At 36.4% G+C, this 72,089-nt stretch overlaps 1 pseudogene; it reads right to left on the minus strand.

Moving 5' to 3' along the window:
* Positions 1-46,931: 46,931 nt before the first annotated feature.
* Positions 46,932-47,028, minus strand: LOC122101004 (annotated as a pseudogene).
* Positions 47,029-72,089: the final 25,061 nt, after the last annotated feature.

Below are 72,089 nucleotides of genomic sequence, written 5' to 3' on the forward strand. Positions count from 1 at the left end.
AGGAGGGACTCTGAGAAGGAGTAGAAAAGCTAAAATGGTGTAGGATAATTGTGGGCAGGGTATCTGGTGGAGTAGGATGTGGAATTGACGGAGGAGCCAATATGAGGCAGATTTATCTGGAGAGCAAGGCAGGGCATTGAGAGAGTAGATGTGGGAGGTAGAGCAGCTTGTGTTGAAGCAGGGCTGTCTTTCCAGGAAGGAGATGGGCTGTGTGAGAAGCTTCTGGCCAAGCAAGGCAGGGCTGCATGGCAGTTATAGGAAGGTGAATGGTTTTTGGTATAGCATGATGGGCTTTGTGGAAAGAGGTAGGTTCAGGGCTGTGTTTGAGAGGTTAGGCCTCTTTCAAGTAGGGTAGTTATGGGCAGAGTTTCTGATGAAACCGGGGGGGGATGGTTGGAGTGAGAAGTCTGGTTGGTGGTGGGGTATGAAAGTGAAGGGAGGAGTTTGGAGGTACTAGGATATGGGAGCAATGTGACTATGAGGGACTAGAGTAGTTAGGGGGGGACCTCATCTGGTGGATGAAGTGGGGATTTGAGGGAGGAGCCTGGTGTAGGTGGGGTTCTATTGCAGCAAGGTGGGACACAGAAGGAGATATGAATGTGGTCTGGTTTCTGGTGGTGCAGAGCAGGGATTCCAGGAAGGGGTGGAGCGGAAGAGGGATTTTCCTAAAGCAGAGGAGGGCTCTCAGGAAGGAGTCTGGTTGCAGTCAGGCCTTTGAAAGTTTTTAGCAGGGCTACCAGGGGGTAGGTTACTTAGGTTGATCTTTTTAAGGAGGAGGCTGACAAGAAGTGGGTTTCCAGTTGATCTAGTCAAGTTTTATGGGAAGGAGGGATAGCAAATGGGCAAGACTTAGTGAAGAGTGGGGCTAAAAAAAATAAAAAGTTACTACTAATAAATACAATATAAGAACATCATTTTCATTCAGTGTAGAATTATATTACTTTTATGTGTATGAGAGATACTGGAGAAAGTAACCAAGTGTTAATTCTTTCCTAGGGAAATTTTTCTTTATTCCAGTTGATTGAAAATAAAACCATAGGTTAAATCAGGCTCAGAGGCACACAGTAGACTAAGACACATGAAGCCATGAACTTGATTTCCCAGCACCACTATTAAGGACCACAAATAAAAAGTTTAAAATATCTCACTTGGTCATAATGGACAATATTATCTTAAAATTGTGAATGAATACAACTTTTACTCTAACTATTTTAGAAATCCTAAAACTAAGTAAGTAGTAATGTTCTAACTTTATGCAATATTGGAAAGTATACTAAAAATAATTAGGAAAATATAAAATTTTACACAGAATGTTAATTCTCCAGCATCAATTCTAATCCAAAAGAATTTAAAACCAGAAAATTACGATATAGTGAGATTGCAGCATGGTTTCTTTTCAATCATCAAAAGGGTGACTTAAGCAATGTGTCTTTATCATCAGATGCATCAATGTTAAAAACATATCTAAGGGTTGGGAAGGTGGCTCAGTGGTAGAGCGCTTGCCTTGCATGCCTGAGACCCTGGGTTCGATTCCTCAGAACCACATACGCAAAAAGAAAAAAGCCAGAAGTGGCGCTGTGGCTCAAGTGGTAGAGCGCTAGCCTTGAGCTGAAGAGGTGAGGGACTGCTCCCAGGCCCAGAGTTCAGGCCACACGACCGGACCCCCCCACCAAAAAAAAAGAAAAAAAAACATATCTAAGAATGTGAAGCATTACTCTACAGACCCTGAAGAAACTCAGAAGGATCTGTGAAATGATGTTGGGATAAAATTAATGACTAATTACAGTAGGAATTGATCTTCACTAGGCCCATAAATACTTTCCAGAAGAAAAAGCTACATTGAAAAATAAACAGTGAAAAGGAAGCAGGCAGGCAGACCTTGAAGTAAACATTATCCAATTAACAACATCTACGGAGGCATGATTGCAATCTTCTTTTTTTTATATATTTTATTTTATTTTATTTGTGAACATACTGTACAGAGGGGTTACAATTACATGGGCAGGATAATGCATATATTTCTTACTGAGCATTGCAGAATCCTCCTTTGTTTACACTTTACCTCCCTTCCCAGCCTCCCCCCTCTCCCCCACCAAATCCTTCCCCCCCTCCGCACTCCCACCGACATTGTAAAGCTCATTTTTGACATGACATTTTGTACTTCTCATTGTTGCAACAGGTCCACCTGAATCCTTAAACGCCTTGTTATTCCCCATCTCCTCCACAAGTTATACTGACATCAAATATGTTTCTTTGGTCTTGGCTTACTTCACTTAATATAATTTTTTCCAAGTCTTTCCATTTCCTAACAAGGGGGCAATGTCATTCTTTCTGATGGAGGCATAGAATTCCATTGTGTATATATACCACATTTTCTTGATCCATTCATCTACTGAGGGGCATCTGGGTTGGTTCCATATCTTAGCTATTGTAAATAATGCTGCAATAAACATAGTCGTGCTGGTAGCCTTAGTGTGGTCTTGTTTGTAAACATTTGGGTAAATGCCCAAAAGTGGGACTGCTGGGTCATAGGGGAGCTCTATGTGGAGTCTTTTGAGGAACCACCATACTACTTTCCAAAGTGGTTGAACAATTTTACACTATCACCAACAATAAAGTAAGGTTCCCTTCTGTCCACATCCCCTCAAACACCTGTTGTTATTAGCGTTCTTGATTTTTGCCATTCTAACTGGAGTGAGGTGGTATCTCAATGTTGTTTTGATTTGCATTTCTTTTATGGTTAGGGATGTTGAGCATTTCCTCATGTATCTATTGGCCATCCTTCTTTCTTCTTCAGAGAAGTTTCTCTTTAAGTCTTTCGCCCACTTATATATTGAGCAGTTGTTTCTTGAGGATTTGTTGTTGGGGGATTTTTTTTTTGAGTCCCAAGTATGTTTTAGATATGAGACCCTTGTCCGTTATATGGCTAGTACAGATCTTCTCCCAATCTGTGGGCTTTCTGTTGATCTTGCTAGCTATGTCCTTTGCCATGCAGAAGCCCTGCAACTTCATGCAATCCCATTTGCGCAACCTTTCTTTGATCTGTTGTGTTTCTGGGTCTCTATTCAGAAAACTTTGGCCTGCGCCAAGGAGACCTAGGGTTTCTACTATTCCATCCTTTAATGTTTTCAGATTGTCTGCTTTGACTTCGAGTTCTTTGATCCATTTGGAGTTGATTCTGGTGCAGAGTGATATATAAGGATCTAGCTTTAGTTTTCTACAAATAGTTAACCAATTTTGCGAGCACCATTTACTGAAGACCCTGTCTTCTTCCATTCTATTTTTTTAGCTCCCTTATCAAAGATTAGATGGCTTTCGGTCTGGAGGTTCATTTCTGGGTTTTCAATTCTATTCCATTGGTCCTGAGGTCTGTTCTTATGCAAACACCAAGCTGTTTTGATTACTATGGCTTTATAGTAGAGTTTGAAATTTGGTATTGATATTCCTCCAGCCGTGTTCTTTCTGTTGAGGAGCGTTTTTGCTATTCGGGGTGTTTTATTATTCCACATGAATTTTTGGATTGCCTCTTCTATTTCCTTGAAGAATGAGGTTGGAATTTTGATGAGTATCGCATTGAATTTGGAGATAGCCTTGGGAAGTATGGCCATTTTCACGATGTTAATCTTTCCAATACAGGAGCATGGAAGGTTTTGCCATTTTCTAAGTTCTGTGTTGATTTCCTTTTTCAAGATTTTAAATTTTCATCCTAGAGGTCCTTCACTTCTTTGATTATGTTAATTCCTAGGTATTTTATTTTTTGTGTGGCTATTACAAATGGAGTTGCTTTCCTAATTTCAGCCACACTTTTCTCATTGTTGGCATACAGAAAAGCCATTGATTTTGGGGGGTTAATTTTATAACCTGCTACTTTGCCAAAGTTTTGAATCAGCTTGAGTTATTTGGGAGTGGAGTCTATGGGATTCTTTAAATACAAGATCATGTCGTCTGCAAAGAGGGAGAGTATTATTTCTTCTTTACCTATTTGGATCCCCTTTATGTCTGCATCTTGTCTTATTGCTGTAGCTAGGCATTCTAATACTAGATTGAAGAGAAGTGGAGAGAGTGGACATCCTTGTCTTGTTCCTGAGTTAAGAGGAAACGGCTTTAGTTTTTCAACATTAATTATAATGCTGGCTGTAGGTTTGTCATATACAGCCTTTATTTTATTGAGGAATGTTCAATGGATTCTTAATTTTTCCAAAACCTACATCATAAAGGGATGTTGGATCTTGTCGAATGCTTTTTCTACATCTATTGAGATAACCATGTGGTTCTTACTCTTGCTCCTGTTGATGTGATGAATAATATTAATTGATTTGCGTATATTGAAGCAGCTTTGCATCCCTGAAATGAATCCTGTTTGATCGTGCTGTATGATTTTTTGGATGAATTGTTGAAGTCGATTGGCCAAATTTTTGTCGAGAAGTTTTGCATCAGTGTTCATCAAACAAATGGGCCTATAGTTCTCTTTCTTTGATGAGTCCCTGCCTGGTTTTGGGATGAAGGTTATGAGTGATTCATAGAATGTGTTTGGTAGTGAGCTTTCTCTTTCAATTTCATTGAAGAGTTGGAGGAGTATTGGTGTGAGCTCTGCTTTGAAGCCTTTGTAAAATTCCGCTGTAAAATCATCTGGTCCTGGACTTTTCTTAGCTGGGAGGTCTCTTATTGCTGTTTCTATTTCAATGCTTGATATGGGTCTGTTAAGATGTTTTAACTCATCTTGGTTTAGTTTTGGCATGTCAATATTTGCTAGAAAACGGTCCATTTCTGTCAAGTTCTCATACTTATTAGCATAAATGTTTGAGAAGTATTCCCTTTAATGTTCTGAATCTTGGTTGTTTCTGTGGTGATTTTTCCATTTTCAACTCTGAGTTTATTAATTTGGGTGTGTTCTCTTCTTTTTCTGATAAGATTTGCTAAGGGTCTGTCAATTTTGTTAAGTTTTTCGAAGAACCAAATCTTTGTTTTGTTGATTCTTTCTATAGATTTTTTGGATTCTAATTCATTTAATTCTGATTTAATTTTAATCATTTCTTTCCGCCTACTGGATTGGGGTTTATCTTGCTGCTCTTTTTCAAGGAGGTTTAGATGTGTCATTAAATTGTTTGTTTCATATCTCTCCAATTTGTTGATGTAGGAGCTCTGAGCTGTAAACTTGCCTCTGAGTATTGCCTTTGCTGCATCCCAGAGGAGCTGGTAATTTGTGTGTTCATTTTTGTTGAATAGCATGAACATTTGAATTTCCTTTCTAATCTCTTCCATGACACACTCATGATTCAGCAGTGTTTTGTTCAGCCTCCATGTGATACCGGACATTCTTTGGTGGCTTTTGGTCTTGAGTTCCAATTTCATTCCCTTGTGGTCAGAGAGAATGCAAGGTATAACTTCAATGTTTCTGAATTTAGACAAGTTTGCTTTGTGGCCTAAAGTGTGGTCAATTTTAGAAAACGTTCCATGTGCTGCTGAGAAAAACGTGTATTCTGATGCTGCTGGGTGAAATGTTTGGTAGATGTCGGTTAAGTCTAGTTGATCTATGCAGCTGTTTAGATATGTGGTTTCTCTGTTGAATTTTTGCCGAGTTGAACTATCTAGTGGGGAGAGTGGTGTGTTAAAAACCCCAACAATTAATGTCTTTGGATCTATATGGGATTTGAGGGAAAGTAGTGTTTCTTTGATAAATTTGGGTGCTCCTTTAATTGGCGAATAGATATTTAGAATTGTAATATCCTCCTGAAGGTGAGATCCCTTAATTAGTATGTAGCGACCTTTTTTATCTCTTCTCACAAATTTTAATTTGAAGTCTATTTTATCTGATATTAGGATTGCAACTCCCGCCTGTTTATGAGGGCCATTTGCTTGGTAGATTTTGTTGCAGCTTTTAACATTGAAAAAGTGTTTGTTTTTACGGGCAAGATGTGATTCCTGCAGGCAGCATATAGAAGGGTCTTGTTTTTTAATCCAACTAGACAGTCTATGTCGCTTAATTGGAGAGTTCAGTGTGTTAACGTTAAGAGATAGGACTGAGAGGTATTTGGGAGTTTCTGCCTTGTTATCCACCTTCTTGGGGGCTGCGAAATCTGGGTTCTTCCTATGGTTCTTGGATTCTCAGTTTGGGTGCAGTTTCTTGGCCTTTATTTTGGTCTTGTTGGTTTTCTATGTGTAGGACATCTTTAAGAATCTTTTGTAGGGCTGGTTTGGTGGAGATGTATTGTTTCAATTTTTCTTTGCTATGGAAGGTTTTTATTTGGCCTTCAGTTATGAAGGAGAGTTTAGCTGGGTACAGTATTCTTGGTTGATAGTTGTTTGTTTTTAGGGCATGGCATACATCATTCCAGGCTCTTCTTGCTTTGATTGTTTCTGCTGAGAAATCTGAGGTGATTCTAATTGGTTTCCCTTTATAGGTGATTAATGTTTTCTCCTTGACAGCTTTAAGGATCTTTTCCTTAGTCTGACTTGATCATGTGTGTGTTATAATGTGACGATGGGATGTCCTATTCTGGTCTGGTCTATTTGGGGTTCTAAAAGCTTCTTGTATCTGAATAGGCCTATCTTTTTGTATGTTTGGGAAGTTCTCTGCTAGGATCCTGTTAAACTAATTTCCTAGACCATTAACTTCTGTTTCTAGGTGCTCCTCTACACCCATTATCCTTAGATTAGGCCTTCTGATGTTTTCTTCCAAGTGTTGGATAGATCTATCATATTTCTTGGACTTGTCTTGGATGGTTGTATGTGCTTTCTCTATAATATCTAGGCTGTCTTCAATCCCTGAGATTCGATCTTCTGCATGGTCTAACCTACTGTCAAGACTCTCTACTTTGTTTTTTATCTCTTTTCCTTCTAATTGGTCAGCTTTGATGGCTTCAAATTCTTAGTTGAATCTGTGTTTTAGGTCTTGTATGAATTTCTTTACTTCCTTCATTTGGTGTTCAGTGTTTATTCTTAAATCACTTAGTTGATTGGTTATGGTTTCTTTGGGCTCCCATTCCTTCTGTTGGGTTCCATTCAGCATTCCCTTTGTGGTCTCCCTGACTTCCTCCAGCTCTTTGTTAATGGATTCCATGAATGCCTTTAGTGATCTTTGTGTATTCTCTTCCTGATCTCTCAATTCCTGTATTACTCTTTGATTAGCTTCCTCCCGTTCGTGGGATTCGTGCATTCTCTTTGAGTGTTCTCAGCCTGTTCAAGCCATTCCTGCCTTTCTCTTTGAGTATTCTCACGCTGCTCACGCAAATCCTGTATCAGTTTTTGAGTAGCTTCCTCACGCTTATATTCCTGTATAAACTTTTGGATTGCCTCCTCTCTCTCCCTATCACGTTCATACAGAGTCCTTTGTATGTTTTCAAACTTTTCATTTATCATGTTTGCCAGCAGTGTTTGTAGAGCTATTTGGGAACTCTCCTCTGGATTATTCATTATCTGTTCTGTCCCCTGATTACCAAGATTGGGAATTGAGATACCCGGATTTGCCATTTTTCTTGTGTTTTCCAGCTTACACTCCCCATTTGAGATGAAAATAGCACCAGTTTTGTGCTAGAACACTATCTTAAGGCAACCATCAACCAAAGTCTGAATTTGTACAGTCAATAATCTACAGATACAATCTAGTTCAACAGATATATCTATTCAACATCAAACAACTATATGTTAATGTTCGAGTTGCCTTGAACTGCAATCCTCTGATCTCAGCCTCCTATCCACCTAGTGTAATAAGCATGAGCTAACAGTGCTCAGCTTCAGAGTTTTATGTATAAGTTTATGAAAAATTTTAAAAACACCTGACCATCACTCTTTGACTCATTGACAAAGGAAAATAAACTGGAATATATTTCTCTGTCCAATATTAAAGCTGTTAGTGTAAAATTGTTATATTTGTAGAGAAAAGATTATACAGCCTAATGTGTCTGTAGGGCACCAGATTAGAGCCACATAATTATTATTAAGGAATATTTAATAAGAGTGTAATATCAAACACTTGTGGAGTGACATACTCTTTAATAAGTGGTGATAGGTTAGACAATATTAGGGAGAATTAAAAAGTGAAAATTGACTTAAAATAACAATTTATTCAAATATTAACTTCAAGCAGGATTTGAAAGTGGCATGTAAAACAAAAAGAATGATGTAAATGTGTAACAAAGGAAGATGTCTTGACAATTTTGGAGATGAAGCATACTTAAATTTGGCATTAAAATTATAGGAAAGGAAAACGATATAGTAGAACTCAAAAAAGTATAAAATAATTTAGTCTGTGAAAGCTCATATGCAAGTAGTGAATAAAAGTTGGGATCAGGGGAGTCATGTATATCAACCTAACTACTTGGTAGGGTGTGATGTGAGTACTGTTGTTTGAAGGCAGCCCACAAAATAAAGTTCCTGAGAATTTTATCTCTGATTAATCAGAACTGAGGCTTGACTCAAATGGTAAATTGTTGACAAAATGCAACAAATCTCAGGGGCCCTGAGTTCAATCCCCAGGACCATACCTACATGTAAAAAAGTAATAGTAGTAATACTAATAGTGATGATGCTGCTGCTGCTGCTGCTGCTGCTGCTGCTGCTGATAATGATGATGAAAGGTACCCATAGTAAGGATAAAATAATTACAAATCCTGTACCTGAAGAATGCCTTAAATCTAGAGTCTACATGGGAGTCTCAAAACCTAATGTTAAAAAAATCAGTTAGAAAACATCAAAATACTTGTTGTGAAAAATAAGCACAAGAAAATCATCATCAGTAATCAAATGAATGCACATTAAAACTAACATGACATCATAAAACATGTATGAGAATTACTTCACATAATACAATAATGTCCATACTAAATGCTATCAAGAAACAGAGAAACTGTATGCTGGCAGAAATGTCAAATGGGAAAGCCACTTTTGAAAACATTTTGACAGTTTCCTAGAATATGCAATATGCAGCCACCCACAATATAGCACAGGAATTGAGCTCTTCAGGCTTTGTCTCATGGAAATCAAATGTAACATTCACCCAAAGGCCAAAACACAGAGTTTTATAGAAGCATAATTTCCTCTAGTCAAAGAAATAGAAATCAGTTCAGGGTTTCTTCAGGTGAATGGGAAACAAATTATACTACATTCTATAATGACAGAACCAAAGGCAATGCGTGGGAATACAATACAATATTAAGGCATACAACAACTGGCAATAACCTACCATAGATTTGAAGGCAATCTTCAACGCATATTTATTGCATGATCTAGAAGTCGGAGCAAAAAAAAATGTGTTCGTTTCCAGGATGAAACAGGTTTTGGATGGGACAAAGAGAAGTGGAGGGTTTAATTATAGAAGGGAAATATGGGACAGACACATTTTTGGAAAAGAAACGTTTCTGTAAATATGATATATTAATATAGAGTTGATAAAATTATATTGGACGTAATATGTGCACAAAATAATTATAACAACTGAAGTCTGCATAATGTACTTGTGAAATATTAATGTCCTACTTACTATGTCATACTTATAAATATTCAAAGAAACAGGGAAAATATTCAAGGGATTTCTCTGTGTTCTTATTATAACATCATAAAGAAGCATACTAACCTCAATAGAATTTAAACATACATAGAAAATAGAAGTCAATATTGAATATTTACATTGAAAAATATTCTGAGTCCAAACTTGGAATGAAATGTACCTTGCTAATTAGAAGGCAGAACTTTAGAACACTGACATCCAGGGCCAGTTCTCACAAAAAAAAATCGTGAGAAACTACAAAAACAAAGAAAGCTAGATATAGTGTAATTTCCCTCTTATCTCACATTTGTGGAAGCCATAGGAAAGCGATTATTGCTCGAGAGGCTTGGCTAAAAAGTAAGACCTCATCTGAAAAATAATCTAAAGTGGTCAGAGCCTTAGCAACTTCAAGCACCAGTAGTGCCAAAGGAAAAAAAGAGAAGAAGAAAACAGAAAACTAAAGGAAAGGATAGCAAAGGAAAACTATTTCCTCTTTATTCTTGTAGTTTCATGTCACTGAATACAAGAATTGAGAGTAAATTGTATACTGTTTTAGGATTCAGGCCTCTCTAACATGAAAGCATTTATTTCTAGTAATTATTTTATTATTACTATTTGATAAGTTATTATGCCTTCTTGGAGATTGAACACCTGGCTTTGTATATATTAGTCTAGTCCTACAACTGAGCTCTACCCCAGCTATCTTGTATAATTTTGGAAATTGTTTATGAATTCTTCAATAGAGAGCTACTCTACTTTTCATCTTATCATTTCTCTCCCACTTTTTCCTCTATGTATTTTAGTTTTTGTTTTGAAAACTTTCCTTGATTTTATCTTTTAAACTTAGAAATTTGCTTTGAGATAACAGGGAAATCGGCTATTTTTATGACATCTATTAAAATTATATACAGATATATGTATTTCACATGCATGATTGATTCTTAGAGTTCATTGCAATATGGTCATATGCATGTAGCTATTGAGTCATTGTGATCCTCTCCTTAGAATAGCTCCCTTGTTTTCACCATGTGAATGCTTAGAGTGCTGTTAGTTAATCATGTCCAAGTATAATTATTTGTCTTTTATTACCTACTGGATTAACTTGTAGATTTATGGACATATTCTAGTTATTACAAAGGTGGAAAACAATACAACATATATTTAATTGGATCTGTTTTATTTCACTAAATATCATTTTTTCCAGTCTTTCTTTTTCCTCAGGAATGAGGTAGTGCCCTTCTTTCCAATAAAAGCACAAAATTCCATCAGTACAACAGAATTGAAGACCCAGAAATGAATCCACTCCTATAGGCACATAATCTTTGATAAGAGAGCCAGAAAAACAGGATGGAAGAAAGATAGCCTCTTCAAAAAATTGTGCTGGTAGAATTTGCTGTACACAGAAAACTGAAGTTAGATCCTTATATATCGCCCTACACCAGAATCGATTGCAAATTGATAAAAGACCTCAATGTAAGTCCAGATACCTTTAAAAATGTTACAGGACGGGTTAGGGGAAACATGAGGGCCCTTTGGCATAGGTTAAAACTTCCAAAGATGACGAAGCACAACAAATCAAAGTAAGTCTGGATAAATGGGATTACATCAAACCAAATCAATCATTTGTCACACTCAAAGGCCATGGAGAAAAAACTGATAGTGTAGCACAGATTTATTAGGAAGCAAATCTACAGATGAGAGCTGCAGTGAATGCTAAACACTTAATCCCTTTTCTAACTAGGTTATGTATAGTGGGTTTACATGAATATAAGAGGTTTCTGTTGGGGATTAGAAAAAAACAACTAATTCTATGACATAGATAGCATGTGAAATGAGTTGTAGCTTGAGAAAGGAGGGATTAAGGCAATGGGGTCTAGTTAAAAGACTTGGCATGGTGCCAGCTAATAAGGCAAGGGAAGGTGGATAAAGCAGGAGTCGTTATAAACAAAAGCTCTGGTCTGAAGCCTTAAAATCAGGACCCTTGTCTATGTGAACCAAACAGTCTCTAACATGAGGTTTTATTTAAATTAACAAGCACGAGTTTAAATTTTTGCAGAATGGGATGGTGCATATTCACAGGCAATGTCTGCTATGTCAGGTAATCAAATCTACTCTTTCACATGTTACCCAAAAGCCAGGTTTCAACACAAATGAGTACAATGAGATTGTACAAATGAGACTATGATTTGTCTCTCTCATGTATTACAACATTTCTCATGATCTTTTCTACTATTTTGTCTTCATTATTGATGTTAATAGTACTTTTTATTGTTGTCTTCTGTGTATATGCCATTTTTATGGCTTGAACTCAATGTTTAATGGTCTCCATTGTATTTTTTGGCTCATAGGTGATGACACTATTCCTTGAGCCACATTCTCACCTTCTCCTTCTTGTCGGATAATTGGAGATAAATTTTCACATTTTTGTCTGTTTGCACTGACATTGAACTAAAATCTTCAGGTCTTAGCCTCCTGAGTTTCTAGGATTCTACACATGAGCTGCTAACACCAATCTTTGCTTTACTGATATTTTAATTATGTGGTAGAAGAAAGTGAAAGTATATTTGTGTTAAGTGTGCAATTTTCAAATACAAGTTTGAATCAACTTGTTATAATGTAACTGTTATCAATTTTAACAGTTAAATCAATGAATATTACACATTCCCACAGAAATAGAATTGAAAACAAAAGGCATAATTGTTTTCCTAAAACAAGTAATGGAACCATGAATTTCTTTCACTTTACAATTCATACTTTATATAATTTTAATTAGCAGACTTCCATGACTAAAAGTTAATATATTTATTGTATACCATAAGAAGCAAAGTGATTATAGTTAAGAATAGATATTTCATCATAGCCAAAAGATAAAGTTTTGAGCAGTCTCACTAAAGAGAAATGTTACATACAGAAACTATTGGATATAATATAGCTTGATCATTACACAAGATATAAATGAATGGAATTACCACTCCATACTTCATAAATGTGTAAAATTAATTATGAAATAGTTGCCAGTGGTTCATACTTGTAATCCTAGCTACTAAGGATTCAGAGCTGAGAATCATGGTTCAAAACCAGCCTAGGCAGGAAAGTCCATGAGACTCATATCCAATGAGCCAATAAAAAACTGGCAGTGGCTCAAGTGGTAGAGCACTAGCTTTGAGCTGAACAGTTGAGAGAAAGCGTCCAGACCCAGATTTCAAACCCCACAACCGCCAAAAATAAAAATAAACAGGTAAAAATATTTTGACATTAATGTTAAAATTTATATTCTAAAACTTTTTAAATCTTCACTAGATATAATAGTTTACACAAATGTAGGGAAGTGTTTTCTGGTCTTATTTGTCATTGAATCAATTGTGTAAATCACACATTTCTCACTCAATTCATATTTATGTTTATATACATATATATCATAAGTATAATTAACTGATAAGTGATAGCCAGTGCTGTTTATGGAATCTCTCTTGACTTTCTAACATTAACCCTTCTACCCTAAAATCTATATGCCCTCCAATCTTTCCAGAGGTTTCATTTACAGTAACGTTACTCATCTCATTGAAGCAGAAAAGTATAAGCCATAATCATTGTTTGGAACAACTGTCACATTTACATGCATTTCACTTAGTTTAAGAACCATGCCAGTAATAGCAAAATGTCTTCTGAGCTATTCAATCTCTTAAGTGATGAAAATTTTTAATTATACACCTATTTTTTTTACTAAAATCCTATTCCTTAGGAAGATCTTTTTGTGAAACTCTGTGTTCCTGATTAGAGGCTGGAACAAAGGCAATAATGAAAATAGCCAAGGAAAATATTTGAAAACATTTTAAAAAGCAATAACAGACACTCATTTTTTCACTGGTTTCAATGAAAATGTACATTAAAGTATCACGTTTTTGTTACCACTTAAACTTCAATTAGCAGTGTAGAAGGGAACAGAAAACTTTGTTTGAAGACAACTTGACTTTGAACAATTCAAAATAAGCATAATGGATTTATCTTGTTTTTCTGTGTAGTTGCCAAAATAATAGAGAGCAATGCCCAAAGGCAAGAAAACACCTAAGCCAAAGCAATAAACTTTTGCCTATAAAATAATTGTGAGGGTCTGACTCTCAAAACCAGGCTTGCAAAGAGGAAAAGTGTATTTGCTTTAGTGTGAACAATAAAAAATATAAAAATCCTTTATTAATGTTTTACATATCTTGACTAGGATTTCTCTTGTTGGAGAAGAGGAAAGTTATGAAAAAGATCAAGATTGTTTGACTAATCCCAAAGATCATTCTTATTTATTAGCTATAGCAACACAAGTAGACTTGTTTACTCTTAGTATCATTCTTTTTTACATTTAGAAGCATTATTTGTTGCTGGGTTATAAGCTGCAAACCCTTAAGTATTAATAAAGAGTCACTTCCTATGAGAGGAAAGTTGCTGTGTAAACACACCTAAATTATCAAAGACAGAATAGGGGAAACTATTTTCTAGCTATATCACAATCTGTAGGTGTTTCCCATTGTTCCAAGGGACCCATTTTTGTTATCTTCTTTTTCACCATCTAGTGCTCTTATAACATCCTATACCATTCTGGGATTGTTGTATCTTTACTGGATTCTCTAATTTCTGTTGGAAAGTTAGGAAGGATAAAAAATTGAGTTTCTGTTTCTGTTTTACTTTATTTTTTTTAAATTACTTTAGAAACTATAACTCAAAATGACATAAATTATCTTTATAATACTAGGAGAAAGATTTCATTTCCATATTCTTACCTTAGCTTTCTACATAACTGTAGCAATTAGTGATCCCCAAAGGTGAAAATAAAGATAGAGAGCTCCTTATTTAGACATTATATATAATTTCACGACTTCATTAATGCAAAGCCTTTAGTAGTATGTACATCATACATGTATACAAAGCCAGTGGCAACTTTTTCTTATTCTCAGAAACTAGGACATGTGGTGTCCCTGTAGTTGCATCAGTAAAAGGCTGTAGTTGACTTGGTTTACTCTATCAAATCTGTCAAATTTCGACAAATTAAGTGGCTTGTATAATCCATATTTATCATTTTAGTTCTAAAGGACAGAAATCTAAAAGAAGCCTCACTAGATGAAAATCGAGCCACCTACAGAGGTGAAATACTTTTCAGATGATTCTGGTGGAAACGGCATTTACTTCCTGTTCTGCTTTCCAGAAACTTCAGAATATTTCTGAGGGTTCTTACCCTAATCATGTTCCTTTCCCTCTACAGCTGGGACTTTTAAGTACCCATTTGAATATTCTTCCCCCATCTGATAATTATACAAATTTTTGCTCCTTGGGTAAAGAAAGGTGTTTATTTTACAAACTAGTATTTAGATGGAGAGATAGATAGATAGATAGACAGATAGATAAATAGATAGATAGATAGATAGATAGATAGATAGATAGATAGATAGATAGATAGATAGATAGATAGATAGATAGATAGATAGATAGATAGATAGATAGATAGATAGATAGATAGATAGATAGGTAGATAGATAGGTAGATAGATAGGTAGATAGATAGATAGATAGATAGATAGATAGATAGATAGATAGATAGATAGATAGATAGATAGATAGATAGATAGATAGATAGATAGATAGATAGATAGATAGATATGTATAACATGCAAAACTACATTTGAGGAATTAGATATTTGGGGATGATATTTTGGGAAGGTATTTCACTGCCTACCACAATAAGTGTGTAGCATTCCTTCTACTATAAACTGTTATCCTTTCATTAAATTTGAACAACATATTTCTTCTATGAAATATAACTTAAAAACTTTATTCCCGGAAAGCAATTAATCTAAATCCCAGAGAGCAGCTCCTGAAGCAGTGCTGGCACTCGCACTTTTTATACATTCTGTTTAAAATCTTCTCTTTTCAAGAGCTTTTGACTGATATTATTTTGGAATTATGGTTAATATTAACTTGACAGCTATTTTTAAAGACTATACCACCCAAAACTGGTTCTCTTTTTCTAATTTTTTGTGTCATCTATTTCTGAAACACAGTTATTTGAATTACATGAACTGCATATTGAAATTGAATCAGTGTGGAGAGGAAAAGAAGAAAAAAGTTGTCTCTGTGTGTATGTCACATTAAAACTGTATCTAACAGCTATTTATACTAAAATCATTTATTTTTCATTATGTATAGATTCTGATAAGATTTAGCCTTTCAACTCACAAAATGTTAAAGCAGTCTTATTTTTTTGCCTGCCAAAAGCAAACAACAAATTACTATTTATTTTAAAAATTTTTTAAAAATTACTATTTATTTAAAAAAATTATTTTAAAAAATTAGCCAAGGCAAATGGTTTATTAGATATTTAGAGTCCTGGTCCCACACTACGGTGGAAGCCAGACAAGGAAAACATCATATATTTATTCTTCTTTGAGCCACTCTGATTTACTTCACCTATTTCTGAAAGAATGAAATTCTGGCTTTGAAGGCTTTTGCTTGATATCTACAATGTGTCATTCTTACTTCATTAATCGGAGAATTTGGAGAAAGGATGAGAATTCACAGTAGAAAAAGGAGAAGAGGAAATGAAAAGGAGAAATCTAGACATTTTGTTCTTCCTCATCTCAATGACAAGGTCTGGATAATGATTGTGGATATTAGATACAGTGGTCTATAGTGATTAAACACATATATAGAAAAAGATAACTCCACAAGTGATCACATGGAGAATGCTTATTTATAAAATAATGAATAGCATCAAACAGGAAATGTTATCTATTTGTTTAGTTCTTGTTTAGTGTTTGTTAAATTCTGGTGTGCTATAGTCAACTATCATAAACATATACAAGAATGGTAAGAAACTAACATCTTAATATCATTCTAATATTATCTTAGTTCTGCCTGTTTTTTTAAATATATATATATATATGTATGTGTGTGTGTGTGTGTGTGTGTGTGTGTGTGTGTGTCTGTATTTGAGTTTTGTCTCTATTTCACATGCTATATTCTTCCAGTATATAAATTGAAAGAAGACTCCCTCTAGAAATATGCTATTTTTATGGCTAAGGGAAAACAAGTCAGCTGCTAGACACAGACAATGGGCTAGAAATCTTCCCCTAGAAATACCCTTTGACCACTTCTGGTTCATTTTTGTAAGCTGAAGTAAGTCACATGTTGACATTGCAGAGTAGAGGTAAATCTCACCTACAGGAAGCTGATGCAGGACAGGGAAATATGCCAAGAAATACAATACTTGAGAAAAGAGGAAAAAGAAGAGAACGATAATACAACCAATCATACTTGTCATCACATGTCTCTGCAGGAAGGAAGCTATTATGTACCTTTGTTTCTAAAAATACTAAGAACTTCAAATCATGATTTTATGCTTGTATGTTACAGGAATTAGAGAACATTTTGATACTAAAACAGCATAAAATCTCAAAGAAAGCTGGATTAATCATTTCAATACTATATTTTGTTCTGCTAAGAGAAGAAATTATTTTATAGACAATACTTTCTACTTTCTTCCTAGTATCTTTTTTTCCAGAAATGGATTTTGTTAACAAGTGACTATGAACAAGAATAAATTCCTTAATTTATCTGCTTCTTGTGCAGATAGCAGAGTCAATTAGATGTGTGTGGGAGTTCATCGGTAGCACTTTTTAAAAATGCAAAAAATGAGGACAGGGAGCAAATATACATATTTTTCCACCATCACCTTCCACATCCTCCTTCTTCTTTCCTAGGAAACACAACCAATCAATAAAAAGTCTTAGACATTCAGCTCTTGACCTTGAAAGTGGAAGCAGAATGTTATCGATGTCAGAGATGACTGTTAATGGTGCTTTACATAATAATGTCACATGTAACAGCCCTATGAGTCCTGCAGGTCTTAACACTGTATTTCATTAGTGATGTGATAGGAATGCCAGCAATACTGAACTTAGTATTGTTTTCCACTTCTTTTCTATGACCTAGCCAAAATTATAATACATAGTAATGAAATGAAAAAGTAATACCATCTTAAGAAAGTCATTTAGGGCTCTGGGAATGTGGCTTTATATTACAGTTATTTCCTAGCATGCATGAAACCCTGGAATCCATTGCTTAGTACCAAATACACAGAAAAAGAAACACAAGAAGTGGTACTGTGGCTGAAGTGGAAGAGTGCTAGCCTTGAGGAAAAAAAAAACTCTCAAGAATAGTTCCCTGGCCCTGAGTTCAAGCTCCAGGACTGGCAAAAAAATCATTTAGTTAGTAAATACAAAATAACCATACATGTAATATATAATTGCTCCTTCCATACTGATATCTGACAATAATCCTTAATTCATATACTTTACCTATATCAGAAAACTGTATTGAACAAAAAAGTTTTGTTAATAGGTCATGGCAAGTAATGACAGGAATGTGTTTAGATACCAGGTTTTAGATATCAGGTGAAGATTAATCCTGGAAATTCAAAATTCCAGGCTTTTGAGTGTTCAATGCTAATCACAATGAGAAGTGTAGTCTAAGTGAGATTTTGGAAATCTTTTTGTCAGGCATAGCACCAAAAAGGCAGAAGCTAATGAATAGTTTTGACAGAAGAGAAGGAATAACTCCAGATGGAAGGAATAAATGATAATAATAACTAAGTTATACCAAAAACAGTTCTAGGGAAACATTTTTGGTTATTGAAGAACTAGTTATCAAATAGGCTTATTCCTCATTGCCTTTGGCATTCTAAATTTCTTTGGCTAGTTCCTAATTCCTGTGAGATAAGTTTTATTTCCTTCTTTCATACCTGATCTCCTTTCCTTTCTAAACATCTCAGTCTCTATTTAACTATGAACAATTTCTGCTGCTAAGTCAGCATACGCAGACAGCAGAGGATGCTAATGTAAGAGTTCCATACCTCATGAGTCATTAATGTAACAACATGGAAAAGGAGGACATATTTATTGCTAACTCAATTTTTCTGAAAAGCGAAAATGTCATCATTTGATTCAAATTTCCATTCTCTGTCTACATAGTGTCATTACCTGCACATAAATGCAAATATGAGCTGGGTGCTGGTGGCTCATGCCTGTAATCCTAGCTACTCAGGAGGTTGAGACCAGAGAATTGTGGTTCAAAGCCAGCCTGGTCAGGAAAGTCCACGATACACTTAACTTCCGTTAACCACCAGAAACCTGGAAGTGGTGCTGTACCTAAAGTGGTAGCGTGCACAACCGGAGCTGAAGAGCTCAGGGACAGCACCCAGGATCAGAGTTCAAGCCCTATGGCCAACAAAAAAAATGCAAATATGACTTTAAGTTTCCCCAAAAGGAACTATGAAGTCAATAGTTATCATCCCAATCAGAAAAAAATCCAAAGTGATCCAGTGCACCTACTTTTGCTGAGTAATTTAAGTTATGGCTTCTTTGCTGGACATATTCTCTTCTTTTAAAAATTGTCAAATATTAGTTTTATAGTAAACTGCATCTAGTATTTCTTGGTTCAAAACAGAAATCTTGATACAGTTGATGTCACTTGGCTTTCTTACTATCTCAGTTCAAAGCCAACCCATGCAGGAGAGTCTGTCAAATTCTTATCTGTATTTAAACACCAAAAAACCAGAAGTGGAGTTTTGGCTCAAGCAGTAGAGTACTAGATTTGGGGTCAAAACACCAAAAAACCGGAAGTGCAGTTTTGGCTCAAGCAGTAGAGTACTAGATTTGGGGGCAGTTGGACATGGAAGACAATTGTTCAGAGACAGGGTCCAGCCTCTGACTTCAAGCCCCAGAACCAGCACCAAGAAAACAAACAAACAAGCACAAAACCCCACATATTACTTTGGGACCATCATTAAAGCACTGGTTTGAGAAGAGGCTCCTTTTGCTGATCATACTCAGTGTATTCTGCTTTTTTAGAATCCTTATTGTTATGGAGAACTCAGGACCAGACAAAAGAAATTGATAACTGACTCACAATAAGAAAATCATCTCAGGAGTGAAATATCCTTCCATAAGACACTTTAAAACTTACGTGTCTTTGTTCCTTTGCAGTAGAACACTTTTCAAACAAAGTTATTTTTTTCCTATGCTGGCCTTCAAATGGCATATTGTTTCCTTTTGTAATACTCTCAACTACAAGTTTACAGACAAGTTTTATGAGTAAAAAACAGACTCGAATAAGCCCAGTACAGAGTTTCCTTCAAGCCTTGTATTCTTTTCTTAACTTGTACTTTGTCATTTCTCTATGTTCAATTCCTCTCTTGGGATCAGTTTCCACTTGCAGTAACAGTTCCTTCCACTTATATTCAGTAAATATCTATTGTGCTGATCCAGGTAAAATGAATGTTTTCTGGCTTCATTGAAATAGCACAAAGACATCGTTGGACATTAGGTAACATGTAGAATTTAAATGGCTTATAAAAACATTATCAATGTACATATGGCAATATAAGATGACGTTAAGTGAAATGAACCCCAAGATAGGGACACATCTTGTTGTTCCTTTCTTGCTATTGTTTTTAATATATCTAAAATGTACTATGTGATTTTTTTGGTTTCTCTTCTATGTTCTTCCCCCACATATATCCCATTTTCACTTGATATTATTTCGGTGCTTGCATCTTGCATATACATTTTTCTAATGTGAGGAGGGGAAGGGAAATAACAAAATGCTGAAACAAGGATACAATATGACACACTGTAACAATGAGATGAATAAGACACTATGTAGAAAATGAACTTTACAACCTTGGGAGGGAAGGGGGAATTGTGGAGATGGGGAGGGAAGGGATGGCAGGGGAAAATAAAGGAGGAGGTAGCAATGCTCGATTGATTGGAAATGTACTCATTACCTTACTTAAGTAACTCTAACACTCTGTACATTATTTTTACAATAAGAAGCATGAAAAAAACATTATCCAGGAGTACATTAAGTACAAATTTCATAAGTTCTCTGTAAATTAAGGCTAATTTTAACTGGTAAGAAGTTTCACAGAAACTTTGTGTATGTGTGTGTGTGTGTGTGTTGTGCAGTATTGCCCAAGTGTAGATAAGTTAACAGTAGAAGAAACTATAGGAATAATAGGAGAGAAAAGTTCTGTGTTTAAGTATAATTGTTCAATATACTATAGAAGACTCTACAAATAAAACAACTTTGAAACAATAAAGCCAAGGCCAGTATATAGATCTATGGGAGTGGTATAGAGAAAGCATTACTACCAAGTGGAACATGAAGGATGAGGCCACTCTCTTTCTTCTAATACATCTAAATCATGGTAGCTAGTCATGCAAATCTGTAAAAAGTAGAATGGAAGAATAATTCTGGTTCCAAAGCAAGTCAGATATGAGAGCATGGACTTAACTGTAAAAAAAGGCCATGTTGAGACCGCAGTAATTATACTAGCAATAACCTGGTGGCTCACATCACATTTCTTTTTCTTTCTTTTTTTAATCTTTCTTTATTTTTATGGTTGTAGGGCTTGATCTCTGGGCCTTTTCGATGTCCCACCGTTCTTCAGTTCAAGGCTAGCACTCTACCACTTGAGCCAAAGATCCACTTCCAGTTTTCTGCTGGTTAATTGTAGATAAGTGCTTCAGAAACTTTCCTACTTGTGCTGGATTTGAACTACAATCCTCAGATCTCAGCCTCCTGAGTAGCTAGGATTATAGGACTGAGCCAGTGGAACCCGGCTTAAGATTACATTTCTAACAGTGTACACTAAGTATATGAAATGTGTATGTTCATCTAGCTTTATATGAATTTTTGAGTTGAAAATCTGTGCTACAGCTTAGACTTTACACTCACAAAAATGCTTGTAGTTTAAAAGTTGATATTCCTGGAAAGATAAAACCTAAGAATGTAAAGGAGTCTGGGAAGTTCAATTTGCATCCATCTTGGGCAGAACAGCCTTTGCGACACTACCTATAATTAACCAGCCAAAAGCTGCATTGGAAAAATGGTTCAAGTGATGGAATACTAGTTTTGAGCAAGATTACTGAATAAGAGCTTGATGTTTTAGCATACATTCACACAAGTACGCACATAGACACAGAGGCATTTATATGTGCAAACACACATATGACACAATTCTCAGAATGTGTAGAAAAGTTAGAAAATATGTTCTGAGACTAGAATCAAGTGATACATTTTAATATTAGAAAGTCCTCAGGTGAACTTTCTTCAAAAAAGTTTGAGACTATTACATAGGTAGGGACTAGAGATAGTAAGAGAGTCAAGTAATTATGATTAAAAGGATCAGATCCATGGAGGAATGAATCAGAGATCCCAGCATGTGCATCTGAAAATGATCATATCCTGTGTCAAATATTACAAGATCTTCGAAAAAAGTACATAAACACTCTGAGCAGTCAGTCTAGTGGATAATATCATTGGAGAAGTTCAGATTTGCTAGTCTGTGTCTAGATTAAATAAACCAACAAACCATGGCAGGGCAATGTGATACAAGCCTGGAATTCTAACACTCAGATTAAAACAGGAGATTAAAGAGTGGAATTACATAGTAATACCTTCCATGGACCAGGCAGTATAGTTTTGTCTAATAACACAAACCAAACAACAAGAAAGGAATACACAGTTGCAAGTTTGGGCTAATTTTGTCATAATGTTTTGAGAAGTAAAGTTTCTATTGAAATGCAACTTACACATAATCCTAAATTGTGTTTTAAATGCTCTCTTCATTACAGAACATTCCTAGATGCAAAATAGCTCATGATTTCTAACCAAAAATTTGAAAAAGCTAGCATCATTCTGTTGGATTCCGAAGAAATGGTGAAGGATTACAAAAGCTTAAGCATGGAGAAATTGCAAAGTTCATTTAATGTAGGACTTTGTAAACCTGGCTAAATAAGAAATTAGATTTGAAACAAATATTTTTTTGTAATTTCATACTCTATAGGATGCTACAAAGTTGTATTCAAGTAGGTTTAATTTAGAAATGCACAAATGATTCTGGAATTCTATTTGCCTAGAATATTCTTTCAAGTGAGGTATACTTAGAACTTAGTTAATAGATAATTACAACAGTTCATGTATGACATGAATAATCTAGAGAGAGTTGCCAACAAATGGATGCTATTAATTTATGAATTTAGAAAAAGTGCAATTTTTGAGACTTTGGTGTAACATGGTATGAAGAGAGTAATTCTGTGAAATCATTTTTTCTTCTACCTATACATAACACAGGAAGAAATTTCCTTAATTGCATACCTTTATATACAATGAGAAAAAAAGCTATGTTTGAGGTTTGTTTTTATTTTGTTTTTGTTCTTTAATTTCTCCTAGGGCTTAACCTCTGGCCTGAGTACTGTCCCTGAGCCTGTTTTTGCTCAAGGCTACTGCTCTACCACTTGAACCTCAGTGCCACTGTGTCTGGCTTTTCCTGAACAGTTTATGGGAGATAAGAATCTAAGGAAACTTCCTGCCTAGGTGGGCTTTGAACCATAATCTTCAGATCTTAATATTCAGATATTCAGATCTCCTGAATATCTATGATAGAGAAAATAATAATAATAATATAATAAAATAAGTATAACAATAAATAATATTTGCAAGTGTTCTTATCACAAGAATAACACTGGGGGGGAAATGATGCAGCAAAATTTATTGTAGTGTTCTTTGCACAATTGGGAGAGCATCACAGCAGAAGTGTAGTATTTTTTCAAAATAGTGTTAAGTAAGTCATGATGTGAATTTAGTAAATTTTAAGGTGCAATTTACAAGTTGGAAACTGTTGTGCTAGGATGACTTTATGGCATAAAAACTTGGGATTAATTGTCATAGAAATAATAGCTTGCTCTGATGAACAAATGTATACTCTTCAGGAATTAATTATTATAAATAGTTCATAAGTTTATTTTCTACCAGAATGTGGCTATTTTTTGTTGAATTTTAAATATGCAACATCCCATTGGAAACTGCATCTATTGCAGAATTAAATAAAAGGCAAACACATACTATTTGAAATGTCTCTGGTATGGCATGTTCAGAATTTGAAAATGAATATTTAGTAGTCATAGGAATTTTGAAGAACACATATATTCTCTTCTCTTAACAATTATTGACTTTTGAAAGTTAGTAATTTCTATAGACTAGAACTGTTTTCTGTTTTAGTATGAGACATTACTAAAATAATGTTTTTTCAAAATAATGGCAAGTATATTCTGAAAATATTGTATAGTTTGATAACATTCAAGTTGATGACCCTCTGATAAAGAAAGAGGTAATTGATTAATATTTACTATACCTATACAGTGAAATAATATATTATGTAGCTTATATTTTAATTAAATTTTATTGTCAAGGGGTATATAGAAGGGGTTGCAGTAATTGTAAGGTAGTGAATACATAACATGAACTTTTTACCCACACTCTCATTTTTTTTCACTGTTTTCTTTCACCCCAATTCCCCTCACAAGTTGTAAGGTAAATTTCCAACATTTTGTTTTGTGAGTATTGCTATTGCATTGGTTTGCCATTTGTCCTTTGTCTCGCCATTTTGTTGTTCCTCTTCCCTTGCCAAATTAAGATAAATGTATATACAATGACACATGATACTGAAAACAAATACAATAGGGAACAAGCCATAAGAGAAAACACAAAAGAAAAAAGAAATCACATAGTACATTAAAAACAACAACCACAAAGAAAAACCTCTGTTTCCATATGTAGGAGTTCATTTTGCTCAGCATCAACTTACACATAGCTATTGAACCATTGTGCTCATCTGCTAGGACAATCCTAGATATTTCCTACTTATTACAAATGAGGGAAACCATGGAATCTATTTCTTTGTGTCTTGTGAATTTACTTAGTAGGATTTTTCCAAGTCTTTCCATTTCCTTATGAATTAGAAGCAAATAATTCCACCGGGTATGTATGTATATATATATATATATATATATATATATATATATATATATATATATATATATATATATATATATATATATACCACATTTTGTCCATTCGTTCATCTACTGAGTGGCACATTGGTTTAAAACATGATTGCATGTAAGTATCACGTAGGGCCATTCAAAAATGACAGATGCCACTTCCCCAGACATTCTGAAATCATGATTTCTATGTAAGATAGGATTTCTTGGTGGTAGAAGTGTTGAGATATGTGGATCAGTCTAATGTATATCTTGCATTGAATCAGGCAGGAAGATATCCAATATCATATAGGATAAAAATGGTAGTGACAAAATATTCCCTTGAGAAAGATATAAGAGTTTGTCAGAAGTATGAAGTAGTTCAGATAATTTTGAAGGATTTAGAAATGCAAGCGCAAATATGTCTTTTTAAATAAAAATTATGTAAGTAAGGGGCAAAAGAAGCGGAAGAGAAGAAATAACTGACAGCATATCATTGTCCCAAGTATAAAAGGACATAATCTATAACTTCCAAGTTAAAAAGAGACCAATATAATACGTCCCACTTAATTTAGGTACTTGCAAAATGTTTACTTGGTTTTTTTCCTAGTTTAATGCTCCAAAATAAATGAAGATGTACTTCAACCTGAACACTAACTCTGATTAGCCTTCTTTTGCTCACTTTGCACTTTGAAAATAATCCCTGAATTGATTATGTTGTGGCTGATTAGAGTCAGACCAAAGGGCTTCTACTTGTACAATTATCCCAGAATCGTTTAAAGCAGTTTCCCCTGAAGATATCCAATTACATTGTCTGAAGCTGTACGTTGAACACACCCTCACACTTGAGCACATAATTTCAAATTACTCTTCAGCATTTCCTTGGCACATTCTACTTTGTGCCTCTGTCTTTTTGCACATTCCTTTTGACTTCATAGTTGCTCTATTTCCATTTCATCTGTAAATACTGCTAAGAACATTGTTCAACTATCACTTCTTGTTTGCACATGCCCAGTTTATGTATGAATGTACTTTGTCCATGTTAAGCAATAGGGTAGTACTCACTCTCTGAGGAGAAAAGTTCCACAAGATAACACTATGCCCACATTAGAGGGTGTAGAATTTGAAGCATTTTGAGACAAACAGTGATATTAGAATTGAAAGGCTCCTTAGGGACATTTTTTTGGTGCTCATTAGTTTACCCAGGAGAAATATAAATATCCACAAAATCTGTAGCTAATTAGTGAGTATCCGAATTAACACTAGATCTTAGACGTTGTGTTAAAACAAGTCACCACTGTATTGTTGTTAAATCAGAATCCTTCCCTACTTGCAAATAGGTAAAAAAAAATGAAAGAAAGGCATTAAAGCAAAATGTCTTATCTCTTTAGGCATTTAATCCTAGAGGTGAGGGTAATGTCTGAACTCTTCCATTCAATAAAAGCTTGAAGTTTATGAGTACTTCCTACATACAAGAATTTGTGGCAGGTTGATGGACAGGGTTATTTCAGCATGGAGATATCCCTAACAAGAATTAGAATTAAATAGAGTATATGGCAGTTGTGATGTGTCAATGGCTATTGACGCATTTTCTATTCTAAAGAGGAATCAATTCTAGGAGTCTTCAGTCACATCAGTAAAGCTGTATGTTCAAACTAATACTTGGTGATACTTTTCCTACATTTATAATGAATAAGCTAATAAAATATCCAGACATATCTAAAGATATTTCAATAAAATCCCAAACTGTTGTGGATACATGGGTCACTCATTAGAACTCTAGGACAAATTAGGCTTGTGTCTGCTGTAGTTCAATCTCTAATCTGCTGGCTAAACAAAGTTCAAAAATATTCACAGAATAACCCTAAGTAAAGTTCATGAGAGTTATATTTGTATAATTTTGCTAAGGTTAGGATAAAAGCATATGTTCCCAGCATTTAAAATCAACAGGATCTGTTGAATTCATTGATCCAGAATTTTATGGCTTTGAATTCATACCTCAAAATTTTATTAATATGACTTTCACCAAAACACTGTTCTTATTAAACTTGTCTATGTCCTTTTACTTTTCAAATCCAAATAGCATATTTCCTTCAATATCTTCCTGAAAATTCTTTCCTTCCTTTACTTCAGAAAATCTGTGTTTATTACATTTCTGGTTCCTTGTTTTTCTCTTTCTTCCAATCTTGTCCACTCTGGTGCTCACATTGCTCACACTTGTGTGAGAACTTTACATTTCCTCTTCCCTTCAATAATACCACCCCAATTTTATTATAATTTTTCATATTCATGGTAGTGTATATTTTGATGATGTCTAAACAGACCTATTTTTGCATCTGTTTAATATGAACTTCAGAACAATCAGAGAGTTTTATGCCCTAAATCCATCATTTCAACCTGTCGTCCTTATTACTAAGAATATCACTAACACAGTTGCCAGCCAGACCAGTGGAAGCACCTGAGATTTCTTCTTACCTTCTACTCCCTCCCATTAAATAAGATGAATGATCAAGATTTTCTTAGGTTCTGTCACTAATATGATTTCTATGTACTCCTTTTTATGCCCCTGACACCAGCCTGTTTCATTTACTCATCACTGTCACCTAGTCCTAAAACAACCATTTCCAAAGTATGCTTTTTCCCCATAGTCTTTTCATATTGGTCCTCTCCATCACCAAATTATCTCTTTGTAAGCACACAGAGTGAAGACCTCAGACAAAAATTCTGCTATCATTCTTACTCACTACATTGACTGTTAGCCTTACATTTCTCATCTGTAAATGGATGTAATCTACCAGAAAAAATGAAGAATATATTTGTTGACTTCTAGAGCAAGAAAAGAGAAAAGTGAAGAGACCTTATATTTTCCAACTTACCTTACAAATAAGGAAAGAGTCAAATTCAGTTTGTTGGTATAAAGTCACAAATTGTTTCATGCAGAAATAAAAATACATTTTACCTCCCTGCTCTAAGGCCTAAAATCTTTTAAGGTAACTACAGATATGTAAGTAGTATTACGTAAATTATGACATGTGCTCCTATTTCACCCTGTAATATTTTCAGAGTGTCTGCTTTGACTTCGAGGTCTTTGATCCATTTGGAGTTGATTCTGGTGCAGGGTGATATATAAGGATCTAGCTTTAGTTTTCTACAACTAGTTAACCAATTTTGCCAGCACCATTTACTGAAGAGCCTCTCTTTCTTCCATTCTATTGTTTTAGCTCCCTTATCGAAGATTAGATGGCTATAGGTCTCTAGGTTGATTTCTGGGTTTTCAATTCTATTCCATTGTACCTGAGGTCTGTTCTTATGCTAAACCAAGCTGTTTCGATTACTATGGCTTTATAGTAGAGTTTGAAATTTGGTATTGATATTCCTCCAGCACTGTTCTTTCCGTTGAGGAGCGTTTTTGCTATTCAGGGTCTTTTATTGTTCCATATGAATTTTTGGATTGAATCTTCTATTTCCTTGAAGAATGAGGTTGGAATTTTGGTGGGTATCGCGTTGAATTTGTAGACAGCATTAGGAAGTATTGTCATTTTCACGATGTTAATATTTCCAATCCAGGAGCATGGTAGGTTTTGCCATTTTCTAAGATCTGTTTTGATTTCCTTCTTCAAGATTTTAAAGTTTTCATCATAGAGGTCCTTCACTTCTTTGGTTAAGTTAATTCCTAGGTATTTTATTTTTTGTGGGGCTATTACAAATGGAGTTGCTTTCCTAATTTGAGCCACACTTTTCTCATTGTTGGCATACAGAAAAGCCATTGATTTTGGGGGGTTAATTTTATACCCTGCTACTTTGCCAAAGTTTGAATCAGGTTGAGCAATTTGGGAGTGGAGGCTATGGGATTCTTTAAATACAAGATCATGTCATCTGCCAAGAGGGAGAGTTTTATTTCTTCTTTCCCTATTTGGATCCCCTTTATGTCTGCATCTTGTCTTATTGCTGTAGCTAGGCATTCTAATACTAGATTGAAGAGAAGTGGAGAGACTGGACATCCTTGTCTTGTTCCTGAGTTAAGAGGAAACGGCTTTAGTTTTTCACCATTAAGTATAATGCTGGCTGTAAGTTTGTCATATACAGCCTTTATTGTATTGAGGAATGTTCCATGGATTCCTAATTTTTCCAAAACCTTCATCATAAAGAGGTGTTGGATCTTGTCGAATGCTTTTTCTGCATCTATTGGAATAACCATGTGGTTCTTATTCTTGCTCCTGTTGATGTGATAAATAATATTAATTGATTTGTGTATATTGAACCACCTTTGCATCCCTGAAATGAATCCTGTTTGATCGTGGTGCATGATTTTTTGGATGAATTGTTGAAGTCATTGGCCAAAATTTTGTTGAGAAGTTTTGCATCAATGCTCATCAAAGAAATGGGTTTATAGTTCTCTTTCTTTGATGAGTCCCTGCCTCGTTTGGGATGAGGGTTATGATTGCTTCATAGAATGTGTTCGGTAGTGAACTTTCTGTTTCAATTAATTGAAGATTTGGAGGAGTATTGGTGTGAGCTCTGCTATGAAGGACTTGTAGAATTCTGCTGTAAAACCATCTAGTTTGGGGAGGGGAAGGGAAACAACAGAATTCTGAAAAAGAGATTCATGATGACCAATTGTAACAATGATATGAACAAGACACTATGTAGAAAACGAACTTTACAACTTGGGGAGTGGAGCGGGAATTTAGTAGATGGAGAAGGAACGGATACCACAGCAAAAACAAAAGAGGATGTAAAAATAGGAAATATAATCATTACCTTACTTATGTAACTCTAAGCCCTCTGTACACTATTTTTACTATAAAAGAAGAAACCATTATCCAGGAGTACATTAAGTTCAAATTTCATAAGTGCTCTTAAATTAAATTTAACTGGGAGAAGATTCTCAGAAAAGTTTATTTGTGTGTGTGTGTGTGTTTTTCATTATTTCCCAAGTGTACACAAGTTAACTGCAGAAGAAACAATAGGAATAATAAGAGAAAGAAAAGTTCTGTGTTTAAGTATAATGGTTTAATATACTATAGATGATTCTGCAAATAAGACAACATTGAACCAATAAAGCCAAGGCCATTATGTAGATCTATGGGAGTGACATAGAGAAATAATTAATACTAAGAGGAACATGAATGATGAGGCCACTGTCTTTCAACTTCTATCTCTAAATCATTGTTGCTAATCACGCAAATTTGGAAAATGTACAATGGAAGAATAATTCTGGTTCCAAAGCAAGTTAGATATAAGAGCATGGACTTAACTGGAAAAAAGTCCATGGTGAGAAAGTGAGAATTATACTAGCAAAGAACTGGTGGCAAAGATCTCATTTCTTTTTCTTTCTTTTATCTTTTATCTTTTTTTTTTTTGAAGGTTGTGGCAGAGTTTGAACTCGGCCTGGGCAATATGTGTTCTACCTCTTGGGCCACAGTGCCACTTCCAGTTTTCTGGTGGTTAATTGGAGATAAGTGCCTCAGAACCTTTCTTTCCTACTCGTAATGGATTTGAACCGCAACCCTCAGATCTCAGCCTCCTGAGTAGCAAGAATTATAGGCATGAGCTCAAGGGATGGAATACTAGTCGTGAGCAAGATTTCTGAATAAGGTTGCTGAGGCTTTTGCATACACACATACAAACATACATATACACACAGAGGCACATACATGTACAAACCCACCTTCACAAATGAAACAACTCTCAGAATGTGGAGAAATGTTAGAAAACAATTGAAAATATATCCTGAGTAAGACTAGATCAAGTGATAATTTTTAATATTAGAAAGTCCTCAAGTGAAATTTCTTCAAAGAAGTTTGAGAATATTACATACCTAGGGACCAGAGATAATAAGAAAGTCAATTAATCATTATTAAAGGGATTGGATCCATGGAAGAATGAATCAGAGACCCCTGCAGGTGCATTTTAAATGTTCATATCCTGTGTCAAATGATAGAACATCTTTGAAAATAGTACATAAACAGTTTGAGCAGTCAGTCTAATGGATAAGATCATAGGAGACGTTCATAATTGCTAGTCTGTATCTATATTAAATAAACCACCAAACTATGGCAGGGCAATTTGATACAAGCCTGGAACTCTAGCACTCAGACTAAGACAGGAGATTAGAGAGTGGGATTACATAGTGATACCTTCCCTGGGCCAGGTAGTATAATTTTGTCTCAATGAAACAAGCCAAACAACAAGAAAGGAATACACAGTTGGAGGTTTGGGCTAATTTTGTCATTATGTTTTGAGAAGGCAAGTTTCTTATTGAAATGCAACTCATATATAATCCTCAGTTGTGTTTTAAATGTTCTCTTCATTACACAAGGTTCCTAGATGCAAAATGGCTCATGATTCCCAATCAAAAATTTGAAAAAATAAGCATCATTCTGTTGGATTTCAAAGAAACAATGAAAGATTACAAAATTTTAAGTCTGGAAAAATACAAAGTTCATCTAATGTAGGACTTTATGGACCTTGCTAAATTAGAATTTAGATTTAAAATAAATATTTGGGTTTTGTTTGTAATTTCATATTCTATAGGATACTACAAAATTCTTTTTAAGTAGAGGTTTCAATCGACAAATTCACATGCATCTGGCATTTTATTTGCCTAAAGTATTCTTTGAAGCGAGGTATAATTACAACAGTTAATTCATAATTCCAACAGTTCATGTATAAATTGATAGTGTGAATAATCTAGACAGAGTTGCCAACAAATGGATGATATTAATTTATAAATTAAGAACAAGCAATTTTTTTAGGTTTTGGTGAAACATGGTATGAAGAGAGTAATTGTGTGAGGTCTTGGGTCTTCTATCTACTCATAATAGAGGAAGAAAATACCTTAATTACATGCCTCTGTATACAATGAGAAAAATGCTAGGGTTGGAGTTGGTTTTTATTTTTTGGTTTTTCCTCAGGTTTGAACTCTGTGCCTGGCCACTCTCTTTGAGCTGATTTGTGCTCAAGGCTCATGCCCTACCTCTTCAACCTCAGTGCCACTTGAGTCTGGCTTTTCCTGAGAAATTTATTGGAGAGAAGAATCTAAGAAATCTTCCTGATTGGGTGGGCTTTGAACCATAATCTCTGATCTCAGTCTCCTGAATATCTATGATAGATAAAAAAGATAAATAATATTTGCAAGTGTTCTGATTTCTAGAAATTAGAAATATGTTGCAGCAAAGTTTAGTGTAGTGTACTTTCCACAATAGGAAGGGCATCATATTAGCACAAGTGTAGTATTTTTTCACAAGAGTGTTAAGCTATTCATGATGTGAATTAAGGGAATTTTAAGGTGCACCTTACAAATTAGAAACTGTTGGGCTAGGAAGACTTTATGGCATAAATAGTTGGGATTGATGGGCACAGAAATGATAGCTTACTCTGATAAACAAATGTTTACTCTTGAGAAATTAATTATTACACATACTTCATAGTTATATTCTTCACCAGAATATGGCTATTTTTTTCTGTTGATTTCTCAATATGTAACACCCCATTAGAAACTGCAGCTATTGCAGAATTAAATAACATTCAAACAGGTACTGTTTTGAATATCTCTGATATGAAATGCTCAAAATTTGAAAATGAGTAGTCAGTATTTGTAAGAAATTTGAAAACCACATATATACTGTCCTTTGAACAGTTATTCAGTTTTAAAAGTTAGAAGTTTCCAGAGAATTAAACTGTTTTCTGTTTCACTATGAGATAATACTGAAATTATAATTTTTTGGAAAATTATGGTAGGTATATTGTGAAAATATTGTATATTTTGATAACATTCAAGTTGATGAACCTCTGATAAAAAAGGTGAATTAATTCAAATTAGATGCCAAATAGTGTTCATTTTTAAAAAGATAAAGCACATAAAATAATATTTACTATAGCAATATAGTGAAATTATACTTTATGTAACTTTTTTTTAGTTTAATTTTATTTTTAAGGTGATATATACAGGGGTTGCATTAATTGTAAGGTAGTGAATACCTAATATGTCGAAATTTTAACCACTACATCATTTTTCTCACACTTTTCCTTTCCCCCCAAATCCCTCACAAGTTGTAATGTAAATTTCCAACATGTTTTCTTGTGAGTATTGCAATTGCATTTGTTTACCCTTTGTCCTTTGTCTCCCCAATTTGTTGTTCATCTTGCCTTGTCAAATTAAGATAAGTACATGTGCAATACATACAGTACTGAAATCAAATACAGCACGGGATAAACTATAGGGGAAAACACAAAAGAAAAAAGAAATCACATAGTACATTAAAAAAAACAACCACAAAGAAAAACCTCTATTTCCATATCTAGTTGTTCATTTTGCTCAACATGATGTTGTATGGTCCTATATACAAAGCTTTTGAGCCATTCTGCTCATCTGCTAGTGTTATTCTATACATTTCCTATTATTACAAATGAGGGAGACTATGCAATCTGTTTTTTTGAGTCTTGCTTGTTTTATTCAGCAGGAATTTTGAAAAATCTTTCCATTTCCTTTTGAATTGGAAGCATAGAATTCAGCCATATAGATAGATAGATAGATAGATAGATAGATAGATAGATAGATATAGATATAGATATAGATATAGATATATATGTATATATATCTGACATTTTGTTGATTCGTTCATCTACTGAATGGCATATTGGTTTAAAACAGGTTTGCATATAAGTATCACGTAGGGGCTTTCAAAAATGACAGATGACACCTCCCCAGAAATACTAAAATAATGATTTCTATGTAAGAAATCATTTCAACAAGTGTTGAAATATCTGGATGAGTGTAATTTATGTCTTGCACTGAATTAGGCAGGAAGATATCCAATATCATATGGGATAAAAATGGTAGTGACAAAATATTCCATTGAGAAATATATAGGAGGCTGCCAGAAGTATGAAGAAATTCAAATAATTTTGAAGAATTTAGAAATACAAGTTCAAATATGTTTCTTTAAATAAAATTATGTAAGTGGAAGGGGAAAAGAAGGAGAAGAGTAGAAAATAACTAACAGCAGATCATTGTCCCAAGTTAGAGTCTAAAGTCATAATCTAGAGTACGGAGGAAGATGGCAAAAGGTCTAGGCTAAACAAGCTTTCACGTAGACAACAGTTTTAGTATTCCAGTCAAGAATCCTAGGCTAGAGAATCACACCCAGTGTGCCATCACAGTACAGAGAGTTTGGCCAGAGATGGAATATCCAGGCAAGGAACAGATCTGAGCATCAGTGGCCAGAGCCACCATGCCTACAGAGAGAGTCCAGTCAAAAAGATGCCAGACAAAGTGTGCATATTCTACTCAACACCAGGAAGGACTGTCAAGGAACAGATATATTCATGCTGCAAATTGCAGACCAGAGAGAGCCCAGTAACCAAGATTCTGGCATGAGTAGAACCCTGACATCCTCACTCCTTCTCAGAAAGCAGAGGAGGGAAGGCCGCCCCTCTCCCACCACCAGAGAGCTCCATCTTTGATACTGACAAAGGCCCAGAAATTGATATTGACAAAAGGTCCAGACTTTGACTGTGCAACTACAGGACTTTCGTTGATGCTTGCCTTAGAATAGTGTTCTAGCACAAAAGTGGTGTTACTTTCCTACCAAATAGAGGCATTCATGGAATCCAATAAAAAACAGCTGAAAGAAGTCAGGGAGACCTGAAAGGGAATGTTGAATGGAGCCCAACAGAAGGAATGGGAGTCCAAGGAAACCATAACCAATCAACTAAGTGATTTGAGAATAAACACAACACCATATTAAGAAAGTAATAAAGTTCATATAAGATCTCAAACAAAGCTCCAACAAAGAATTTGAAGTCATCAAAGCTGACCAAATAGAACGAAAAGAAATTAAAAACAAAGTGGAAAGTCTTGAGAGCATGGTAGACCATGCAGAAGATCGAATCTGAGGGATTGAAGACAGCCAGGTTATTTTAGAGAAAGAACATACAACTATCTAAGACAAACCCAAGAAATAGGATAGATCTATTCAACATTTGGAAGACATCCTCAGAAGGCCTAATCTGAGGGTAATAGGAGTAGAGGAGCACCTAGAGGCAAAAGTTAATGGACTAGGAAATTTGGTTAACATGTTCCAAGCAGAGAACTTCTCAAACATGGAAAAAGATAAACCTATTCAGATTCAAGAAGCTTTTAGAACCCCAAATAGACAAGACTAGGACAGGATATCTCACCGTGACATTATAATCCCCATAGGATCAATTCCAATGAAAAAATCCTTAAAGCTGTCAAGGAGAAAAGATGAATCACCTATAAAGTGAAACCAATTAGAATAATATCAGATATCTCAGCGGAGACAATTACAGCAAGAGGAGCCTGGAATGATATATGCCATGCCTTAAAGAAAAACAACTAGCAACCAAGAATACTGTACCCAGCTATACTCTCCTTCATAAATGAAGGCCAAACAAAAACTTTCCATACCAAAGAACAACTGAAACAATATATAGCCACCAAACCAGCCCTATAAATGTCACTTAACGATGTCCTACACATAGAAAACCAACAAGGCCACAATAAAGGTGAAGAAACTGCACCTAATCTGAGAATCCAAGAACCATAAGAAGAACCCAGTTGCTGCAGCCCCCAAGAAGGTGCATGCATAAAATGGTAGGAACTCCCAAATAGATCTCAATCCTGACTCTCAACATTAACGGATTGACTCTCCAATTAAGCGACATAGACTGTCAAGTTGGATTAAGGAGCAAGATCCTTCTATCTGCTACCTTCAGGAGTCTCATATTGCCCATAAAAACAAACACATTTTAAATGTGAAAGTCTGGAAGAAAATCTACCAAGCAAATGGCCCCCATAAACAGGCGGAAGTTGCAATCCTAGCAGACAAAATAGACTTTCAATTAAAATTAGTGAGAAGAGATAAGGAAGGTTGCTACATACTAATTAAGGGATCTCTACTTCAAGAGAATATTACAATTCGATATATTTATTTGCCAAACAACCAAGCACCCAAATTTATTCAAGAAACACTACTTTCCTTCAAATCTGACATGTTTGGGATTTTAACACAACACTTTCCCCACTAGATAGATCAACTCGGGAAAAACTCAAAAAAGAAACCACAGATCTAGAGGGTTCCAGGAAGATGGCAGAGGAGAAGCTGGAGTCGAAACAAGCTCTTGCATAGAAAGCAGTTTTAGAGTTCCAGTGAACAGTCCTAAGCCAGAGAATCACACCAAGTGTGCCATCACAGGACAGAGAATCAGGCCAGAGAGGGAAAATCCAGGCAGGGAGACACATCTGAGCTCTTGCCAGCAGCCGCTGCAGCCCCGGCAGCGGTTGTGGCGGCAGCGATCACAGGCACCATACCTGAATCACAGAGAGAACAGGACGAAGGAGCCAGACGCAGCGGACGAGTGGATTCTACTCAACACCAACAAGAACCTACAAGGACCAGACATCTTCATCCTGCAGTTCGCAGACCAGAGACGACCCAGGAACCAAGACTCGCCATGAGTAGAAGCCGGATGTCCTCACTCCTTCTCAGGGAGCAGAGGAGGAAGGCCACCCCTCCCCCCACCAGTACTGGAGATCTCCATCTTGTATACTGACAAAGCTCGGCGGAGCTGCTAGCTCCAAATCAAGCCTTGGAATAAAACGAGTCATTTAGCAGGTCACAACAACTTAACGACTGCGTCACCTGCCAGACTCAGCTCCACCCAAGGAAAAGTCACACAGCTTGGGCACCAGCCCTAGGAGTGGTTTTCTTCACTGGGTAATCAGAGCCAGAGGCTGCCCCTCCTTCTAGCAACCTCGACAATCGATTGAAATTCAGTAAACAGAAACCCTGAGAATGTCTCCAGGCTGGGCTCTGTGAGTTTTTCACAAACTAGCCCTCGGGAAAAGCTACTATTTGTTGAAAGGCCTCAACTCTACCCAGAACCTAGCCTCATCACTGCATCTCCCTCTTTTGTGATACTCAAAGCAGATCTGCCTCCCATTGAACTAGCCTGGGAAGAGGATCGCAAAATCCTGGGTAAAGCAGAGCATTTTTATGCCTGTTCCAACAAACTGACTTAAGAAATCAACCAAGCCACAGGACCACAAGCAGACGAGAGACTCCAACAAGAGGCTGGTTAAGGACACAAGGAAGATACAGGATTTTTCCCACCCCTCCCCAAAAAATCAAAGAACTTCTTCTTCTTCTTCTTCTTCTTCTTCTTCTTCTTCTTCTTCTTCTTCTTCTTCTTCTTCTTCTTCTTCTTCTTCTTCTTCTTCTTCTTCTTCTTCTTCTTCTTCTTCTTCTTCTTCTTCTTCTTCTTCTTCTTCTTCTTCTTCTTCTTCTTCTTCTTCTTCTTCTTCTTCTTCTTCTTCTTCTTCTTCTTCTTCTTCTTCTTCTTCTTCTTCTTCTTCTTCTTCTTCTTCTTCTTCTTCTTCTTCTTCTTCTTCTTCTTCTTCTTCTTCTTCTTCTTCTTCTTCTTCTTCTTCTTTTCTTCTTTTCTTCTTCTTCTTCTTTACCTTATATAAATTTTTTTTCTTTTATAAAACTTTTTTACTCTTTAATTTTTGCCTTTTTTGAAAATTTTTTTCCAGTAATTCTTTTTTCTCTTCTAATTTTTATTTTAGTGATACGTGAGTGTGCGTTTTTCTTTCTTTCTTTTTTGTTTTCTTTCTCTTTTTTTCTTTTTTAATTATCTTTTTTTTTTTTTGTTTAGCTCTACTGAACTTCTGGTCTTTTTTTCTTCCTTCCTTAACCTTTTCACCTTTTCCTCTCTTTCGTTCTTCTTTATGTGATTTAATTCTTGTCCTGCACAACCTCAAATAAACCCGAAGTTAACTATTAGACCCTATCCCCCATTGTGTACACACTTAATCCACAAATTTATTACTCAATTCAAAACCTCTGAGACTTAAATTCCTTAATAGCAGTACTACCTCTTTATACCTATATAATATTTTAAGCATTTTTATTTTTAAGTTTTTCACATCTCTTTTATACCCCTGCCCTTCACTCAATATATTCATGTTCTTCTCTAAATAGATTGTTTTATTTCTGCATACTATTATTGATTTTTACTTTTCTATTTTAACTGGTTTCTTTTCTTCTCCCTTTCAGTTTCTTCTTTTTTTCTGTCTCTCTACTTTCATTCTACCCAACCTACTTCCTGCTTTGAGATTAGGGCTTAGTTAACTCTCCCTGTGCCTCCCCACACCAATCTATTCCTATTTTTTACCCACATCTCTCCATAACCCTAATAATTTCTGTTTTTCCAAATTCTTCTTTGCGGTTCATAGTCAATTAACATATGGTTGTTTGATGTTGAATAGATATATCTGTTGAACTAGATTATATATGTAGACTATTGACTGTGCAAATTCAGATTTTGGTTGATGCTTGCCTTAAGAGAGTGTTCTAGCACAAAACAGGTGCTATTTACATCTCAAATGGGCAGAGTAAGCCGGAAAAACACAAGAAAAATGGCAAATCTGGGTATCTCAATTCCCAATCTTGATAATCAGGAGACAGAAAAGATAATGAAAAATCCAGAGGAGAGTTCCCAAATAGCTCTACAAACACTGCTGGCAAACATGATAAATGAAAAGATTGAAAGCATACAAAGGACCCTGCATGAGCATTAAAGGGAGAGAGAGGAGGCAATCCAAAAGTTTATTGAGGAATATCATAAGGGTGAGGAAGCTACTCAAAAACTGATAGAGGATTTGTGTGAGCAGCTTGAGAATACTCAACGAGAAAGGCAAGAATGAAGTGAGCAGGCTGAGAACACTCAAAGAGAATTCCCATGAACGGGAGGAAGCTAATCAAAGAGGAATACAGGAATTGAGAGATCAGGAAGAGAATACACAAAGATCAGTAAAGGCATTCATGGAATCCAGTAACAAAGAGCTGAAGGAAGAAAGGAAGACCACAAAGGGAATGCTGAATGGAACCCAACAGAAGGAATGGGAATCCAAGGAAACCATAACCAATCAACTAAGTGATCTGAGAATAAACACTGAACACCAAATTAAGGAAGTAAACAAGTTCATACAAGATCTAAAACAAAGCTTCAACAAAGAATCTGAAGCCATCAAAGCTGACCAATTAGAAGGAAAAGAGATAAAAACAAAGTAGAATGTCTTGACAGCACGTTATACCATGCAGAAGATTGAATCTCAGGGATTGAAGACAGCCTAGATATTATAGAGAAAGAACATACAACCATCCAAGACAAGTCCAAGAAATATGGTAGATCTATCCAACACTTGGAAGAAAACATCAGAAGGCCTAATCTAAGGATAATGGGTGTAGAGGAGCACCTAGAAACAGAAGTTAATGGTCTAGGAAATTTTTTAACAGGATCCTAGCAGAGAACTTCCCAAATATGCAAAAAGATAGGCCTATTCAGATACAAGAAGCTTTTAGAACCCCAAATAGTCCAGACCAGAATAGGACATCACACTGTCATATTATAATCCACACAGGATCAACTCAGACCAAGGAAAAGATCCTTAAAGCTGTCAAGGAGAAAAGATTAATCACTTATAAAGGGAAACCAATTAGAATCACCTCAGATTTCTCAGCAGAGACAATCAAAGCAAGAACCTGGAATGATGTATGCCATGCCCTAAAAACAAACAACTATCAACCAAGAATTCTGTAACCAGTAAATTCTCCTTCATAACTGAAGGCCAAATAAAAACCTTACATAGCAAAGAAAATATGAAACAATACATCTCCACCAAACCAGCCCTACAAAACATTCTTAAAGATGTCCTACACATAGAAAACCAACAAGACCCCAATAAAGGCCAAGTAACTGCACCCAAACTGACTATCCAAGAACCATAGGAAGAACCCAGATTTCGCAGCTCCCAAGAAGGTGGATAACAAGGCAGGAACTCCCAAATACGTCTCAGTCCTATCTCTCAATATTAACGGAGTTAACTCTCCAATTAAGCGACATAGACTGTCTAGTTGGATTAAAAAACAAGACCCTTCTATTTTCTACCTTTAGGAATCACATCTTGCCCAGAAAATCAAACACACTTTCAATGTTAAAGGCTAGAACAAAATCTACCAAGCTAACGTCCCCCATAAACAGGCAAGAGTTGCATTCCTAATATCAGATAAAATAGACTTCAAATTAAAATTCGTGAGAAGAGATAAAGAAGGTCGCTTCAAACTAATTAAGGGATCTCTCCTTCAGGAGGATATTCCAATTCTCAATATATATTCGCCAATTAAAGGAGCACCCAAATTTATCAAAGACACACTACTTTCCCTCAAATGCCACATAGATCCAAAGACATTAATTGTTGGGGATTTTAACACACAACTCTCCCCACTAGATAGATCAACTCGGCAAAAACTCAACAGAGAAACCGCAGATCTAAACAGCTGCATAGATCAACTAGATTTAACAGACATCTACCGAACATTTCACCCAGCAGCATCAGAATACACGTTTTTCTCAGCAGCACATGGAACATTTTCTAAAATAGACCACATTTTAGGCCATAAAGCAAACTTGTCTAAATTCAGAAACATTGAAGTTATACCTTGCATTCTCTCTGACCACAAGGGAATATAATTAGAACTCAAGACCAAAAGCCACCAAAGAAAGTCCGGTATCACATGGAGGCTGAACAACACACTGTTGAATCCCTAGTGGGTCATGGAAGAGATTAGAACGGAAATTCAAATGTTCATGCTATTCAACAAAAATGAACACACAAATTACCAGCTCCTCTGAGACACAGCAAAGGCAGTACTCAGAGGCAATTTTATAGCTCTGAGCTCCTACATCAACAAATTGGAGAGATCTGAAACCAAAAATTTAATCACACATCTAAACCTCCTTGAAAAAGAGCAGCAAGATAAACCCCAATCCAGTAGAGAGAAAGAAATAATTAAAATTAAATCAGAACTGAATGAATTAGAATCCAAGGAAACTATAGAAAGAATCAACAAAACAAAGAGTTGGTTCTTGGAAAAAATTAACAAAATTGACAGACCCTTAGCAAATCTTATCAGAAAAAGAAGAGAACACACCCAAATAAATAAACTCAGAGATGAGAATGGAAACATCACCAAGGAAACAACCAAGATTCAGAACATTATAAGGGAATACTTCTCAAAACTTTATGCTAATAAGTTTGAGAACTTGGCAGAAATGCACCTTATCCTAGCAAATATTGACATGCCAAAACTAAACCAAGATGAGTTAAACCATCTTAACAGGCCCATATCAAGCACTGAAATAGAAACAGCAATAAGAAGCCTCCCAGCTAAGAAAAGTCTAGGACCAGATGGTTTTACAGCGGAATTTTACAAGGTCTTCAAAGCAGAGCTCACACCAACACTGCTCTCTCAATTTCTTTATTACTCTTTTATTAGCTTCCTCACATTACGCGATTCCTGTTGCTCTCTTTGAGTATTTTTAGCCTGCTCACACCATTCCTGACTTTCTCTTTTTCTGTTCTTGGCCAGCTCCCCCAATTCCTGTCTATCTCTTTGACTGGTCTCAGCCTGCTCATGCCATTCCTTTATTTCTCTTTATGTGTTCTCAAGCTGCTCAAGCAATTCTTGTATCAATCTTTGAGTAGCTTCCTCACGCTCATGAAATTCCTGTATTGAACTTTGGTTTGCCTCATGTACATTCAGAGTCCTTTGCAGGTTTTCAATCTTTTCATTGCCCATGTTTACCAGTAGTGTTTGTAGAGCTTTCTGGGAATTCTCCAATGTATTATTAATTATCTGTTCTGTCCCCTGAGTATCATGAGTGGGATTAGGGTACCCAGACTTGCCATTTTTCCTGTGTTTTTACGGCTTGCCCTGCCCTTTTGGGATGAACGTAACACCAGTTTTGTGCTAGAACACTATCTTAAGGTAAACATCAAACAAAGTCTGTAGATGCACCATCAAAAGTCTGAAGATACACTCTAGTTCAACAGATATATCTATTCAACATCAAACAACTATGTATTAATGGACTACGAACCACAAAGAAGAATTTGGCAAACCAGAAATTATCAGGTTTAGGGAGAGATATTGGTAAAAATAGGAATACAGGGATGTGGAAAGGCAGAGGGTGAGTTAATTTAACTAAGTCCTAATCTCATAGCGGGAAATAGGTTGAATAGAATGATAGTAGAGAGAGAGAAAAAAATGATAAAAAGAAAGAAAAAATGAGAGAAGAAAAAAATAGAAGAACAAATATTAAAAATTAAAAAGTGAAACACTTAAAAACTTAAAAATTATGCAAAATACAAACATAATATTCAAAGAAGAGTTTGTATAGGATAAGATAAAGGTAGGGATAGAAAGGAGACGTCAAAAACGTAAAAATAGAAATGCTTAAAATATTATATACATATAAAGAAGTAGTACTGGTATTAAGGAATTTAAGTCTAAAGTTTTGAATTGAGTAATGAATTTCTGGATTAAGTATGTACACAATGGGTGATAAGGTCTAATAATCGACTATGGGTATATCTGAGGATGAGCAGAATAGCAATTAAGTCATGTTAAGAAGAACAAAAGAGAAGAAAAGGTGAAAAGAATGAGAAGGAAAGAAAAAAAAGGATCAAAAGGTCAGTAGAGCTAAACAAAAAAATTATAAAAAGAAAAAAAAAACAAAACAAGAAAAAAAAGCACACACACTTATACCCCGAAAATAAAAATTATAAGAGGAAAAAAAAATTTTAATAGAAAACAAATTTTTTTTAATGTTAAAAATTAAAATTTTAAAAAAGCTTTGGAAAATTTTTTTATAAAATACTAAAAAGAGTTCTTTGATTTTTTGGGGGGGATGGGAAGATCCTGTATCTTGTGTCATTAACCAGTCTCTAGTTGGTGTCTGGTCTGTTTGTGGTGTTTGATTTTCCTGTGGCTTGGTTGGTTTCTTAAGTCGGTTAGTTTGAGCAGGCAGAAAAATGCTCTGCTTTACCTAGGGTTTTGTGATCCTCCTCCCATGCTGGTTCAATGGGAGGGAGATCTGCTGTGAGTATCACAAAAGTGGGAGATGGAGGTTTCCTCTAGTTTGGAGATGCTGTGATGAGGCTAGGTTCTGGATAGAGTTGAGGCCTTTCAGCAAACAGTAGCTTTTCCCTGAGGGACTAGCTTGTGAGGCACTCACAGAGCCCAGCCTAGAGCCTTTCTCAGGGTTTAAGTTTACTGAATTTCAATTGATTTTCAAGGCTGCTGTAGGGAGGGGCAGCCTCTAGTTCTGTTTATCCAGTGAAGAAATCCACTCCTGGGGCTGGTGGAGCTTGCTTGGCCCAGGCTGGGTGACTTTTCTCTGGGTAGAGCTGAGTCTAGCAGGTCAGGTTAGGTTCCTGTGACCTGCTAAATGTCTCTTGTTTTCTTCCAAGGCCTGAGTTGGAGCTAGCAGCTCAGCCAGGCCTTTGTCAGTATCAAAGATGGAGATCTCTGGTAGTGGGGGGAAGGGGTGGCCTTCCCTCCTTTGCTCCCTGAGAAGGAATGAGGATGTCAGGCTTCTACTCACACCGAGTCTTGGTTCCTGGGTTTCCCCTTGTCTGTGAACTGCAGGATGATGATGTCTGCTTCTTGTCAGTTCTTGCTGGGTTGAGTAGAATCCGCTCAACCGCCACCGAATTCACTTAAATTATTTTATTCTATTTCATTTACTTTCATAAAAACAGGGTTTTCATAAAATGATGCATAAAAAAGCCTATATACCCACTTACTTCTTCAGATCTTAACAATATTTATTTCAGAAATGTCTTTAGCTCTATAGTCAATAAACTGAAATAATACTAAAATATTCAAAGGCTTTTCAGAATTTGCAAGACTCGCTCTGGGTTGTTATTTATATTCGAAAAGATATTCGAAAAGCCTTATTTGTTAAAGTTGTGATAGTTACTCCCATAAAAAAGCCATTAGTGAAGATCCCATTGCATGTACAAAACAACTTCAAATGCATCCACAATCTGGAGGTGACACATGCTTTTTGTTTGTTTGTTTTTGAAAGGTATATCTAACAAGCATATCCACAATACTGATTTTCAGTCAATATGATGAGATATTCAAATCTAATAAATACAGGGTTGATTATCTTAGTTACAAAGAAAGTTATTTTCAACAGAAATCCGGAAAGAGTTTATCCACCTTGTGTTTCACATGAATAACCATGGAGTAACACCTGTTTGGTCAAGTCAGTCAAACTCACTCCATGAGTATATCTTAAAAGTATAACCAATTTAAGAAGTCAAATACATATTTTGTACTGACAGTCATCTTACAAAAATAACTTACTACCTAATTATATCTGTATCTTCTTACCTAACATATAATAAGAGCTGAAAGTAGTCTCTTTTATGTAACTTAATGTTGTATATGCTTTGATTATGATGATGTTATTATTTGACAAATAAAATGTACAGAAGGGTGGCTCCACAGAAATGACATGACAGAACACTGATAAATAAATACATTGCAACACAGTTAGGTCTCTTCAGCCTCACACGGTCCACATTGCCAAACAACATTGCAACAGCACACGCACACATATACACATACACACCTGTGTGAACATGTACACACACATACTTGCATGCTAAATTCAGGGTTTAGTACAAAAAAGTACAAATAAAATATTAGTGATTAGGACAAACGTTAATTTGCCTTATTACAAAATAATACACAATCCATTTACCATGGGTGTTACATTTTACTTGCCTCACCACATGTGACCATTTAATTTATTTTAATTCATTCATTCATTCATTTGTTTGGTGCTAATACCAGGCTTGAACTCAGGTCCTGGCTCTGTCCCAGAATTTGTTGATTTTTTTGTTTCAGATTTCTCAAGCCTAGAATTTTACTGCTTGTCCCACAGCTCCATTTCTAGCTTTTGCTGGTTACTTTCAAATCAGAATCTAATGGACTTTTTTTTTTTTGCGTGGTCTGTTTTCAAACCACAATCCTCAGATTTCATCTTTCTGATTAGCAAGGATAAACACATGAGCCACTAGTGTGGCTTCTACTTTTTCCTCTATAAATATCTAATGCACATACTTAGACAGTAATTTAAAACTTAGAGTATAGAAGAAAGTTGTACAGTGATGATATTGTCCTGTCAGAACTTTAAGCTAGTAAATTTCTTCTTAATACCATAAACAAAAATGCCATGATATAATATAAGGGAACTCACTATTGAACATATGAGTTTTAAGAGCTTTCTAATAGATCCATTATTTTTTACCCAACATCTGTATAATGCAGTAGTAAAATAGAAGTCCTTTGTAGGAATACATAATTACCTTGTTTTTAAAGACACCTGTTTTCATCTAAAAAAGTAGGCCTCTCTATTGTCTTCATGTGATTTTGATGATTGAAGGTGCTTAATGAGAAGTCAAAGTTTATTACTAACCCTTTGCTATCAATTACCTCTCACCTTTTCTTCTTGGAACATATAATGATAAAAGCAATAGTTCAGAATAAGCAAGCAATAGTTCAGATTCACACTTCCAGTGCAAGTGGATCACCAGTAATTAATCCTTGATACCATTTTCCACAAAGTTTTGTCCCAGATACAATCGGCCTGCCTTCTCTAGCTGCTTTCCTAGCCTGGACCTATTCCTTCACTTTACAGGAAAAGTGTGATTTAACTGATTTCAGTCAGATCTGTTACTAGAATTTTCAGAGATTTAGATTCTTGTCTGTAATTTGGTCAAAGCTATGTCTCTATATGTAGGCTATTAAAAATGTATGTTCTAATTTCAATAAATACATAAATTCAATTTCCATCTCTTGTAAAAAATAAAACTGTTTGCTCTATAAATTGATCAGAGGCATGGATTTTGTGGCTAGCTAGGTCATCGCACATCTGTCTCTCTCTTTCTCTCTCCCTTTCATGGTTATCATAGATAATATGACTGCTCCATAATTATTCTAATTTATTTTGCTTTTATATTTTTGGTTGCATCATTTCACTTTCTGCTCTGCCATTTCCCAAATCATTTACATAGAAGGCATTATTTCATATTTTCTCATTCCTAGAATAAGCTGTACATGAAGACACCACTGGTCCTCATTTTCAGTCTATACCTTTGAATATGGAGGAAAACCTTTCCTCTGCTCTCTATCAATTCCCTACTCTCCAGCTAGTATAATTTCGAAGAGTAAAAATGGAAAAAGAGAAAAAAAATCATGGTGAAATAACAGATGTAGAAATTTCACTGGATTTTTCTGACCAGTTCAACCAACGTGAACTATTGGGGAATACATGTGTACCTCATTCCCACTGGTACTCAATGTCTCTGGTTAGGCAATTCTGATGTAGACAAGGAAAAAAATGAAAAAGTGAGGAATGGTAACATTTGCAAAAAAAAATGGAGAAGTATTCAAGCAAATTTTTGTTTGGGCTGCTGAAAATAATTGGCTTACTACAGTACAGAGACTACTTTCCAAAAAGAACACTCATGTGAATACTAGGGCTGATGATGAGTATACCTCTCTTCATCAGGAAGCCTACAGTGGACACTTTGACATTGTCCATGAATTGGTGGCTCAAGGCAGATATTCATGCAATAACTGTGAATGGCTGGGCACCCCTGCACAGTGCTTATATGTGGAATAATACCAGAGTGGCTTCTTTCTTAGTTCATCATGATGCAGATACCACTGCCCAAACTAAAGTCCTCTTGACCCCCTTGCATCTTGCTGGTTGAAATAGAAATAGCAAAGATATGCTGGATCTCCTTCTATTGAAGCATTATATGAAACCAGGTCTGAAGAACTTGGAAGAAGCTGCATTTGATATTGCCAAAAGGATAAATATGTATCACTACCTCTTTGAAGTTGTGGAAGGCTGTAAAAATTGTTCTCTTAAGTCATAATGGTTTGGTTAAGTTTCTGAAATTTTAAAAATGCCAATCCATCTTTGTGTCCGTACAAAATATTTTCACAATACAAAGCAACGGCAATATCTTACTTTAAAAATTCATGGATTCCATCGTATTTTTCAAGTGAATTGTCTGAGGTTGACGTTAAAATATATTCAAGATTTGTTTGTATACATCTATAATGATTTCTGCCGAGTTTGTGATTTTTTAAATCAGAAATCATTTTAACTTATCTGTTGAAATGAGTAGTACAGAAACTAAAGATATTTCTGGTGCTTGTCTGAAAAAAGTATATTTTAAAATAATCTGTATTTTGTTTGTACAATGTCCAAAATGTATTTCATTTGTTCCTGGATATAATACTTTGAATTCTACATTGTTTTATGATATATCGGTTCATTATTAAATGTGTTATTTCAGATAGCATTCCATATAGAAACAGATTAAGATTCCTTTTTATCCTAGGCCTATATAGTATTTTATTTCTATTTTATTTTATTTTATTTTATTTTATTCTATTTTATTTTATTTCTATTTATTTCTATTTTATTGGGATAAAATGACAATGATATCTAATTTGAGAAGTTTTGTAAAGATTATGCTATGTAAAGGCCTTTCTAATTTGAGGATTTAGTACACTGATGTCAAACTAACTTTCAGATCAATGAATTACATTTATTGTTACATTTGCATTTGTGTAATCAATTTTTTAATAACTGTTTTTAATTTCTTGCATCTGAAGAATGAAAAATATGGAATACTTCACACATTTTCATATCATGCTTGTGCAAGTGCCATGTTAATCTCTATATTGTAATTTGGGTAAACGGGCTGCTGAAGCATGTAGTATCCTGTAAATTTAAGTAGTTAATGATGCAGTCTTTATACAGGCATATATCCTTGATTAACTCTTTGTAACTAGGAAACCTTATTGTTCCTAAAAATGCTATTGATCTTACTTCTCTAAAATTCTGTGTATATTGGAAAAAAACTTATATTGTTTGGTTGATTGCTCACATTTGCAATTTTTTTGTCAATGACTATTTTAAACATTTTTCATTTTAAATTTGATCATACTTTGAAGCCTTTATAGTTAGGTCCAAAGGTGATCCTTTTCAAGTACTTATTTATCAACTGAGTTAGCTTTGTGGAGCTAATGACTTCAAATTAAGCCTTGCTTAAGAGTTACTTCTAAACTTCTGCAGCTTAAAAGTTCCTAAATGAGGTCATACTGGCACAAATGTTTACCTGACCCTTTACTATTCTTCCATGTAGCAACAGTCCAATCAGAATATCTTACCCTGACAGCCTAGATTTTCTTATTGGAACAAAACTAATCTTAGTTAAAAAAGATCATAGAGAGATGAACAGTTAAGATAGAATCGTTTAGACTAGAAGGTATTTTATCAAAAAAATAATTGTTTTTATACCTAACATTTCAAAAGTGACTAAAGCCAAAAAGGTGAAAAAATTTTCACATGCATGATTACTACTAATGTCCTGGCTAGTCTACCATCCAACCAGGAAGGAATTTACACTACTGCCTTTCATTCACCAAATATTTTCATAGTTACAAGAGAAGTCTATATGTTTCTCCTCCATATTAGGCCTTAAATTGGTAATGTTTTAATCACAGTGTTTGCTCTTGCCTCTAGGCTGTAAATCTACAAATGGTAAAGCTTTAGGTCCAACTCTACCAAACACTGAGGTAGAAATAATGGAATAATACATTAAAACACAGTTGCCTTTGATACCCTAACCATAACAAAACATTGCAAAACATATGCTTTTTTCTTATATTATATATAGTTATATATTTTATATTTATACATGCTGATATTTTATTTCACACATTGAAACTTACTAGAATTAATTGATAATTTGAAAAATAAATAGATAGATATTACAATAAATAGATTGGAATATAAATAATTAGGTTTAGAATATACGTATTAGAATATGAAAAGTATCAATGCAATGTCTTCTGTATAAACTTGTGATACGTTCTAAGTGTTCTTGGTCTTCAGAACTCACATTGTAAAAAAAAAAAAAGGTTATTTTCCTCTAATCTGTAAAGGAATTTATTCTGCTGCTCTGTTATTATTTTAACTCACTGGTTCCAAAATGTTTTTCTCCATATTTCTGAAGCATTCCTACTGATTTTATACAAATTTTGCTGATATGATGTCTAAAAGGTATTATTCTTCTGCAAGACACACATATCCTAGGATCCCAGGTCTCAGTTATCCGCATCATCAAGTAACAAGGGCAAGACTTCTAATCGAGGCCCATGCAACATGCCCACAGAAAGTAATTGAAAATCCATCTCAATTCCTGACGACACTGGAATTAGCAGTAAGCAATTGTGAAATGCAAGGCAATTTAAAATGAAATATGAGATCACAAAATCTGAAAGAAAGTACAGTAATTCAAACTTTCAATTTACAAATGACCAGCCCATATGAGTGAACAAGATCACAAATGTCACAAATTATTTTTAATACCCCTCTCCTAATAATTACTTAAAAATTTCAGTCCAATGTAAGTAGGCCAAAAAAATAGTTCCTAGAATGATAGATTCATAATTGGTCTACCAAGGTTAGGAAAATTTGACTTACAGGTCAAATATAATTCACAAAAACATTAATTGAGAAGATCGTTAATGCTTCAAAATACTGGTACTTCAGTAAAACTTGGTTCTGTAGTATATAAATGCTATCATTCACAAACAAATGATAACCTATTTTTAATCTCCTGAAAACAGATTCCTATTCAAATAATCTTTTAAAATCATATTCACCAAAGTAACAATTGACAAGTTGATGATAATTAGTGACATTACAATCATTTCAAGTTTAGGGTGCAAGTTACAATAGAGTTGATTTATTTACCCAGCACTAATGCCAAACAGGTTCAACCATTCATTAAACTGTAGAAATAGTACCACCCACCATTTGTGTTGTTCAGTAGGTGCCTTCCAGGAATGTGTTAAATAGATCAACCTCCCATAATTCAAACTCAAACACTAGCTAATAAAGTAAATTTATCACTTAATAAAAAGTCACAAATAGTTGCCTTATCATATGTTGTTTTATGTTTTCCCTATCTGTCTAACATAGTAAGAAATATGACTTAAAGTCATGAATATGAGTACTCATCAGAGATGTGACAAACATAAAATCTGTCTTCTATTTCTCTCATATTCCTCTATAGTAGTAAATCATAGTAGTTTTCTTCTTTTTCCAAAACTTATAGGTGGTAGAAAATATTATCCCATGTAAAATAAAATAATCACAAGCCTTTTTACAAAGCCATTTCTAAAATTTGGTAGTTAGGAATATATTCTAAGCCATTTTTAAACTTTCTTGTTGACTAAAGATTAATCTTCCAAATGGATTAGAATAAAATCATGTCTTGGTGCTTCACGTCTCCAGTCTTGCAAATTGTTATTGCAGATGAATGAATTGTGGAAATATAAACTGACATCAGTTCAAGTATAAGCAGGATTGAAACTCCATGGAATGTATATAAACCTTTCAACTTATTAACAGACAGTTTAACAGAATGACTATCAGGAAGTTGAAACCAGAGAAGAAAGACATAGAATGAATGAAAAAATGGAACGAGGGGCAAGTACAGCTAGAATACTCAATGTACACATAGGATAAAGGAAGTAGTAAATCTGAAATAAATCTTGGAGAAGGGGCTGGCTGAGAATGATAGAAGGAGTCACTCTGATCCAGGAATATTGGACAATTTGATGGACATATTTATTGTAATACACTTGCACAACCTTTTGAGATTTAGTTTCAAAACACGAAACAAAAACACACAAAAAACACAAACAAACAGCAATCTCTAGAGAGGATGAATATGACGTCTCAAAATTTTAAATAGTTAATGAAGGGTAGTCTTGGGAAAAGCAAGCAAAGTTGTTCAAAGAGGGCAGTTTGGGGTATCAGAGAATTTTGAATAGATTTAAATAGATTGTCTAAAGTTAAGAATCACCAACATCTGCTGTAAATATTTTCTACTGTGAGTTCTCTTTGTCTGCAATGGATACTCCAGGGCTCAGCACGCTTGATAGCTTGTGAAGATAGAATGGAAGAAACAAATCAAGAACCCATTACTCCACTGGAGACAGAAGAGTCCTTTATGTTTTCTCTCCTCTCTCTTCACTACTCTTTCTTCATCCTTTTAAGTCAAGTGATTTTGAATTATATATTTCATTCTTTGTTCTGGCAAAATGATTAGCCAAAATAATTTACTAAATATTATTTGCCATTTTTTTCTACCATGCTGTTTACTTATCCAAGAGAGTCCATTAAACTTCACTCTTGCATTTGGTTGCCACGAAAACCTAACATCTATGTTAATGAGGACAAACTCTAATGTAAAACTTTGTCTCCATAAAACCAGTCCAAGAAGCTGTGATCACAAAAATTTAGCTATACTTTTTTCTTTTACCTTGAAAGTCTTCTTGTGTCTAAAGGGTCACAAAATAATTACTCCCCCACTTTTTGGTTCAATCACTTCTAACCTAAAAGATATATTTTGCTAACAAGGTGCTTAGAGGATGTATACTCCACTTTAATCTTCTCTCGTAAGACTCTCCTTAGATAACACACCAGGAACAAAGTTATTCTTTCCAAAATGATTTCAATAGATTACATTCTCTTGGTCTTGCTTTTGCTCAACAAGATGTATGGAGAAAAATAGAGTTAAATCACACATACCTTGCATAACAGTGTCTGTTACAAAGGACAATACTTCTTTGTCCTAGTTCTATGTCCTCCTCATAGTTCTTGCTTGATTTCCAATTAATCATACCTTCTTGGCTGCAAGTCTAGTGAAGCTGAAAGAGTATAAGGCCTCCCCCACTGCTACATCTTCATGGTTTCTCTTTTTAAACTCTTTTATTTGGTTGTGGATTTATGTTCATGTCTTCATTCAATCTGTTCTGCATTGTAGTGAGACAAATAGGCTCTGTAAAATCACTTTAGGTAGCAAATATATTAACAAAATCTATATCAAAAAGTTTTGGAATCCCTCTACTGCTGAAGCCAATACGCTTAGCTTGGGCTTCTAAGAACACCTTTTATTACCTTTTCAATTTGCTCAATTCTTTTCTGATCCCAAAACTTTTTGGCTAATGTAATAAGAGAAGTCTTCACTATCTCATGTTAATAAGGATATTATATTTTGTGAGCTACTTAGAAATGTGAAACCATTGGTTTGAGGTATCCAATCAGATATTTTTTTTTGTTTCAGTGCTTCACATGCAAAGACATTGTGTAAAGTATTATAAACAGAAAAGTGTATACCCAATACCTTCTTTCATTGTTGAGGGCACTTTCTCTCTAAATATTTTGCCCCAAATTATCTTTTTCAGAGAATTACTGTTTGGTAATTAAAGTCAATTCACAAATTTTGATGTCTTTTTTTTTTTTTAAAGAAGTTTGAATTTAAATTCCTCTACAACCTTGTTTCACACAGTGAGAGTATATGTCCTGGGTAAGGATAATTCTCAAGGGAACCTACAGGATTAATAGCAAGGTTTATGAGGTTTGTTTTTTTAGTGTGAAAATGAGCCATCTTCACCCACATTGCTCCCTCTCAGCTAAGTCTCCATGGATTTCTTTGCATGAAAGCCTATTTTCCCAGGCAATTTTAAATTTCGTTAATAGGCTAAGTTGTTAAAAAGTTTGAACAATTAAAATTTACCTGACATAATTTTAAAACTCTTTTGAAATTCGTTTATCAGAATCGCGAATTTACCAATTCTAATTCCAACTTTACCATCAAAAACTGTTAACATGCTGTTTTCATGGTATAGTGTCCATGAAACTATTATTTTCCAATGTCTTTGTTATGCATATATATGACTATATAAGCTGATGCTGAGCAAAATGAACTGCAAGATATGGAAACAGATTTTTATGAGCGGTTTGTGTTTTTAATGTACTATGTGATTTCTCTTTTCTTTGGGTTTTTTCCCCTATGGTTTGTCCCCGGCTGTATTTGATTTTGGTACCCTGTGTATTGTGTATACATTTACCTTAATTAGGGAAGGAAAGAGGAACAACAAAATGGTGAGACAAAGGACAAAGGGTAAACCAATGAAATAGCAATACTCACAAGACAATATGTTGGAAATGTACATTAGAACTTTTGAGGAGTATTGAGGTGAAGGAAAACTGTGAGAAAAAATGAAGGAGGGGTTAACACCTTTGAAAAGTTATGTATTAACTACCTTACAATTACTGTAATCCCACTGTACATCACTTTGGCAATAAAATTAATTAAAAAAAATAAGTTGCATGAAAAAATTTCACTGTATTGATATAGTAAATATTATTCTTTATGTAGTAACTTTTAAAAAATTAATACTATTTTGCATCTAATTTGAATTAATTAAACGTTTTTAATCAGAGGACCATCAACTTGAATCCAACTAGTCAATATTTTCACTATATACTTGACAATATTTTGAAAAAAGAATCAATTTAGTACTTTCTCATACTCAAACCAAAAACAGTTTAATTGTATGGAAACCCATAACTTTAAAAGTAAATAAGTTGTTAAGAGGAGAGAATATATGTGTTCTTCAAAATTCCGATGACTAGAGCGCTTGCCTTGAGCTGAAGAGCTGAGGGACAGCGCCCAGGCCTAGAGTTCAAGCCCCACGACCGACAAAAAAAAAAAAAAAAAAAGCTCCTAGAATATAACAAAATTCCGATGACTGATAACTACTCATTTTCAAATTCTGAACATTCCATACCTGAGGGCATGTTATGAAATTCTGCAATAGATGCAGTTTCCAGTGGGGTGTTACAGATTGAGAAATCAACAGAAAAATAGCCACATTCTAGTAAAGGATAAAACTATGATGCATCTGTAATAATTAATTCTTCAAGAATAAGCAATTGTTTATCAGAGTAAGTTAATATTTCTATGACCATCAATCCTAAGATTTATGCCATAAAGTCATCCTAGCCCAACAGTTTCCAACTTGTAGGGTACACCTCAAAATTCCCTTTATTCATATCACGAATAGCTTATCTCTATTGTGAAAAAAAATACTACACCTCTGCTAATGTGATGCCCTCCATGTTCTGGAAAGAACACCACAATAAACTGGGTTACATCATGTGCCCCCACTAGTATTATTGAGATCAGAACACTTGCAAATATTATTTATACTTATGCTTTTTAACTATCATAGATATTTAGGATGGTAAGATCGGAAGATTTCAGTTCAAAACCCACCCAGGGAGGACGGTTCCCTAGATACTTATCTCCAAGAAACTTCTTTAAAAAGCCAGAAATAAGTGGCACTGAAGTTGAAGTGGTATGGCACGAGCCTTGAGGATAAACAGGCTCAGAGACAGTGTCCAGGCCCAGAGTTCAAGCCTTATGACAAATCAATAAAACAAAAACAAAAATGAAAACAAACCCCAAACCTAGCAATTTTCTCATTGTACACAGAGGCACATAATTTAGGAAATTGCTTTCTGTGTTACATACAGGTAGAAAAAAGAAGATGTCATACAATTATACTCTTCATACCATGTTACACCAAAGCCTCAAAAATTGCTATTTTCTAAATTAACATCATCTATATGTTGACAACTCTGTCTACATTATTCACATTATCATGTTATACATGAACTGTTGGAATTATCTATTAAGTTCTAATTATAACTCTCTTGAAAGAATATTCTAGGCAAGTAGAATGCAAGACTCATTTGTAAATTTGCCAATTAAACCCTCTACTTAAAAAGAATTTTGTAGTATCTTATAGAATATGAAAATAAAAACAAAACAAAAACATTTATTTTAAATCTAAATTCTAATTTAGCAATACCTATAAAGTCATACATTAGACAAACTTTGCTTTTTCTCTGTGCTTAAGCTTTTGTAATCCTTCATTAATTCTTTGGAATCTAACAGGATTATGATAACTTTGGATGAGAATTTTGGATGGGAATCAAGAGCAATTTTGCATCTAGAAATGTTCTGTAATGAAGACAGCATTTGAAACACAACTGAGGATTATATATGAGTTCCATTGTAATTCGAACCTTGACTTCTCAAAACATAGTGACAAAATTAGCCCAAACTTCCAACTGTGTATTCCTTTCTTGTTTGGTTTGTTGTATTAAGACAAAATTATACTACCTAGTCCAGGGAAGGTATCACTATGTAATTCCACTCTCTAATCTCCTGTCAGTCTGAGTGCTAGAATTGTAGCCTTGTATAACATTGCCCTGCCATGGTTTCTTGGTTTATTTAATCTAGATACAGACTAGCAATTCTGAACTTCTCCAGTGATATTATCCACTAGACTTCTCAGACTGTTCAAGTACTATTTTCAAAGATGTTCTAACATTTGACACAGGATATGAACATTTTCAAATGCACCTGCGGGTTCTCTGATTCATTCCTCCATGTATCCAATCCCTTTAATATTCATTATTTGATTCTCTTACTATCTCTAGCTTACCTATTTAATATTCTCAAACTTTTTTGAAGAAAGGTCACTTGTGGATTTTCTAATTTTAAAAATTATCACTTGATTCTAGTCTTACTCAGGACATATTTTCTATTGCTTTCTAAATTTTCTACATATTCTTAGAGTTGTATCATTTGTGTATTTGTGTGTGCACATTTAAGTGCTTCTGTGTTTATGATTATGTTTGTATGTATGTATGCAAAAGCCTCAAGCTCTTATTTATCAATCTTGCTCATGACTGGTTTTCCATGACCTGAGCCATTCTTCCAATCCAGCTTTTGGCTGGTTAATTATGGATAGTGTCTCAAAAATTTTCTGCCCAGGCAGGATGCAAACTGAACTTCCCAGACTCCTTTATATTCATAGGTTTTATTTATCGAGTAGAATCAGCTTTTAAACTACAAACATTTTTGTGAGTGTAAAGTCGAAGAAGTAGCCCAGATTTTTAACTCCAGAATTCATATAAAGATAGATGAATGTACAAAATTACATATGCTGAGTGTACACTGTTAGAAATGTGATCCTAAGCAGGGTGGTGGTGAGATCTAGGATTGGGGTTCAAAGCCAGCCCAGGTAGGAAAGTCCCAGAGACTCTTTTCTCCAATTAACTGCAAGAAAAGTGAAAGTGGCACTGTGGTTCAAGTGGTAGAGCATTAGCCTTGAGCGGAATAGCAGAGGGAAAGTGCCCAGGTCCAGATTTCAAGTGCCAAGACCACCACCAAAATAAATATATAAGCAAAGGAAAGAAAAAGAAATGTCATCTTAGTCACCAGTTCATTGCTAGTATATTCCCTAGTCTCTCATGATGGACTTTTTTTCCCAGTTAAGTCCATACTCATGTCTGACTTTTTTTGGAAGCAGAATTATACTTCCATTGTTCTTTCTATAAAGTTGCTTGATTAGCAAGCATGATTTAGAAAGGGAGTGCCTTCAGAATTCGTGTTCCACGTAGGAGTAATGCTTTCTCTATATCACTCCCATAAATCTACATACTAGACTTGGCTTTATTGTTTCAATGTTCTTATTTGTAGGGTCTTTTTATACTATATTGAACCCTTATACTTAAAAACAGAACTTCTCTTTCTCCTATTATTGCTATTGTTTTCCTTACTGTTAATGCATGTACACTTGGGAAATAATGCGCAGCACATACACTCACAAAAAGAATAACCTGAGAACCTTCTTCCCATTTAAAACTCACCTTAATTTACAGAGAACTTACAAAGTTTGAACTCAATGTAGTCATTGATAATGTATTTAAAAGCAACATAAATTTCATATTTTCTCTTTACTAAGTTGTCTCTGAAACAAGTGTTACCTCAGGTCCAAAGGTGTCCTTGTGTTATTTCAATGAACCCAGAAAACTTTCATCATACCTCAGGCAGCACCATCGATTGTTAGTGGAAATAACTGCTACTGGATGTGGAAACTCCCAGGAGAGGAAATGAACATAGAGGAATGACAACGTTCATGTTAACTTGTGCTTTCCTTTTAATGTACAAGAAAGAATCCCAAGGCTTGAAGGAAACTCTGTCCCTGACTTTTTCGAGTGTGTTCTATACTCATATAAAACTTTTCTGTAAACTTCTAGTTGAGAGTATTACAAAAAGAAATAATGTGCCATTTGAAGGCCAAAATAGAACAAAAGGAAATAACGTTGTTTTAAAATTGTTCTACAGCAAAGAAACAAAGAGATGGAGGTTTTAAAGTGTCTTATGGATGGATATTTCATCCCTGAGATGATTCTCTTTTTGCAGAAGAGAGTTATCAATTCCTTTCATCTGATCCTGAGTTCTCCAGAGCAATAAGGATTACAAAAAAACAGGATCCAGTGACTATGAAAAGCAAAAGTGCCTCTTCTCATACTAGTGCTCCTTTAAGGAGGGTCCCAAAGAAATATTTGGGGTTTTTGTTTGTTTGGATTGTGCTGGTAATGGGACTTTACCCAGAGGCTGGACCCTGATCCTGAATAGTTGTCTTTCCTGCCCACCTGTCCCCAAAGCAAGTACACTACTGCTTGAGCCAAAACTCTACTTTTGTTTTTTGGTGTTTAATTACAGATAAGAATTTGACCGACTCTCCTGCCTGGGTTGGCTTTTAACTAAGATAGTAAGACAACTAAGTGATATCAAATGTATGGACTTTTCATTTGAAACAAGAAATATTAGATGAAGTTTACTGTAAACCTAATATTTGACAATTTTTAAAATAAAAGACTATGTCCAGCAAAAAGGCCATAACTTAAGTAACACAGCAAAAAATAATTTTGGCATTATTTTTTCTGCTTGGGAAGTTAATTGATCTTGTTCCTTTGGGGGAAACTTAAAGTCATATTTCGCTTTTTTTGTTGGTTGTGGGGCTTGAACTCTGATCCTGGGTGCTGTCCCTAAGCTCTTCATCTCAAGTTGAGCAATCTACCACTTTAGCTAAAGTACCACTTCTGGGTTTCTGATGGACTTTCCAGACCAGGCTGGTTTGAACCACAATCCTCTAATCTCAACCTCCTGAGTAGCTAGGATTACAGGCATGAACCACCAGGACCAGGCTCATGTTTGCATTTATGTGCACTGAAAGACACTATGTAGCCAAAGAATGGAAATTTGAACAAAATGATGCCAATGAGGCTTTTCAGAAAAATTGAGGTAGCAATGAATATGTCGTCCTTTTCCATGTTGTTACATTAATGACTCATGAGCTATTACATTAGCATCCTCTGCCATCTGTATAGGTGTATTTAGTATCAGGAAATGTTCATAGAGAAATATAGAAAGACTGAGATATTTAGAAAGCAAAGGAGATCAGGTATGAAAGAACAGCATAGAAGGAGATACATTTATCACACAGAGATTAAGAACTAGCCTAAGAGATTTAGAATGCTAAAGGCAATGAGGAATAAGCCTAGTTGATAAATAGTTTTTCAATAACCAAAAATGGTTCTCTAGAACAGTTTCTGCTATATCTTAGTTACTATCATTTATTCCTTCCATCTGGAGTCATTCCTTCTCTTCTGTCACAATTGTAAATTATTCTCTGCCTTTTGGTGTCATGACTGACCAAAAAGATTTCCAAATCTCACTTAGACTACCCTTGTCTTTGTGATTAGCAGTGACCACACAAAATCCTGGTATGTTTGAATTACCAGAATTAGCCTTCACCTGACATCTAAGCACATTCCTGACATTAATTGCTGTGACCTAATGAACAAAACTTTTTTCAACACACTATCCTAATATAAATAAAGTACATGAATTAGAGACTATTGTCAGGTGTCAGAATGCAATTATATATTGCAAGAATGTGTTCTTTATTTTGCATTTACTAACCAAAAAAATTTTTTTGCCCTGACCCACAGAGCACTTCCAGAATGACAGGGCCACCTTGGGTTCCAGCCACATGGAGACGCTGGGCCACCTCCTCCAGCACCCACTCAACAAGTTCCTGTGTGTGAGAGAGAGAGGGAGAGGGAGAGAGAGAGAGAGAGAGAGAGAGAGAGAGAGAGAAAGAGAGAGAGAGAGAGAGAGTCAGAATTACACTTAATTCAGGTGCCTGTGGATCAGAATTCTAATCCTAACTACACAGGAAGCTGAGAAATGAGGATCATGGTTCATAGCCATCCCGGGCAGGAACGACTGTGAGACTTTTATCTCCAAAGAACCACCCAAAAACTGGAAGTGGTGCTGTGGGCTCAAGTGGTAGCCTTGAGCTGAAGAGCTTGGGGACAGCACCCAGACCTAGAGTTCAAGCCCCACGACTGACAATAAGTGGACTCCCCACCAAAGAAGTGGACTAAATAGTACCCATTGTCCTAGGGAGCATGGTAGAGAAGTCAGTCTGAGCTTCCTGTGAAGTTGAGGTCCTAAGTAGGTCACCTGGCTTCTCTGTGCCTCGATTTCCCCAGCTGTAAAACTCAACAGACTGAAGGATCCCCTGCCTTATGGGGATAGGTTAATGATGAAAGAGAACCATGTTTTGTTTCATAATACCCACCTGTTGCATGATTAATAACTGGCCCCACCTCAGCCCTTTCTGGTATCTTCCTGTCATATGCTCACAGAATTACCAAGAACCTTATCTGAAGGCTGCTCCCTCTGTGCCTAGCCATGCTCTAGAGATCCCTCTATATAAATCTATTGTTTCCTGACAACTCTCCTGTGAGGAGACTGAGGTCTGATGGTTGAGGCCCTAACCAGAAGTTCACCTGTGGCCAAGAATTGACTGTTGTGTACTAAGATTTTGGGATAATACATCTAAACCGATGAATGAGCATGGTGCTACATGTCTACCATCCCAACTACAGAGGACCTACCTGTCACACATAGGAGGACTCTGATACAACCCAGCCTGAGCATATATTGAGTCTCTATTTCAGAAATGCCGGACAGAAAGGTGGTTCCTCAGAGCCAAGGAGAGGAAACAAGCAGGGTGTCATGGTGCCCACAGAAGGGTGTCTGACCCGGGTGGGGGTGGTTTTGGGGCAGCCACTTGCCTGTGCTGCTGGAAGAAGCTGTTGGCGTCTGTTCCAGGTGGGGCAATCAGCAATGGTGGTGGCATTATGGATACATGGGCCCAGAGCAGAAGACCAGGGGCAGAGACCTGTTTGGGGCCTTAGGCCAGCTGGCAGGGAGCCATCATCTGAGGATTAAAACCTGGCACCACTTCATGAAGGTAGGGACTGGGCCGGGAGGTGGGCTGGTGCATCAATTTCCTACTATACTCCCAAGTCACATCGAGTCTCTTGCTCATCACTCAGCCATCTCTACCTTCCTCAACTGCTGGTAGTGGTGTAAACTAAAAGAGGGTATCTAGGTGCTAATGGGAAGACTGGAATGTGGAGAGGGCCACCATTCTTGTATCCCATTGATCAGAAAGAAACATGAAAGAATGGGGTTGTGGCCAGAATCCTGTGATGCCAGCAGCATGGGCAGAGTCAAGATGACAGCGGGTCCTCCAGCCCTTTGCGATGGAACTCTGTCCAATTCAATTGGGGAAAAGAAGGTGACCTGCTTTAGCTGGATGGCTGCACAGATAGTTGTGTATGTCTGTTTGTTGCCAGTCCTGGACCTTGAACTCAGGATCTGGGCACAGTCTGTGAGCCGTTTTTTCTCAAGGCTCACCCTCCACACTGAAGCCACAGGACTTCTGGCTTTGTTGGCACTGAAGTTTGTCAGGGGTCTCAAGGACTTTCCTGCTTAGGGTGACTTTGACCATGATCTTCAAATCACAGCCTTGTAAGTATCAAGTAGGAGTGCTGAAAGCCACTGGTGCTTGCCTCATTATTGGTCTTGCTGATGTTCTTGGACAGACATGTGAGTTCCATATCCATGGGTCGAAGTGGTGGGAGCTGGAGCCCACAGTTCTTATCCTGGTCCTGCCACCTCAAAATGGCAGGAGATCCTAAGAAACTTGTTCCTATCCATATAATTAACAATGGAATGTGATATATGTCATGATTTAATGCGCAGTTCTTTTATGATTCTAGGATAAAATTATACACAATTATATTATAGGACACTGATCGATTTTAGTTAATATTTTATGAAGCATTTAAACAATCACATTCATAAAATGGAGGTATAATGAAATACCTATGAATTGGGCCTCACATAATATAAAGGTGCCATTTTTTATGCCAGGACTGGGATTTGAACTCATGGTCTGGGTAACTCTGTTGCACTGTGTGGGAAGGGAAAGCTTGCCTCCCTGAAGTCAAGAAATTCAAGTATTTTCCTTATGCCTGAAATTGATCCCCACGAATAGAAAATATCCTATTCATGTACAATTTATACATATGATTTATATTTATATACATATGTTGACTCCATATTGTGTTAAGTATAGCTATTTTATTTTTTGTTTTATTCATGTATTGAACATTTATGTTATTGACTATTATGGCACATAGAACATTGATTACATTGATTAAATGGGATATAGGTCTACAGATGTATTCTACTTCATACCTGACACCGAGGACATTCACAGAAAAAGAAAACATGTGTCACCATCAGCTTCTTACTCCACGATTCATGGCATGGGAGTGCTGGCATCTGAATTCATGGCCTACAAGGCCAAACTTATGAATGGGTGAGTGTCCACGCCATCCTGGGGCAAATTGAGTGGACAGGCAGAACCTGAGATTGTGCCACAGGTGTTAAAAAAATAAGAACAGATTGACATTCAGATGGCAGTATGCTAATAAATATATATTTTATAGAGAACCAGAGATGTCTATACATTAATAAGTTATATAGACTACATACCTACCAATTCCTGGGTATTTATAATGCCTCCATATAATTGTTATTGTTTTCATCCTTAAATTATTAATGAAATCAATCAGTGTCCTGAAGTTATTGTGTTACTGTAATTAATAATATTCTTTTTATGCATCATAAATAATAAATAAAATCAATCAGCCTCCTGAAATTATGCAGTCTAATTTTATTTTATTTTATTATATATATATATATATGTACACATATATATATATTTCACTCTGAAAATTCTGTACAGAGGGGTTACAATTACATGGGCAAGATTATGAGTACATTACTTATCAAGCATTGTAGCCTCCTCCTTTGTTTCCCCTTCACATCCCTTCCCATCCTCCTCCCCGCCCCCACCCAATCCTTCCACCCCTCCTCGCCCACCAAAGTTGTAATGTTCATTTACGACATTGTACATCTCATTGTTGCAAGGGTTCCATCTGTATCCCTACTTACACGATTTGTTTTTCCCCTTCCCCTCCATAAATTATACCGACACCAAATACAGTGAAAGCAGGGGTTATACTGTGGGGGAGGGACATACAAAGCAACAAAGGAATAATCTTATAAATGTGTTAGAGACAATTGCATGAAAGAAAAAGAAAACATTTGCATACATATCTTAGGGTTCATTTCCCTAACATCATCTTTCTGATCTTTTCTGCTTGATTCAGACATATATAAGATATTGCAAATAAGGGAAACCATTTGACCTATGTTTCTTTGGGCCTGGCTTACTTCACGTAATATAATTTTTTCCAAGCCTTTCTATTTCCTAACGAATGGGGCAATATCATTCTTTCTGATGGAGGCATAGAATTCCATTGTGTATATATACCATATTTTCTTGATCCATTAATTTACTGAGGGGCATCTGGGTTGATTCCAAAATAAAAGACCCGGAATAGCAAAAACGATCCTCAACAGAAAGAATACTGCTGGAGGTTTATTGCAGTCTAATTTTATAGCAGCATCACTCACGACCAACGCATTCAACTGTGACATTGATAATATTCCATTTTTATTCCTATGGATGGGAATCAGTTTCTTAATATCTCCTGTCATTGGTTGGTGTCAGGACGAGGATTCAAAATCAGGACCTATGTTGCCACGTGGGCCTATGGCTTCCCTGAAAGTCTGCCATCCTTCAGCAATGCAAGGTGAAGTACCCTTTGCAACAGTGTCTTTCAGACCCAGGAGGGTTACCGTGCAAAGGAAGAAAAATTACAAAGGCCATATTTTTTCTGTGCATTGTTTTCCCTGGAAGGACTGGGGGTCTAGGATACCAGGAGCAGCTGTTTGTTCAGTTGCTGCACCCCAGCATAGGGTGATCAAAGCTGAGGCAGAGTTGCCACGACCTGAGTTCAAGCCCCACGCTGAGGAAAATTAAAAAAAAAATTAGCTCCCTGGCTTTGGATTTGAACTCAGGATCTGGGTAAATCTGCAGCAATGTGGATGAAGGGGAAGATCACTGTACTTGAAGATAAGAAAGTCAGGACTGTTCACTAGTCCTGAATTCAAGCCCCATCTCTGGAAACATACATTGTAAAATAGGATTCATACTTACCTCTAGATGTTCAGTCCATACATGTTTAGTGTTGTTGTTCCTTGTATTTTTTGTTTTATTCATTTATTTATAATTGATTTTACTATGATGAAACCCATTCTGTTTATTATATTGATGACATGCTATCACAGAGCATCAAGATTTGTAGAAATGTTCTCCATCATCCCTGACACCCAGGATTCTCAGAGAAAAGGAAAACAAGTTTCACACTTGGCTTCTTACTCCACGATCCACGTGTTGGTAGTACTAGATCTGAACTCAGGGCATAGCAGGACCAATTGGCCAATAAGTCTAGGTGAACACACCAACCTGTGAGCATCTAAGGAGCTAGGCCATTCCCAACATCTGACATTGATCCCCAAAGTGGTCCACTATAGTCATAAATTCATAATTTAAACATAGAATCTATATTGACACACATGTGTGGACAGCATTTTGTATTCGGTGTAGGTCTCCTTTTTTGTCTATAATTCATGGAGGTATTGTGTATTTTACTAAATATGGTGACAGCTATAACTGTGCTAACATGGATGATGACTGTTCCCATGGTTATAGAGTTGGCCTATGCATTCTCCACCCTAGTTGAGACCCAGGACTTTCACAGGAGAGGAAAACGTGTGCAACAACTGGCTTCTGACATCAGGATGAATCTTTTGTCAGAGCTGGGATTTGAATTCAGGTCTGGGCAGCTCTGTTGCACTGGGGGAGAAGGGGAAGCTCACCAACCTTGAAGACTAGAATGTCAGAACTGGTCCAGGGCCTGATTTGAAGCCACAGCACTAAACAAAATAGCACTAGACAAAATATCTATAGGTGTGGTATGCATCTTGCGTTCAGTGTAATTATTCTTATCTTGTGTCATATTCATGGATGTATTTTGTATTTTATTGAGTATGGTGACAGATATAACTGTGCTGACATGGATGACAACCTGTTCCCATATCTATAGAGTTGCCTATATAGCATTATCCATCCTCGATGAGACCGAAGACTTTCACAGAACAGGAAAACATGAAACATGTACAACCTTGGGTTTCTCACATCAGAATGAATTTTTTGGCAGTGCTGGAATTTGAACTGAAGGCCTAGCAGACCCAATTGGTGAATGGGTCATGGTGAGCACAACAGCCTGTGAACCACTGAGGAGCTAGGCCATTCCTGGGACCTGAGATAAAGTCCTGGTGGGGGTCAATATAGTTATAAATTCATAATTAAACAAAGGATCTATATTGACAAATATGGCTGGGCAACATCTTGGTTTCGGTGTAGTCACTCTCTTTATTTTGTGTCTTATTCATTGATGTATATTTTCTTGAGTATAGGATGACAGATATAACTCTGGTGACCTGGATGACAACCTATTCTCATGAGTGTAGAGTTGTCTATACATTTTCCATCCTAGGGAGACCGAGAACTTGCACAGCATAGGAAAATAGGTGTAACGACTGGCTTCTCACATCAGGGTGAATTATTGGCAGTACTGGGATTTGAACTCGGAGCCTAGGAGGCCCAACTGCCCAATGGATCCACATGATCACACCAGACTGTGAGCCACTAAGGAGCTTGGCTGTTCCCAGTAACTGAGATTGAGTCCCAGGGAGGCCAAAATAGTCCTCAATGCATCATTGACACATGGGATAGTATCCACATCTATGAGTGGACTGCATCGTGCATTGAGTGTAGCTTATTCTCTTTATTTTGTATGCTATTCATGGATGTATTGTGTATTTTTTGAGTATATGATAACAAGTATAACTCGGCTGACATAGATAACTTATTCCCATGGCCACAGGGTGGCCCACGCATTCTCAAATCATAGCTCAGACCCAGGACTTGCATGGGAAAGGAAAACAGGTGCAACAATTGGCTTCTGACATGAAGATGAATCTTTTGGCAGGGCTGGGATCTGAACTCGGGACCTAGCAGGTCCAATTGGAAAATGGGTCCATATGAGCACACCAGCCTGTGAGCCAAAAAGGAACTAGGCCATTTCCAGGACCTGAGGTTGAGCCTCCCCGGGGGAAATTGTGGAGCACAATAGTCATCCATTCATAAGCTGAAGGTAGTATGCAAAAAAGTACATATTTGTATAGAGTTGGAGAGATGGTGATCAATGATGGAATCCAATCTGTGTGACTACCGATTCTTGAACCTTTCCTGATGCCTCCATTTCATGACTGTGATGCTTGTTGTCATGCTTCATCAACTCTTCTTTACAAATAATCAACACACCATGAGTCTTGCCTATCATTTCATACTCGTATCATGCACTAATTACTCATTCAAGGATGAGATCGATAGCATTCCATTACTCTTTCTAGGTCCAGAAACCAGTAACTCAGGATCTTCCACCATTCCCTCTTCATAGCGGGGGTTGAATCAAGCCTCAGGCCTGGAAAAGATACTCCTTATATACATTTGAAAGGTAGGATTTATACTTTCCGTACAGATGTTCAGTCCATATTGTGTTTGGTGTGTTTATTCATTTTATTTCTTGTTTTATTCATTTATTTACCATTTATTTTATTGACTCTGATGAAACCTATACTATTTATTACATTGTTTATATCCTACCATATAGCATCTAGATTTTAGATGTGTTCTCCATCAAGCCTGGCGATGCTAGGATCTGAACTCAGGGCCTAGCAAGCCCAATTCATGAATGGGTGAGTTTGAGAATGGCAGCCTCTTGCCAATGAAGCTGTGAGGGGGTTCCCACATGCTGAGATTGACACCCAGGTTTGGCCAAAACAGCAATACACGGCTAGGCGGACGGTTGTATACAAATCAATATATATTGGTAAAGCGTGCCAGAGCCATCTATCTATGATTGAATGACATCTACTACGTTCCTACCAACTCTTAGGTATTTATTTTACTGCCATGGAAGGAATATTATTCTTTTCATGCTTAACAAACTATTAATTAAAATCAATCAACATTCTAGGATTATTGCATCTAATTTTATACTAGACCGATGCATGAACTACTCTTTCAATCAGTATTCCTATTTATAGGAATGAGTCTCTTGTGATCTCCTGCCATTAGTGTCAGGACTGGGATTTGAATCCAGGGCCTATGTTGACAGGTTGGCCTTGGCCTACAACTTCACTGATACCCTACCAGCCATCAGCAATGGCAGGTCAGGTCCACTTTGCAACAGTGTCATTCAGATCCAGGATGGTCACTGTGCAAAGAGAAAAATCCTAAAATCCCAGCCCTCTGTAGCTCGGCACTCTTTATGCTTTCCAGCTATTTTTTTTCTTCCTGAAAGCTCTCTGGGCCTAGGATCTCATGTTCGGCTATGGGTCCGGAGACTGCACCCCAGCCTAGGGAGATCCAAACTGAGGCAGAGTTTCCACGACCTGACGTAAAGCCCCATGGTTGGCCAAAAATAAATAATTAAATAAATAAATAAATATCCAAAAATAAAAATAAATAAATAAATCATATAACTAGATTTTAAAAATAAAGCTCCCTGCCTGGTTTGGAATTTCTGCCAGTTTTCTTTCCTAGCCTGGGATTTGAAATCAGGATCTTGGTAAATCTGTAGCAATGTGAGGGAAGAGTTGCCACTACTTGAGTTCAAACCCCGTGCCAACCAAATATGAAAAACTAAGTCACTGAACTCGGCAGAGGGAGGTAGTTGTGGAGATGGGAAGCAAGGGATGGTAGGGAGAAAACAAAGGAGGAATCAACAATGCTCATTAGTAAATGAACTCATTACCTTAGTCCTGTACCTGTAACCTTTCTATAGAACATTTTAAAAATAAATAGTTACAAAAGAACAGGAACAATATAGTTCTCAGAGAAGCACTTTGGAGGTAAGGGAAGGATGTGTGAATAGCTGTACAAAATTCTACTCTGCCTTTTTTTAATGTTCAGTATGGAACTGTAAACATAACTGCTTCCATTAAAAAAGTAAGTTACTGTCTTGGAACTGGGGACAGTATTTCCATCATTGCTAGGATTTGAGCTCACCGTCTAGGTAACTCTTTTGCACCATGGGTGAAGGCAAAGCTCACTGTCCTTGAGGAAAAGAAGTTCAGGCTAGAGTTCCCAAGGCCTGAATGAAGGCCCTGCAATAGAAAAAGTATTTCATTACATGTGTAATATATTATATATGCTTACATATGTATGTTAATTTCATATTATGATTTTATTATTGATTTTATATTTCATTTTTATTTGATTCATTCATTTATTGATTATTGTATTTATTATACACAATATAGGTTACATTTTGCACATCTATTATAAAATTATATACAATAATATAGGACATTGACTCATTTTTCATTAATATTTTATTAAGTGTTGAAACATAATACATAATTAATTGGAAGCATTTGTCACAGTATTCAAATGTTTAGAGTCTCTCCCAAGTATGAGTTTGTCTTATCTTTGGACATCTTCCTATTGGGATTTCTTTAGATGATTTATAGTCAGATGCCTTTTCTTGAGGATATGAAAGTGAGGGATACAATTGTAAGTGTGGGGCCAGAAATGTGGCTTAGTGGTAAAGAGCTCGCTCAGCATGCATGAATACCAGGGTGTGAAACCTTCTAAGTATGTGCCACATACTTAGAAAAAGCCAGCAGCTGTGGTGTGGGTCAAGTGGCTAGCCTTGAGGAAAAGAAGCTCAGAGACAGTACCAAGGCCCTAAGAACAAGCCCCAGGACTGTCAAAAACAATAGGCCACATGCCAGTGCTCATACCTGGAATGCTAGCTTCTCAGGAGGCTGAGAGCTGAAGACCACAGTTCAAAGACAGCCTAGGCAAGGAAAGTCTATTAGACTCATCTCCAGTGAACCACCAAACGACCCCATGTGGTGCTGTGGCTCAAGTGGTATAGTGTTAGCCTTGAGCTGATGGGTTCATGGACAGTGCCAGGCTTGAGTTCGAGACACACAATTGGAAAAAAGGGAGGGTTAATCAAAGTATTTTTCCTATTTGCTAATTATGAGAACATTCTTTGGAAAATGACCACTGATTGGCACCAGAATAGAAGTAAGAGCTCCAAGCTCAAGTGTAGCAGATCCATATGCCCAGCCTCTCAGACTCTAGCATTGTAACCTTGTGTCTTACCAGATTCTGAAAGGTCCAATGTTGAAAGGCTTAATATGTTCCCCAAACCCTTTGTGATAAGCAGTTGACTTGTACTGTCAATGTCATTGCAATTCTGAACCAAGCAGAGCACCAGTAGCTCAGGCCCGTCACCCTACCTCAGGAGACTGAGGTGTCAGGATCACAGGGTGAAGCCAGCCAGGGCAGAAAAGTCTATGACACTCAGACTTCCACTTATGAAAGGTCAGATGTTCAAGAGCTTCCTATGTTTCCTTTGGTGATAAGTACTTGCACTCTAAATGTTCTTAGAGTTCGTGAGCTATAGAGGCAGGAAAGAAACATTATTGACCCATCCTGGGTTCAAATGAAGTTCTCAGGATCCAAACCCTAGTCATGTTAGCAGGAAGAACAACAGTGTAACACTGTAATTGAAGGCAGAAAACAGTTTCCAAAGCCAAGCTAGATGCAGAGACCAGGCCTACAGGATTAGGAGGCAGAATGTACACACTCACCAGGGAAGGGAGCTGCAAAATCACTTCATTCTTTCCAGGAACAGCCACCAATGGGGGAAAACCTGAAACAGTTGTTAGAGTTGAACTAGGCTAAGGCTTTTCTCAGCCTCTTAAAACAATGAGTAATTAACCTTCTTCCCTCAGGTGAAGGGAGCCTCAGGCTATCTTTAGGTAACCAATAGAGAACCAGTTTAGTGGGTGAGAGGGGAGGAACAGAGTATAAAATCACTGCTCTCTGGTCTTAGGGAGTGGGTTTTTCACTCTCCATCTGTCAGATTTGAAGGCCCTTCTTCTATCTCTACCAGTCCTTTCTCCTTCCTTCATTCTCCATGTCATTAATGCAAATCCCCAGTTCAAACCCCTGAGTTAGAACCTAGGTCTGCCCGTTTGATTCTGGGGCCCTTGGCTGCCTAAGAAGTGGAAAAGAGACAGTATTCCTGCACTGTGGTTGTGTGAAGGCGATGCTGGTGGTCTAGCACACTGCAGAAGGCCTCATGACTGGGAATTATTCCCTTCTTTCCTCCTGATATCCAAGACCAGATTCATCTATCATCTTTCTATCTATCTATTTAATCTATCTATGTATCTATCTATGTATCTATGTATTTGTGTATGTATGTATGTATCTATCCATCTATCTATGTATCTATCTATCCATGTATGTATGTATGTATGTATCTATCTATCTATCAACCCACCTACCTAGGTATCTCTTTGCCAGTTCTTGGGTTGAACTAAAGGCCAGGACAATGTCTCTAGCACTCTACTACTTGAGCCACAGCACTGATTCTGGATTTTTCTGTGTATGTGCTCCCAAGGAATCATACCCAAGGCTTCTTGCATGCTAGGAAAGCACTCTCTCAGCAATCCACATTCTCAGCGTCCTCATCTTTTCCTTAATGGTAGTTTTTACATAAGTGTGCTACCATTTTATGTACCCAAGGTTAATTTTCTGAATACTGGTTACTTCTATGAAACCTGATCTTCACTTCCCCTGCCTGATTTGTGACTATTCTTGCATTGGTCCCATAATAAAATGTAAATAAAAGCTGCTGAGAGCTTCAGTGTGCATAATATAAGGAGACAGGCCTGGAACCCTGGAAGAGAAAAGCCATGGGCCTGAAATGCAGAATGATGCAGTGTGTGCAAGGAGCATATCTGAAAAATAAACCAGTAAATAAAAGGAGACGAATTGCATATGGTCTGTTTGCACTCAGGGAGGTAATATACACACATAAGGGCATAAGGCACTGATACATAAACTTGGCCTTCGCTTTTTGAAAAATTTTTGTGGCCATCCCAGGGCTTGAACTCAGGGCCCGATGCATTCTTCGGCTGTTTTTCACAAGGCTGAGGCTTTACCACCACCACAGATCTACTTCCACCCATCTGGTCATTAATTGGACATAAGCGCCTCCCAGGTTTCCTGCCTGGTCTAGCCTCTGTCTCCTGCTCGGCTTTCTCTCTGAAACCTGGAGCTCTACCCTCTGGGCCACTGCTCCACTTCTGGTTTTCTGGTGGTTTATTGGAGATAAGAATCTCATAGACTTCCTGCTCAGACTAACTTTGAACGGCGATCTCCCGAGAAGCTTCAAGGGGCTTTCCTTAGGGACTCACCGAGTAGCCCCTCCACACAAGCCCTTAATCTAAATTTTAAGAGGCACTAGAGAAAAAGAGATACATGAAGATGCTTCTATTGTGTTCTAGATACTTAAAGTTAGAGACACACAACACTCATAATTATTGGATCATTTTATAGGCAAAAGGAGCAATGCAGACAGTATGAGAATTGCTCCAGCTTTCGATCCTCTCATCCTGAGACAGTAAATTCACTGCAGCTTAATGTTAAGTGACAGAACTGGCATGTAATGTGGACATTAGCTGCCAAATCCTGTGATACTCACTTCTCACTTTTGGCTTCAAACCTATGACCAGAGGAGAAGATGAGGAGAGAAAATCCTTTTCAGAGAAAGCAGCTGTAAAGAACATTGGGGTAGTTAACTTTTAAATTCAAGCCATTGGAATGACCCTGTTAAGAAGTCAGATTGTCCAGATTAAAAAATGAAGAAGGAAAGAAAGGCAGGTGCCCGTGGCTGCTGACTATTATCACAGCTCCTTAGGAGGCTGAGATGTAGAGAATCTTAGTTTGAATCCAGCCAGCATAGGAAAGTCCATGACACTGTTGTTTCTAAGATATCACAGGAAAACCCAGATGTGGGGCTGTGATTCAAGGTTAATGCATTACTCTTGAGCAAAAGGAGCTCAGGGACAACGCCTTGTCTCATAGTTCAACGCTGGACGTGCCACCTCAAAAAGAGCCTGTACTTCCATGTCTTTGGGTATGTATGGGTGTATTCCTATAGGTGAAGTTCCAGAGTAGCTATGATGAACAGCACCAAGCAAGGAAATTTGTATTCAAGAAATTTATTTCATAACAGAGACTGCTTTCATGACAGTGCATGTTCCGGGGTTCCCTTCACTGTTCCCAGTGTAACCTGAGGATTACTCTGCATCCCAGGCCTGCTGGAAGAAGTCACTCTTATTGTCTGGACAGGCAGACAAAAGACCTCACTCCTGTACAGCTGTGTAACAACCAACTCCATTCAGGTCAGATAGTAAGAATGATTTTGGGAGGGCTCTGAAGGTTAGGAGAAAAAGGTCTCTTTGTAGCCCAAACTATCTCTATCCCCAGTGCTCTGGTTTGATAGGAAGCCTTCATTTGTGCCACTTCCAGTGGCAAGCCAAGTCCTGTGCACTTATCCTGCCTTTGTGAGAATATATTCCAGTATTCAGATACAGTGCTCAATATAATTCAGGATACCTTCTGGCAGAAAACCAGGGCACTGAACCTCATGAAATGTTTCATTGAGCGCGATGATGGGCCTATGATGCCTCTCCTAGGATTCCAGAAGCTTGGGAAATCCAAGCACATATCTGATATCACAAAGCTTCCTATCATCTAGGGCTGGTGAATCTCATCAGATTTTGAAACCTTTGACCTCTCCTAGTTGGTCCTTGGGTGGCTAGGTTTGGGGGTTGAACACAGGGCTGGGGTGCTGACCATGAGCTCAGTGCAGAAACCCAGTGCTTTACCATTTTGTGTAACAGCATCACTTCTAGTCTATGTGTGTGTGTGTGTGTGTGTGTGTGTGTGTGTGCTTGCACATGTGCTCAGGCTCATACACCATTCCTGGAAGTTGAACTCAAGACCTGAGCTCTGTACCTGAGCACTGTAACTAGTTTCTCTTGTACAAGGATAGCCCTCTTCCACTTGAGCCAGAGCCACTTCAGGCTTTTTTTTAGTGATGTAGTCCTGAGAAATCAAACCCAGGGTTTCATATATGCAAAGAACTCTACTCCTAAGGCACATTCCCAACCCTCTACTTCAGGTTTGTTAGTTTGTTTCTGTCTTTTTGTTGTTGTTATAGGAGTTGAAGTCTGGGCCTGGGTGCTGTCCCTGAGCTCTTCAGCTCAAGTTTTGTGCTCTACCATTTGAGTCAAAGTACCATTTCAGTTTTTCTGGTGGTCCATCGGAGCTTAGTGTCTCAAGGACTTTCCTGCTCAGGCTAGTTTTGAACCATGATCCTCAGATCTCATCCTTCTGAGTAGCTAATATGACAGGCATGAGCGACAAGCACCCAGGTTCAACTTCAGGTAACTTAGTGGTGAATTGGAGATAATAGTCTCATGGGACCTTTTGTGTCTGGGATAATTTGGAACCCAGATCCTCAGATCTCAGCTTCCTGAGAAGGCAGGATGACAACCTCAGCTATAGCCCCCTAGTTGGCACTCTGCTGCAAGGGGGTTCTTGGCTCCATGTGGTAGAGTGCTAGCCCAAGAGGTAAGGGGCAGCAATCAGGCCCCTAGTTCAAGGTTCATGACTGAGAAAAACCAAAACAAAAAATAATTTTCTGCAGGAGACAACTCATTACTTTTCAGTAATACATAATTTTTTCTCTGCCATGGGGACATATCTG

Source organism: Dipodomys spectabilis, unplaced genomic scaffold, assembly GCF_019054845.1.
Source record: "Dipodomys spectabilis isolate Male_0828 unplaced genomic scaffold, ASM1905484v1 ptg000614l, whole genome shotgun sequence".
Lineage (NCBI taxonomy): Eukaryota > Metazoa > Chordata > Mammalia > Rodentia > Heteromyidae > Dipodomys > Dipodomys spectabilis.